General features: G+C 55.4%; 2 protein-coding genes across 2 annotated transcripts; both read left to right on the top strand.

Annotated features, from left to right (window-relative positions):
* The first annotated feature begins 22916 nt into the window (after positions 1 to 22916).
* Positions 22917 to 33897, top strand: SCRT2 (scratch family transcriptional repressor 2). Its single transcript, XM_073309245.1, has 2 exons — positions 22917 to 23260; positions 32483 to 33897. The coding sequence occupies exons 1-2, from the start codon at positions 23119 to 23121 to the stop codon at positions 33187 to 33189; spliced, it is 849 nt and encodes a 282-aa protein (XP_073165346.1). The 5' UTR covers positions 22917 to 23118; the 3' UTR covers positions 33190 to 33897.
* Positions 33898 to 42899: 9002 nt separating this feature from the next.
* On the top strand, positions 42900 to 45223 carry SRXN1 (sulfiredoxin 1). Its single transcript, XM_073308649.1, has 2 exons — positions 42900 to 43345; positions 44360 to 45223. Exons 1-2 carry the CDS (start codon positions 43115 to 43117, stop codon positions 44561 to 44563), a joined length of 435 nt encoding a protein of 144 aa, XP_073164750.1. The 5' UTR covers positions 42900 to 43114; the 3' UTR covers positions 44564 to 45223.
* Positions 45224 to 62574: the final 17351 nt, after the last annotated feature.

Raw genomic sequence — 62574 nt, 5'->3', positions numbered from 1 at the left:
TGCAGTGCCAGCCTCCATATGGCAGTGCCCAAGCAGCGCCAGCCAGGACTCCACCGCTGCAAGTTTCCTCGTGGCAGTGCCCTGCCGGACCCTGGCTGTCTCACAAGCAGTCTGAAATCTCCGGGCCAAGCGATGCCTGCAGACGGTGCCGTCACAAAAGGTATCTTGGCCCATTCCTTGCCCAGCCCCTGGCACCTGCCACGATCCACAGGGCAAGCACCAAGGTGGGTTTGGTGGGTGCAGGTTACTCCTCTGCTGACTGACTGGGGTGCAGACTCAGGCCGCGGGAGAGGGCTCCTGGAGAGACGACGAGTTTTGGATAGAAAAGGAAACTCCCGTAGGCTTGGCCGGTCTGGTCTCTCAGGCCTTGTCCACACACACAAGCAGCCTAGGGATGGTTTCTATTGCTAAAGCCCAGCCCAGTGTGTATGTCCATTGCTGCTCCTGCTCTGGGGTAACCCGCCCCGGGTCCCCACAGCGCTGGGCTCTATCGGTGAGTGTGCGGCAGTGCGGGCCGGCCGAGCTGATCACTCCCGAGCCCTGCCCGTGCCTGGAGCTAGTGCCAGTGAGTACCAGCGCTGCCCAGCGACCCCTCCCTCAGAGCGGCTCTGCTGGCTGGTGCATCAGACTCAGGCAACGGGACAGGAGCCAGCTCTGCCACAGACTTGCAAGGGGGCCTTGGGCAAGTCACTTACCTTCACGTGCCTCAGTTTCCTCCGCTATGAATTGGGGGTGAAGGTTCCAAGTTCACAGGGGCATTAGGAGACTAAATGCATGAATCTCTGTGAAACAGTTGGAGGCAGAATGGCTGGGCCTTACCACAGTCATCTGAGGCGTTAGCAGGGAGGCACAAACACACGCCCGGCTCCAGCTTGTCCCGGGTGACACAGTCCAGCCACTCCTAGGCCTCAATGATCTCACAGGTGTAATGGGGCCAAGGCAGCCAGCACCCCTCCTGCAGCTGTTTGCTAGAGCCCTCTGCTGCAGTCCCTCCTCTGGGCCTGGTGCTACCCGTTCACAGGGGCAAGCCCCTCTCACTCCTAGATGGGCAGCAGCCCCAGGCCGCAGAGAGAGCTAAAGGGGCCACGTAATGGCCGAGGGCCCAATGCAGTCCCTGGCGGCTTGGCTGGGCTTCCCTCTCTGGGGCAGTTAAATCCTGTGGCTTGATACAGATTCAACCTTCCACATGGAAAGAAAGAATCCCCACAACACACACACAGGGCCACCCCTGCACACACCACCAACCCTTCCCAGACACTCCCCCCCCCCCACTTTCACACACAGTGTTCCCCAGGGGGCATCAGGCAGCTCAGCCTTTGTCCTGGCTCTTTGTCTCACAATCTGTTTCTCCTCCAGGAGATGAGCTGCTAGGCCCTGACAGTCTGTTGTTTTACCTTAAAGACACAGGCTACAGGCGGCCTGGGGGGGCTCCAGCTGTTCCCATGCTGCCTGTGGGAAGGGGGCAGAGAGGGGCTAATTTCCCTGGAACACCTCGCAGAGCCGGGGGCAGAGCCCGGGGCACTCTCCGCTGGCCGGGCGTGGGGAGGAACAAGGAGGGAGCTCATGGCTGCAGCATGCTCTGCAAACCCACCCTTCGGTGCCTAAAGGCTCCCTGGCTTCGCTCCAGCCAACCCCACAGGCCTCGTCCCCAATCCCTCACCTTCCCACTCCTTGTCACGCAAGGCTGCCCCCTCTGCACCTCTCCACGCAGCCTCCCCATTGCTGGCACAGAGCCTTCTCCTCTGCAGCCCCAGCCCTCTCACACAGCGCCCCGTGTTTCATTATCCCAGTGCCCATGTGAAACCTCAGCCCCTTCACCTCTCTCCCAGGGAGCGAGGTGGGGATACAGCCAGACCCCCTCGTGCCCTGAGGGTCAGAGAGCGAGGGGGGACATACAGCCAGACCCCCTCGTGCCCAGAGGGGCAGAGAGCAAGGGGGGGGATACAGCCAGACCCCCTCGTGCCCAGAGGGGCAGAGAGCAAGGGGGGGGATACAGCCAGACCCCCTCGTGCCCTGAGGGGCAGAGAGCGGGGGGTGGGGGATACAGCCAGACTCCCTCGTGCCCTGAGGGGCAGAGAGCGGGGGGGGGATACAGCCAGACCCCCTCGTGCCCTGAGGGGCAGAGAGCGAGGGGGGGGATACAGCCAGACCCCCTCGTGCCCTGAGGCACAGAAGAGCGAGGGGGGGGGGATACAGCCAGACTCCCTCATGCCCTGAGGGGCAGAGAGCGAGGGGGGGGATGCAGCCAGACTCCCTCGTGCCCTGAGGGGCAGAGAGTGAGGGGGGGGATACAGCCAGACCCCTCGTGCCCTGAGGGGCAGGGAGTGTGGGGGCTGCTCCTAGGGCTGACACACGGCTGGCAAGGTAAGGAGACTGCAGCTTGCTCAGGTGACCAACAGCAGCAGAGCATATACGGTCCCTGCTCCATCACAGCCCCGCTCAGTGGGCATTTTGCCCGATGTACCTTGAAGGATTGAGGCACTGGCCCGGTCTCAGAAAGCCCACCCCTCCTCCCACCCCACCCTGAGCCCCAGCAGCTCTGTCCAGACGGGGTGCAGGGGTGTGAGGGGCTTGGTGCACTGAGAGGTGGTGTCTCTCTCCGCCCTGAGCTAGACCCCTTGCCACTAACCAGGGCTGCCACAAACGACCCATCGAGCACTGAATCCATTGAACAAGGACAAAGAGTGGATCAGCCCAGGAGAACTGCAGCATGTCCATGGCCGGCTACAGGCTCAGTGTGCTGGAGAAAGTGACTGCAGCAATCACTCAGCCAGTCCTTCCTCTTTCCATTAGCTAATCAGGGAGGCTGGGTGGCTTTTTGCTTAAGTCGAGGTCCACAAGTCAGGAGACCTGGATTCTATATCCCCACTCTGTTATTGACTGGCAGGGTCACCTTGGGCGAGTCTCTTCCCCGCTTTGCACCTCAGTTTCCCCATCTGCACAATGAGAGCGATGAGACTGACCTCTCTCATGAGGCTTAAATCGCACCATGGCATTTGCAAAGCACCCCCTGATCCGCTGAGTGGAAGGTGCTAGAGAAAGTGCCCCGTGTTAGTAATCAGACGGGGGCTGGGGGGTGTCCATCAAGGTTGGAGATTTCCAGGTGGAATGTGTTGACTTGTCAGAGGACTGGTCTGCCAGGTGTCCAGACACCAGTGCGATGAGGGGGCAGGTCCGCCCCTCAGACAGCTTTAGACATGAGGCTGTCACTTCACTCCTGAGATGTTTCTAACCCCTGCAACGTGACGGTGGCAATTAAACGCACTGCCTTCGAGCTGAATGGCCAGGGAAATGGAACCGGCCAGAAAAGCATCTCCCTGCAACAAGCAGGTTCCCATAAGCCTCTGGGCCACCTGGCCCATCCCCCTCCCTTTTCCTGCCTCACCCCCCACCCCCTCCTCCAATCAATATATCAGTTTCCTCTTAGCGCTCTCCTTGCAGAGCTCAAAGTGCCTGGAGGAGAAGCATTAGCTGGAAATCCCCCTTAATTCCTCTTGCAGGCTCAGAGACAGCTTCCCATCCCACCCCCATGGCCTCCAGCTTTCTGTCAAACTTTGTCTTCCCTCCTGCTACTTCCCATCACTCCCTTCCCTCAACCTGCCTCCTTGAAAGCCTCAGAATCCCCGCTACTGATGGACTTCCAAACGGGGCTGCCAGTCCAGCTCAGGGGCCAGGGATGCTTCCCACAGCCCAGGCGTGAGCCCAATGTGCGGGAAATGTCCCCTCCTGGCAAGCCACATTCCAGCCGCGGGGGCTCCTCTCTCCCTGCTGATTATGAAGCCTATCTCGAAAAGCATTCAGCCAGAAGGGGCCATTAGGATCGCCTAATCTGGGCTACGGCATAGCCCAGGCCAGAGAACCTCCCCCTGGATCCCGGCGTCCAGCCCAGGGCTGGTGCTGGAGCTAAAACAGAGCTTTTAGAAAGATGTCCGTCCTGAGCTGTCTCCGCTTGCCCGTCAGCCCCCTGCCCCATTAGCTGTTATTATGATTTGTGTCACCGTAGCACCTCGGAGCCTTAGTCACGGACCAGACCCCATGGTGCTAGGCACTGTACAAACCCCTGACCACTCTGCGTAGCTACGTCACTGAAAGGAGATCGTATCTTTCTGTTTTCTGTGTGTGGCACCTTTCAGTTTCCCTATATCCATCCCCCGCCCTTGGCCCTTTGCTGCAAAGCAGCTGCCATTTTATGTTCAGTCCAGATGCAGACTGTATGAGTGAATCACTGCATTGCTCTCGCTCAGAGACTTTACATGTATTCTTTCTTTGCATGTTGGCTTCTTTCATCTTAAGGATCATCCAGACTGAAAAGGAGGCAGTTGTGGGGTTGCCGGCCCTTTAAAAGGAAATGGGTCCCAGCCCCCCCTGTGACATAGCCAACTCCCCTCCCCAGGGTGGAAGAATGAAGACGGTCATAGATGATGAGGAGGGTCAAGTGGCTCAATCAGGCTGCTGGGGTAGATAAGGCTAGTGAGCTATGGTAGAGAGTTTAGCAGCCAGTAGAAGGCTCCTGCAGGGGACCCTGAGACAGTAGGCGAGAAAAGACCCCAGCTTGGTAGGACTGGGGGCAGCCCGGCAAACCAGGGAAAGGTGTGGCAGGCAAGCCTGTGAGGGGCTTGATGGAGAGCAGGGAAGAGTGACTATATGGACTTTGAGGACTTTATTTGGGCTGGTTTGGGATAATAAATGAGAAAAGGCTGCGGGGGGGGGGGGTTATTGAGGTGCCCTGAAAGGAGGGAAACTGAGGCATGGATTGTGCAGGGCCGGGCCACCCCATCCCATGAGGAGGTGGTGTGCAGGAGACCAGAACCCAGTTAGAGAAGTAACCTGTTCTTTGTGCATGGGAAAAGCATTGTGAGAGCAAAACAAAATTCCCCTAGAATTGAAGACTAACAGCACGGTGACTTGTTTCAGTACCTTCTGCCTTTCATCTTGGGAAGTGGTCTAAAGAATGCTCCCAACATCCCCCTGCAGCAGGGAAGTCTCATTATCCCCCTGTGCAGGGGGTGGGCCCGGGGGGGGGGTAGATGAGAGACCGATTGTTTGTTTAAGCTCCTCTGAGAAGTGAGGGTGTGCATGGGAGCACCTGTCAGAGCTGCACAGAGAGTGTGCCCAAAGCATGACTACAAATCAGGAATTTGCCTCTGAGCAGACCCAGCTTGAGCACACAAAGTGTGTGTGTGTGTGGGGGGGGGGGGCGAAGGGTGTTTAAAATGTGGGCCTAAGTGACTTGCCCAAGAATCATAGAATCATAGAATCATAGAATATCAGGGTTGGAAGGGACCCCAGAAGGTCATCTAGTCCAACCCCCTGCTCAAAGCAGGACCAATTCCCAGTTAAATCATCCCAGCCAGGGCTTTGTCAAGCCTGACCTTAAAAACCTCTAAGGAAGGAGATTCTACCACCTCCCTAGGTAACGCATTCCAGTGTTTCACCACCCTCTTAGTGAAAAAGTTTTGCCTAATATCCAATCTAAACCTCCCCCACTGCAACTTGAGACCATTACTCCTCGTTCTGTCATCTGCTACCATTGAGAACAGTCTAGAGCCATCCTCTGTGGAACCCCCTTTCAGGTAGTTGAAAGCAGCTATCAAATCCCCCCTCATTCTTCTCTTCTGCAGACTAAACAATCCCAGCTCCCTCAGCCTCTCCTCATAACTCATGTGTTCCAGTCCCCTAATCATTTTTGTTGCCCTTCGCTGGACTCTCTCCAATTTATCCACATCCTTCTTGAAGTGTGGGGCCCAAAACTGGACACAGTACTCCAGATGAGGCCTCACCAATGTCGAATAGAGGGGAACGATCACGTCCCTCGATCTGCTCGCTATGCCCCTACTTATACATCCCAAAATGCCATTGGCCTTCTTGGCAACAAGGGCACACTGCTGACTCATATCCAGCTTCTCGTCCACTGTCACCCCTAGGTCCTTTTCTGCAGAACTGCTGCCTAGCCATTCGGTCCCTAGTCTGTAGCTGTGCATTGGGTTCTTCCGTCCTAAGTGCAGGACCCTGCACTTATCCTTATTGAACCTCATCAGATTCCTTTTGGCCCAATCTTCCAATTGGTCTAGGTCCTTCTGTATCCTATCCCTCCCCTCCAGCGTATCTACCACTCCTCCCAGTTTAGTATCATCCGCAAATTTGCTGAGAGTGCAATCCACACCATCCTCCAGATCATTTATGAAGATATTGAATAAAACCGGCCCCAGATTCCACAATAAATGAGCATTAGGGTCAGGACCAGAACTCAAGGGTTCCTGGCTCCCAGTCTTGTGGTCTGAGCGCTAGTCTCATAAAAATTCACGTCAGCACACTCCTACCACAATCAACAGCCACCACGGGGACTGGGCTAGCTGGAGCTGGGGAGGAGTTACTCCAAACACCAAGAACCTAAGGAATGACGCGCCCAGATCTCCCTGCTCTCCCTCCCCCCACATCCACGCACTGACATGCGGTGAGAGTGTATACTGCTGTGTGCGACACCCCGCAATGCACACAGCCCGTGATATTCACTGCTGCGCAAAGACACGTACGCACAACCTCCTTGAACACCGTGCTCCTGCAGCACCGCCTGCTGGCGATGACAGCCGGGATCTCCCCATGCGCCTTGAACCACCCCTGCTGAGAGGCTGGAGCCGGAGATGCTGTGAGCTCCCCAGCCATTACTGACATGTACAAGGTGGTTATGAACTTCATAGCGTAGCTGCAAACAAACCAGCGCTCAGAGCCACCCCCTTCACTTGCTGTCTCTGGGCTCCCACCTCCCAGCCAGCCCTGCTTTCAAACAGAGGGAACAGCGAGGGGAGACACACGCTGCTCACCCTGACGGCAGCGTTGCATTTGGGCCACTGAGCAAGGAACACCCAGTGCGCAATGTGGGGACGTCAGTACTGCCAGGTCTATTTCGGGAGGCGCGGGGAGTTTGCACAAGAGCTTCCTAATTCCATTAGCTCTCTCCTAGGCCCACGTTGCAGAGTTATTGATTGCAGATCCGGCTGCAAGATGGGGCCCTGCTGTCCTGAACAAAATTAGGGAACCTGATCTTCCGAGGCAGTTCACCTGCGCACGAGTTCAGATCTGGCACTGCAGCATCCAGCTGGGTCATTCCTGATCCCACGCAATCCATGAATTCAGGAACATCGCAATGTGTGTGTGTCTAACCTCACTCGTGTACTAGGGTGCTGAACCAGAGACTAGGGAAGGACAGGAAAGGTCCAGTTTATACTGTGCCTCTGGGAGGCAAGATCGTCCTCTCCTTTGATCTCCTGAAGTGACACCGAGTTCTCCCTGGTAGCCCAGAGAGCAAAGTCTAGCCTTGAAGAGGCTATTTCCCCTGGTGCCACTGCTTTCCTGCGGGGCTGGTCCTGCACTGTAGCTATCGCTGCAGTTCTCTGCCCAGCAAGGCAGGAGCTTGTGGCATGGCAAGTTTTCTCTGCCAGTCAGCTGGGGTCCGTTGGCATGTGGCTGGTACATCCCAGCCCAACACGGCACTTCCCTGCTCCCACTGTCTAGATCCAAGCCCTCGAGACCCAGCTGATCCCCTCTGGGCTGAGGCACAGCCCTGATCATAGGAGGACTCCACACTGAGATGGACCAGAGTGGAAGCCATTTATCTGAGCTGCACCCCAAGGGAATAAGATTGGGGCAGGGGACCTGGATCCACCCCACACACTGCCAGTTTCGGAATGAAAAACTGACCATGTTAGGCAAAGTCCAAACCACCCATTGCTTTGGAAGATGGGTTCACTTGATGGCATTCAGCTCTGGTACTGACCACCCCAAAGTGTCGTGGGTGCTGGACACTGGTGCAGCTCTCATGGTCCTGGCTAATGGTTCCTATGAGTCCATAGCTGGACTTCGCAGGGCCATGAGATGTGAGAAGCTTGGTGCACTGTTAGAGGGCTAGCTGCATGTCTGTCCCTTTTCTGATCTCTCTAAATGTGCCCCCCCTCGGGTCTTAGGCCTCATGCCTTCATCTGGCCCCAGTGGAATTACACAGTTCTCCCAGGCTCTGTGTCTCAACCGTGCTTACATAGCAGGTCCAGCTGAATTCGACACCTGCAGTTCTTCCCTTCAGGAGCCTCTGCTCATCAGTGGAAGTGCCCAGCCTTCTTAAACCAGTCTTGTTTATTTGCCAACAGAAACAAAGCATAAAAGAAAGAGGATTTAAAACAAGAAAGGGTCTGTACGTGTTTCTCATCCCCTCCCCTAGGCAGGCCTGACTTCTCCAGACTCCAGTGGGCCTGGGGTATCAGAGTGGGTCTCTCAAACACCCACCTGCTCCTTTGAAAGAGAGTCCCTTGTTAAACCTGGCTAGAGCTCATCTGATCTCATGTCTTCCCAGGCCTTGCTCTGTCCTGGCATCATCTTTAAACAGCCTACAAGTGTCTGCAAGGAAAGACCTTATCTTGAGCCAATCTTTCCCTTCCTGTTTGCTCTACCCAGCAGCCCCCATTAAAGCAATATATCCGTACAGCAAACATCCCCACAACCATCATACAGCTATTACAGGGCAACTCCAAATCAATTACACTGGGGTCTGCAATGCCGGCATCACCTGTGGCCAGTCATCTGCTAAGTCCTGGGGAGGGGTTCATGCAGGGAATGGGAGGAGATTTGTCCCTTCCACCGCCCATCCCCCTCCCGCTTCCCCTCCCCACCTCAGCAACCAAGAGGGATCATGCAAAACCAGCAGTGGGCTGCAGGAAATGCTGGTGAAAGGGTGATGTCTGGCAGCCTGCACAGCAAAAGGTGCCACAGGCATTTTCATAGATGCTGTGGGTTTCGGCTCTGCACCCTCTGTCACTGATACTGAATGGAAGGGTCTGTGCTCTGCCCCCTCCCCTGTCACTGAGCTGCCCGGTCTCCATTCAGTACTTTCCCTCCCCATTGCCTCAGAGCATCCAAACCCAGAGCCTATCCCGGGGGAACCTGGTCACTTAGCCACTTTCCTGGCTGGTCGGCCTTTGCTCTCGAACCCCAGGGTTAAGCCAATATGTAGAACGGGCTTTGGGGGGGTCAGACCAACAGCTGAGGGGGTCCCCCATTCTGTAGGACATTGTTGAGGTGAGGTCCCCCATTCTGTTGGACACTCCTATGTGGACCGTGGTGCCGTGAGCCTGCAGGCTGCTGCTGGCTCAAAACATTGACCAGCACGCCCTTTGCTGGAGCTGTGCTTGCAGCCTTAGGCAGGAAGGGAGTGGAGAGGAGACAACCAGTGGCTCCCCCACCCCACTGAGAATAACCTTGCTGATGGGCCCCAAATTCCCACGGGCAGCTCTGGCAGTGACCCCTCAGCCCTGCAGGTAGCAGGTGGAGGAGTGGGGGTTGCTTAGCTAAACCCAGGGTGCTGCTTTGGCAACCTGGGAGGCCAGTGCCAGGCACTCGGAGCTCTTCTGGCAGGCCAGGAAGCTTTCCCATCATTCCTACCTAGGGATGGGATGGAGCTGCCAAGTGGTGTCCCCGTCCCCCCCACCCAGATCCCAGTGCCCTGCAGCTGGGGGGGCACTGAGATCAGCCCATTCTAGCAACAGGGTCTAGCTGCCCGGTGGCTCCATAGCCCTCGGTCATGAAGCTTTCTTCTGGAGACTCCATTCAAAGGCCACAGATCAGTCACTCTCCTGGCATCATCCCCCCCCCCACACACACATACACACACCCTTGCACGCCAGGGGATTGTCCTGTGCAAACAGATGGCAGCAGAGCCAGCGAGCTGGGCCCTGTCTCTCAGAGCTCAGCACAAAGGGGAAGGCATTTGCTTTGCAGTTCAGGGACTTTGTCCTGCTCCTTATCACACAGAACAGACCCACAGCCAGGGCCGCCTGTGCCCCACGCTCCCCTCATTCACGGGCACACAATAGCCAATTGGCTTGTAAGGTGCGAAGATTAATTGCCCAATAACCAGGAGTGTGGGATCCGGCTGCTGGGGGAGCTGGGGGAGGGAATAATGAAGTGTGCAAAAGTTAATTTGATCCTTGACTCGCTGTTTGTCAAAAGGGCCAACAATAAGGTTGCATCTTTGCAGCGTAATTGAACGAGTTCCACTCCAGCTAGCGGCTGGCGGGGGACGCACGGGCCTTGGGCCGGGGCTGGCCAGGGTCACTGCAGAGCGGGGGGGGGACCTGGGACCCAAGGGGGAGGGGGCGCAACGGAAACCAGCACAGGAAGGTGCTGAAAATGGAATTCTGTACTTCTACCCACACGTGGCTACTGCCTCCTGCTGGGACCCCGCTCTACTGCCCCCTGCTGGGACCCGCTCTACTGCCATTCGCTGGGACCCCGCTCTACTGCCCCCTGCTGGGACCCGCTCTACTGCCATTCGCTGGGACCCCGCTCTACTGCCCCCTGCTGGGACCCCGCTCTATTGCCAGTTGCTGGTCCCATTTTACTGCCCCCTACTGGGACCCCGCTCTACTGCCATTCGCTGAGACCCCACTCTACTGCCCCCTGCTGGGACCCCGCTCTATTGCCAGTTGCTGGGACCCACTCTACAGCCCCCTACTGGGACCTGCTCTACTGCCCCTCCTGGGACCCCGTTCTACTGCCCCCTGCTGGGACCCCACTATACTGTTCCCCACCGAAACTCCACTATGCAGCTCCCCACTGTACCCCATTCTACTGCCATCTGCTGGAACCCCACTATTCCACATATCCCTCTTCACTACTAACTCTTAAATCCCACTCACCTGCTAGTCCATGGGCCCTCACTGCATTGCGACTCCCTGTAGCCAAAATGGCACCATGCAAATGCCCAGAGGGCCCTCTCTGGCAGTGCCCATGCTTCCCCGGCCAAATGAGCCTTTTGCACAGCATGGCCTCTGGGCAGCAGCCTAAGCAAACGGTTTGAACAAGGGACTGGGAGTTGGAGCTTTGCCCCTGACTCACCGCACAGCCTGGAGCTAGTCACTGAATTAGTCTGCAGCTCAGTTCCCACTTGTGTAAACCCAGGGCTGACACCCCTGGCCCACCACAGCCAGGGTCTGTGGGATTCTCAGCTGCAAAGACCTGGCCCCGTCCAAGGGCTGGGCATAATGAATGTTATTAGATGTCTCCGATGGGTTTTGAAGGCAGGAATGTATCCTGTATTGATGAAGTGAATCCTGAGCCTGATTTCAGGTCTGTGGCTGTGGCGTGTGGATAGATGGCAAGTCAGGGCATCTCCTCTTTGTCATGACTTGGCGGAGAAGGTGCCAGGCGCCGCCAAGAGACAGAGCCCCGAGAGATCCAGGAGCGAGGCTGGCATGGCACAGAGGGCATCTGTCAGGCTCCTTGGATGAGTCAGTTCTGAGTGAGCCCTTGCCTGGGCCCCATTTGGTTTTGAAAGGTTTTTGGCATGGAAAGTCCTCTTCAGAGCAGAACCAAGCAGGGGCAGGCTGGAGCCAAGATCCTGATGGACAGCAAGAATCATCCTCATCCCTCCCTTGGGAGACAGGGAAGGAAATGTTCACAAGACACACAAGGGAAAGACAAGGGTCAGATTGGGCGGCTGGAACTCCAGATGAGCCAATGAGTTGTATCTGCTGACCCCAGCTACGGGCATGGTCTGCACACATTGGCACCTGTTGAGTTACACTGGCCTGAATCTCTGTGCACCAGCTTTTATTTTGGTTTAATTTATCTAAATGCTCTTCTCTGGATAGCAGAGACTGATGGAGCCCCAGCTAGACAGTCTGTACCCAGTGACCTCCAAGGGCTCCAGAGGGGTGGCTCTGAATGACACACAGATGAGAGGCTTTGAGTGCTGAGCCCTGTAGGGAGCCCTCCCCAGCCACAGGCAGGAGCAGGATTCAGGTTCAATTAGAAAAGAGACCAAAGCATCCAACTTGCTGCTGAGAGCAACATATCCAAGAGGGATTCCTGCCTGAGACAGTCCTAGAGGCCAGGTAGACATGCTCAGGGTTATCTCCTGGAGGGACAGCAGTGGGGAGCACTAGTTTAGTGCAGTGGGGGGGGGGGGTCCCTACATCTGGGCAGGCTGGGGTCTGCCCTGGTGGCTGTCTGGGAAAGAACAGCCGCAGGCTCAGGGCTGCTCTCAGAGGCTGTGGCTGCACTGTAGATCTAGCCATGCCAGGGAAGTGGTTCTCCCTAACCCTGTTACCAGCATCTATGTGGTTGCAACCTGCAGTGTAGACTGACTCTTGACCATGTTTCATACCAAGGCTGAAGTCTAGGTTAGCACAGTTAACCTAGTCTAAGTGTAGCCATAAGTGTAGCCGGGCTTAGGGGACCACCACATTGTGCCCAGAGTCCCTGGCAGGGCTGTGTTTGTAATTGACATGATGCCAGACAAAGAGAGCATGCAGTGCTCAGAGATGGATTTACTAACATACACGCCCACCCCCGTTCACTTGGGGCTGAGCTGAACTGGCTCTTTGGTTTACAAAGATGGAAGCCATCTGCAAAATTGCGATCCAGAGCCAGGTTTGGAGTTCAAACTCCTTCAACGTGTTCACCAAAGAGACCTGCTGCACTCCCACGCCCAGCCTTAGCAACAACTAAGTCTGCCCCTTCCCCCGTGTTCTTACCACTAAGTACTCCAGAGAGGCAGCATCCAGTTTGGACTGGAGGGATCAGTGGGGTGTGAGAGGCACTGGAAAGCAGAGGGGAGCGAGGGGCATAAGGTGGGGTGCTGCAGAGCCTTTAAATTGTTTTGTAAAACTGAGCGAAGGAACTGCTATTTCATACTGTGCACCATTAGTATGTGGAACTCTCTGCCACAAGATTTAATCAAGGTCAAGAGCTTAGCTCAGTTGAAAAAAGCCTTGGATGTTTGCTTGGATAACGAGAGCATCCAGAGTTCCAAACGGTAAGGTCCAAATAAACAAGAGTTTGGGAAAGGCTGCTTTGGGGCACAAGCCAGCCTTCAGCTCTCAGGAGTTAGAAGGGAAGGTTCTCCCATCACTACCTACTGCAAGGGTCCTTACACTCTGAAGCAGCAGGTGCTGGCCAATGTCGGCGCCAAGGCTCTGGGCTAGCTGGCCTGGCTCACTGGCACCTCCTCTGTGTGCTGTGCAGGTTGTCGTTGGAGAGGTCCTGCGAGCAGCTCTCCCCAGCTGCCCCTACAAAGAGGGGGATGGTTTGCTCTCATTTAAAGGCACCTCTCGGTTTCTTTTCAGCTCAGTCACAGAGCCAGGTTTTCCCACCAAACAACACAGCTCCAGCTGGTGAGATGTAAAGGGGAAACCCCATCCTGAGCAGTGCTGGGGGGCCTGGTAACCGCTCTTAAATCAAGGCTACCAGCAGCCTGAGGGAGGCAGGGAAGGCTGGTGCAGGGACAGGTGTGCCCAACAGAGGGAAATGCAACACAAAGGTGGGGTGATTAACGTGCCAGCCGCAGGCAGCAGAGGAGGGGACGGATTCTGTCCCCTCTTTCAGCAAATTGAAGCGTTCATGGAAAGTGAGTCGGATACCAGGCATGGTGCAGGCAGGTGCTGCTGTGCAAGCTTCTCCACACACCACTGTCAGCGGACCTCCACCCTGCCCAGCACTGCCCTGGTTACGCCAGCCCTGTGCCTCCCTGCTCCTCTGCCAGTGGCCCTCCGTCCTGCATTCCACTCCAGCTCCACCGACCGGGCCCTCCGCCCAGCTCTGCTCGGCACCTAAATCCTGCCATGTGCAAGTCATGTTATTCCAGCCCCGGGCCGTCTGCCAGCCTCCTTCCTCGGCCCCTGCTGTCATGCCACCGAGCTCTGCCAGTCCACCTCAGTGCTGAGCTGGGATTCCAGCCCTGCTCCTGGGCTCCCCATCAGAAACTGCCAGCCAGGCGCTAGCTGGGATATGGGGACTGGCCTGTCTGCCTGGGGAGGACAACTTACCCCCTTCCAACTCTGGCCTGGCCCTGGTCTGCACTACAAGGATGATGCATGGCTCCACGGCTCCCGCTCTCTCCCTTCCCCTACTCTCCGCAGGTCTCCAAGGAGAGATGTCCATCGTGCTGGCATCGGGCCCCTTTGGGCCATGTCCTGAGCCCAGTTTCACCCCAGCCCATTGCAGCATGGGGCACCTCATCCCATCACAGCGTGGAATGGCGCAGGACTCCTCACGTGTCCCAGGCAGGCCAGCCAGATGCTTTGTGTATTGCACAGCAGGGCAGGGCTGGGAAGTCTGTCCCCTTCGTTATGATCCTGCTGTGTCTTGCAATGCACCTTGGATGTCGTCTTCTGGCCTCAGGCCGTGCCACACCTCTCTGTGCACTCCAGCTGGGGAAGGCGCTGCTCATTGCCCTAGGGCACAGGCCAGTGCAGTGAAGCTCGGGATGCTCACCTAGCATGGTGCCTCCCAGTCCCAGATGTGAAAGCAGCCGCCAAGCCTCTGGCCCTCAGCAAGAGCCAGTGAAGCTGATTCTGGTGCCACCAGCATTTCGCCATCAATCTCCATGCCCTGGATGACACTGGGTTGCCCAGTTATCCTCAGCACCGAGAGCACCGTCCGTCTCCCACCAGGAGAGGCCATTGCAGGCTCCGCAGAGCAGGAAGCAGGAGAGGCTGGGCCATGGCGTGGCACCATGGCACTGGGTTTATCTGAACCGGAGGCCAGGGGGTGGAGTAACTGGCCAGGGTCACACTATGGGAGAATCGGGAACTGGGCCCCTGACTCCCATTCCTGTCCCTTTGTCAGGCACCCGTCCTGTGGGGGACCCAAATGCACCCCCTGCAATGCCCATCTCTCAATCCCACTTGTGTCCCCTGCCTAGATTTATAGCGCCCTCTGCGTCTCCCACCTTCTTTGGCTCTGCCTGTCTGCTTGTCCCTGTGCCCATCTGGCTACGAATCCCGGCACGGGCATGATTAACTGGCCGGCATCCTGAGTGAGGCTGAGCACTGACAGGTGTTGTGTTAGCAGCAGCCTTATACAACGGGTCCCAGCCATGTTTCATTTCACGCTTATAAGAGGGATAAAGGGCAGGCTGGGAGGAACCATTTGTCAGCCCGGGCAGCAGAAGGATGGGAGAGGGCTAGTCGGGATGGGAGTGCTGGGGTAAATGAGCTGGGGTCCGGCACAGATCTCCAACAGGGCAGCGCGAGGCACAGGACTCCTTGGGAGCCGGGGGCACAGGTGAGCTGGGTTTCCTGCCTCAGTGTACGAAATATAGATGATGATCTCAGACCATCTCCAAGGGGGAGAGCCCCACCCCACCCCTGGCACTGTGACACAGCCTCCTGTCACCCTGGGGATGGAGTCTGGGGCTCCAACTCAGCCCTCTGTGCCCCCAGGCTTCCAGGCAGCATGGCACACCAGCCCCTGTGCCAGTTCAGAACCATCCTGATGGGTTCAGCTGGTGTCAGCCCCAAGAAGCATCATAGCCCCACAGAATCCCAAGCCAAGGTGTAGACAGCCTGGAACGTGGAGCATGCTGTGCGGCGGCAGGGGGCTGCATCTGATCTAGGACCTGTTCCCTTTTGGGTGGGGGGAGGAAAGGAGAGGGGTCTCAGGCTGTCTGAATATCCATGCTGCCCTCCACGCACAGAGGAAGCAGCTGCAAATCCAGCTGAGTGAAGTGCTCGTGGCCTTTGTCCCTTGTGTTATGTTCAGGAGACGGAGCCCAGCAGACGCCCACTGTTTGGCTGGTGAGCATGTAGCAGGGTGACCCCTTTCGTGGCTGTTGTCTCCCACTGCTGTTGCACATACAGGAAGAGATGGTTCCCCTGCTCCTACTAGGTCCCTGCTGTTGGGGCTGGCTGGCTGGCTGACAACCCCGCCCCCCGTCCCTGTCACACAGACACAGCCTCAGCTCCCTGCTCCGGCCATACAGACTCGTCAGCTGCAGTCACCCTCTGGCCTGCGGCTGCAGCCCCTGGCAAGCCCCTCTGCAAGAGCCTTTCTGTGAGTGACTGCGAGTTATCAGGGCCACATGCTTCTGGGACGGCGCCTCCTGCAGCCGGAGCTCACTGGCCATTGTTCAGTGCACTGGGCAGGTTTGCTCTACACATGCAGCAGAACAGGTGAGGACGTGCCTGTCCGCCTGGGAGCTCGGCCCCCCACCAGCCCCTCCTAGCATCAGCCTCCATGAGAAATGCAAATGGTGTAAGGCCCGAGGCACATCAGACTGGGCAGTGACCCCCTAGAGTCTAGGGAAGGAAGTGGGGTTGACACAAGCCAGAGGAGCAGTGGCCACACACGCTGCCCAGGAGGCAGCCTGCAACCCTAGCCATGTCTCCCCTTTGCCTTACTGAAGACTGCCTGCACCCTAATCACCTCCCCCATATCTGCCTGGCCACCAGAGACCCCCCACCCAGGGGCCACTTTTCAGCTAGCGTCTAGTCCGCCTCTGATTTCGCCTGACCACTTTTGCATGTGCAACTGACTGTGCCCGCCACAGTACATGTGCAAAAACGGCATTTCCATATGCAAATCAGGCACTGGGGCAGCCCACGGCCCAAAGCGTATGGCTGTTTCTGGGTGCAAAATAGATGCACGCTCACTTCAGCTGGTGCAGTCAGTTGCTTGAGCAAAATTGGATGTGCAAAATCAGAGGCCGGGCTGAACATTTGGTCGTGACAAGAGAATTTTCGTATCTCCCAAAGTTCACACAGTGCTTCCCAGCGGTAAGGCCAGCTCCTGTCATCCGTATCTCACTTCAGCTCAGTCTTCATTCAGGCAAAACCCTCACCAGCGTCAACAGGCGCTGAGTCCTCCGTGCAACAAGACAAACACCTACAAGGCAGATGTTCGGCAGCAGGTGATGTGGAGACGGGTGAGGAGGAGCACGGAGGCGGAATTGCTCACGGAGGTAGGCTTTTAAGAGGGATCTGAAGCAGGAGAGGCAGGCTGGGCAGAAGACAGAAATGAGCAATGGTCAATATATTGACACTAAGCGACAGAGGGGACGTGTGGGGTGGGGGCAAGGTCGCCCCCATGGCTGCCCTCATTCTGTCTGTCCCCCCACTATCGGCAGTCACAGGTCGTCTCTGGTAAGTGCCATGTCTATCCCCTGGAGGCTGCGAGCTATACATGTCCCGTTGGCTTTAATGGGAGTCACGGAGCAAAGCTCTGGAAGCTGAGTTTGTGCCAGTGAGCTCTCTCAGCTGCCTCCTGCAGCTCCATGTTCAAGGTTTTTGTTTTTAAGTCACTCCTGTACTTAAGGAGTACTGTACTGTACTTAAGTCACTCCTCCACTTAAGGAGGAGAACGATTAACCCTGCAAGCCCCACTGCAAATTGTGCCAAGGGCAGCAAACTGCCCATGGTTTCCTGTCTCATTAAGCCTGTCAGGAAAGCTTAGGCCCAGACTTCCATCACTGCAATTGCACAAATCCTGCGTGTGACTGTCCAAGTCTGGGCCTTAGGCTTCAGTTCCTGCAGCCCCTGGAGTGTGCGAAAGGAACACTGAAGACAGTATATCTTGCACTTCCTGGACTCATAGACATTAAAGAGAGGTCATCTAGTTCAGCCCCGACAATGCAGCATCCTTTCTAGTGTAAGCTCTGTGGGGCAAGGACCACCTCTTGCTGTGTATCTGTACAGCACAGGGCACCTCCCCAGACTGGAACCTCAGGCCGCTAGAGGAATACAAGAAACAAACACTGGTAACCTGTGGCCTCAAACACTGTGAATGACCCATTTCCCGGGCCATCTCCCCTGCCAGCCTCAGTGGGGCTTTGCTCAGTCCCCTCCCATTACTCTTGCAATGCCTGGGCCCACCCTGCCAGTCACTCTCCCTCCTGGTTTGCACCCTTCTGCTCCCTGCAGCAGATTCTCACGTTCCCACCTCTTCCCTTGCCATGGCAGCGATGAGGGGAAGGGGCTTCAGCCCCTTGAGTGGGGTTGTTTCATCTTCAGGTAAAGGCAGCACTGGTCCTTTCCAAGAGCACCCAAAGCCCTGGGCCCTGGCACTGGCTCAGCAGAAATGCAAGCCCCGTTTCCAGTGTGCGTGGTGGCGGGGAGGCTTGCAACAGGGTGAATGCCTGGGGATTGGACTTGCTGGGGCTGGTGGAAGTGGTCAGCAGGCTCCCCTCCGTCACCCGGGTCCACCCAGATGAGACTGGTGAGCTTGTTTCTTTCCAGCTGGAGACACGCAAAGTCCTGGAGTTCCTAGCCAACCCACACGTGCTTCTCCCAGACATTCGGGGCACGCAGGCAGCCGCTCCCAGAGAAAAGCTCATCTCTGTTCAGTGCACGCCTCCAGCCTAGTGCCTGTGGGGCTTTTCCCTCCACACGTAGCCTGCAAAGCCCAGCGCCTGCCCATTCTGGCAGGATTCCCTGTGACCCTACAGGGACACTCTGCTTGCTCCCTGCACCACTTCCCCCTCCCCCCGAGATGAGACACAGGAAAGAATCAGATTCAAATAGAGCGAGAGGGAAATTATTTCCATACAGCTGCCCAGAACGCCACGAATGGAGAGCTGGCCCAGTGGTATTTCAGAAGAAAGGATCCGTTTCCTTCTTCTCGGTTCTCTCTGCCTCCCTCTTTCTCTTTCTTTGGGGGGTGGGTTACAGAGCAGTCAGCAGTATTTGCACAGCTCAGCAGGACTGATTGCAGGTTATTAACATACATTATCTCACTCCCCTGCCTCTGAAAAGAGTGGAGTTCCTATTCTTCCCTCTCCTCAGCCCTCCCTCCTCCCGCTCCTTGTCATTTACACTTAATTACCTCACTTATTACACCACAGCCGGGGAGAGAGAAATCACAGGACACTGGGCAGGCAGGCATCCCGGCACAACTAGGGCGTGAGTAATTGCCTATTCTACTAACGTGCCTTCAAGGAAGGAAATCACACACACACACATAAATAAATAAGGGACGCAGGGCTTGAAAGCACAGGGATCCTTCCACACATGGAGGGGGCAGGGAAGGCCAAAGCATAACCAGTGGCATCTGAATAAAAGGTTCCAGGCTCAGCCCTGAAAGGGATGCCATCTGGATGTGACCTCAGCTCATCCTAAGGGGACTTGCGACCTTGAACTTGTCCAGCCTGTGATGTCACGGGTCCTTGCTGGAGAGACAGATGGGGTGTGATGTCACAAGGAGAGGGGACTGTTCTTTTAGCCTGCCTGGTTGGAGGCTTCTGAAAAATGCAGAGAGGAGACCAAGAGCAGAGCTAAGTCGAAGCCCCAGAGCAGCTCTGGATCTGAACTTCCCCAAAGCGCAGGGGGTGTTTGAATCCTGGGCTTTGCTTTGGCCCATTATAGAGAGAGTGGCATTTGAGAAGCTCAGATCTGAATCCGGACCAAAGTTCGAGGGCTTTTGGATCTGGGGAGTACAATCAAGCCCTGGGTCTCTGAAATAAGTTTAGTCTGCAGGAGAACAAGAAGAGAATTTCTAAGTGGGGAAAGGTTCACACCAGGGTGTTTGGGTGGAGAGGATGGTGCTCTGAGTTTTCCTGAACACAGTTTTCCAGGTTGATCAGCTGCTCTGCACAGGACACCCGCACATGAACTTAGCCCATCCCAACAGTGATGCAATTCTCCACTGCCTGGTGACCAAAGGTGGAGGGTGACCAAATAGTCCCCTAAGCCCAGTCTGAGTGGGTAAAAGAGGCAGGCCTCTCTCAGTGTGAGAGGTGGGAGCATGTGGCGTGGTCTAGGCAGCGGGAGCCATCTCACCACTCTACAGAACAATGAGGCTCCTTTGCACTAGACGGTACAAGGTGTTTCACTGCATTTCCCAGGCCCAGGTCAAATGCAAAACTTTTGTCAATGAGACCAGTCTGTTCCTGAGCTCAGAACAGGCCTGCTTTGATCACAGCCCATTTCTGTGCAGCGTTAGGACACTCTGGAGGCAGTGGGGTCTAGTGGACGAGACGCTGGACTGGGACTCATGAAACCGGTTCTGTGCCTGGGGGATAGATTAGGGGCCGCTGTATTCCAGGGAAGGGACGGTTTCTAATGTGTTTATGTAGCCCTGTTGTGCTAGGTGCTGTACAATCTAGGTCTGGACCTCTAGGTGCTGCTGTAATATAAATAATAGTAAACCCATCACTGGTCTCTATATCATAGAATCATAGACATGTAGGCCTGGAAGGGCCCTCAAGAGGTCATCCAGTTCCCTCCACCCAAGGCAGGACTAAGTATTATCTAGATCATCCCTGACAGGTGTTTGCCTAACCTGCTCTTAAAAATCCCCAATGACAGAGATTCCACAACCTCCCTAGGCAGTTTATTCCAGTGCTTGACTAGCCTGACAGGAAGTTTTTTCCTAACGTCCAACCTAAACCTCCCCTGCTGCAATTTAAGCCCATTGCTTCTTGTCCTAGCCTCAGAGCACAGGGGGAACAATTTAACTCCCTCCTCCTTATAACTTGAAAACCATTATCACGTCCCCTCTCAGTCTTCTCTTCTCCAGCCTAAACAAACCCAGTTTTTCCAATCTTTCCTCATAGCTCAGGTTTTCTAGATCAGTCTGGATAGAGACCAGACACTACACCCCAGGAGAGGACAGCCCAAAGCACCCTCAAGAGAGAGAGATGAGAGGAGCGAGCAGTCTAATAACACTGTATGGGAGGCCCTAAGGGCCAGCTGGGACAGCTCCTATAACAGGCTGGGGACAGTTTAAACAACTCGTTGAACCAGGTGTGAGCAGCTGAGTGGAGCAGTGCTTGTCTCAGCCTGGAAACAAAGCGCAGGCCCCCTGAAGTGGGCCTGAAAAGCTTGGGAAGTTGTTTGCACCACAGCTGACTCCCTAGCCCAGGTGCTGCAGCTGACCTGCCTCATGCGGGAAGGATCGACATTTGACTGCAGTGCAGTTGTAACCGTGCTGGTCTCACCCACTTTGTCTCTCTCGAATATTTGGCTGGCATTCTCATTGATTGTTATACTGCTGAGCATTTTCCATTGCCAAGTCCTGTGAAGTGTGTAAGTGTCCCCATCATACAGGCTCTGCTCTCGGTGGCTGCTGGCAAATATATCAGGAACTAGTATTAGTTAAGTGCTGACAAAGTGCAGAAGACACCCTGGTCTCTTCCCAAGGAGCTTGCAAGCATAGTACACAGGCAACACAAAGCACAGTGCATTGGAGGATCCAGAGGAAGGCTCTGTCCTGTTTGTTTGTTAATTTAATGGTGGGGTGGGTCTGTAGCAGACATTAGTTTTGAGAATGGATTTGAAGGACAAGGGAGCAGCCCAGGGCCACAGAACAAGGCAATGGCAGATGCAGGATTAGAATTCAGGCACTCCCAGCTCCTAGCCTCACACTTAATCGAGTCTAGGGGCTGTGGCTTCATAGCTGAGGTCGGATGAGGTGATTCATCAGAAGCCCTATATTTTACCCCTCCTTAATTCTCAGAAACAAAATTCCCTAAATGTGAGCCATCTAGAAATTCAGGGATAAATTGTCAGAAGACGACAGGCTCTGCTCTTGAGTCCAGAGAGGTCCATAAACCCCAGGAGTGTCTCTGAGGGATGTGGAAAATTTACACACAAAACCCCTCCACTAGGTGACAGGGGTTCTTTGGTGTGTCTCCTGTTTGCCATTTGAGAAACGTACCCATCAGAGCTCTCTGTATAAATACTGAAGTTCTGAAGTGGGATTTCCCTTTGGATCAGCTCAATGTAGAGCAGAAAGGGACAGTATTTGCAAGGGCTTTTATAGTACTTGAGTTTGAAATTGTGTTTCTGAAGCAAATTATCTACCTGTCATATGAGGACACTCCTGGAACGGTGGGAGGAGGAAAATAATGTGAAACTTTGTGCTAACTCAGCTCCTTGTAGGGGATTTGACGGGGCCTCCGCTAGCTGGGATATTCTTGCACTATTGCAATAGGGGAGTAAACTCACTGTTGGTGTAACTCCATTGGCTTCAGTGGAGTGACACCAGTCAACAATTTGGCCCAAGCAGTGACAAATTCAGGGCAGGCCAAAAGCATTTAATAAACTGATGGACAGTTTGGAACTCCTTACTCCCCCTCCCTTCCCTGGGATTCTGGCCTAACTTTGGGCCACAGGAACCAACACTGATTGCCCAGCTAATGCTGAGACTCTCCAAGGCCGTCCTCGCAGAATCTCTTTCCTGGTGCCCTGAACCTGCCATGTGCATGCATTTCTGCAAAGCAAACACATTCTGCAGAAACCTGCCTGAAACCTGCTTGGCTCTAGCCGCGAAGGCAAAGAACCCAGCTTCTTGAAAGGGGAACAATACCACAGACTAGCCCCTCTTTTTGTTTTAGATCTGCCTGGGTCACTGTTTATTGCCCACCTTTGTTGAACTGGGAAATCAAAATGCACTCCCCTCCCCCAGCATATGGAGCTAGACTGTATTATTCACAGGGTCTTAAAACACACTGGTTGCACCAAGACAAAGGAAACAGAGCCAGAGAGTTCATCTGAACAGCCTCTCTCCCTCTGCACCCCTCCTTCTCAGACTTCCTCTCTCCTCTTCCTCATGCACGCGTCTCTATTGTCTGCCTGTGGCTGGACTGGAGGAAAGAAAGGGAATTAAAGAAACCCACCCGCCCAGCCGGGGGAGAATGAACTGCCTGGGGCTTTCACTGCGTGGCTGGATATTCCCTGCCCCAGAACATGGGGTTGCAGGACAGTGTGGATGATTGTCCTGGCCCCGGGGTGGTGTGCCTTTCCAGTGTGTGTGTGTTGAAGAAGTTCTCTCTTTATTCTGGAGCATGTCTCAGAGCTGAGTACCGCCCCCGCCTGACACCTGTTCCGCCCCCCCCCCCTTGAACTGAGACTCAGACCAAGGGCTGTGTGTCTAAATGTTAAGCAGATGGGCAGTGGGCCATCTCTCCGCCCCCCATTTCCCCCCCTTGTCTTCCTTCTTGCCCCTCCTCCTTTCACTTTTTCTCCATCTCTTTCCCTTTTTCTTTCTCTTTCACCCACTTTACCCATCTCTCTCCCCCTTCGCCTCTCACTCTCTCTCACACGCACACTCACACACTTTCTCTGTCTCTTCCCCTTTCTCTCCCTCCTCCCTTTCTCCCCCACCCCACCCCACCCCACCCTGCGCAGCCGGTTCAGCGGGGATGCGATGATTGTCCTGGGGGACGCGTGATGGATTCAGCTCCTCAGCAAAGCACCGCCTGATCTCCAGCCTGCGTCCCATCTAAAGACCGCGGGCCCTGAGTGCTGAGCTCAGCGAGCGCCAGCCGGCTCCCCCCACGCCCGCCGCCGGCGCAGGGAGCTGTCCAGTGCTGATCCCCTCGGAGCGCAGGAGAGAAGCCCCCCAGCTCGCACCATGCCCCGCTCCTTCCTGGTCAAGAAGATCAAAGCAGACGCTCTCCAGCCCTGCGAGGTCCCGGCTCCCCGCTACCACCCGCTGGAAGCTGCTTATGTGCTGGCCGGGTCCCGGGTGGGCAGCGGCCCCGGGGCCGAGAATGGTAAGTGGCTGAGGCCCGGGATGGAGAAGGGTCCCGGCAGCTGGAACCGGGGGAGGCTCCCCTCTACCCCGCAGTGCGCATCACCCGGGAACCAGGGTCCCCTGCACCAGGCGGGGCGTCTCCGACGGGCTCAGCATCCCCCCCGCGCCGCGGGGCTTGTCGGAGGGGGGGTTGTGTCCCTGACACAGCGGAGCGTATTATTGGGAGGCTACGCCCCCCCTCCCCCCAGACACCGCAGCTCCTATTTTCAGGGGGGCAGCGGATTGTAATTGACGGGAGTGGAGCTGACCCCGGGCCCTGGGGAGTCTGTGCGCAGGAGCCTCCGGACCTCCGCAGCCTCCAAAGAGAGAGACTCCGGGTCGCCTCTAAAGAATAATTAGGACCATGAACCGGCCCGCTGGGTTTGCAACTGGGCAGGAAATGCCCGGCCAGAGGGTTCCCTTCGCGGCTCGGGAGTGGGGCGGTTCGAACCCCGAACTCGGGAGGCCACGTGCCGAGCGGGCCCCGGGCAGCCGCCGGGACTTGAAAAGTGGCGTCTCCTGTGAGGGTGTTGGGTATTTCTGTAGGTGCAGCTGGCGGGGGGCATGGGGGGGTGTACACAAGCATGTGCATTTAAAAGTGAACCTCTGTTTGTAGTATTATGTGTGTGTGCCTCTGTGTGGTGTGAGTTACAGTGTGGGTGGGTGGGTGTGAGTTACAGTGTGGGTGGGTGGGTGTGAGTTACAGTGTGGGTGTGTAGGGATGAGTGCCCTATATTGTACATATGCGTGTGTCTGTGGGTTGGGGGGGTGTGCATGTGCTGGCATATGTGTATTATACTGTGCCGTGTTTGTATGCATGACGTGTTTTGTTGTGTGGGGGTGCACACCTTTGTGTGGATGGGCTGTGTGTGCCCTGTGGTGTGTGTGCGTGGGTTTGCACAGATGGGGTGTACCGGTGCATTTCTCTATTGTGTTGGGGGCTATGCACGTACGTTGTGTTGCGGGCGGTGTGCCCGTGGTTGTGTACTGTGTGGGCCGGCGTGTGCAGACGTGTCTCTCCCTTAGCAAGGTGACCCTAGAACCCAGCAGCCTCTGCTCAAAGTTGCTCTGTTGCAAAATTTCTTCTCCTGCTCCTAGGGGTATTGCTGCCCTTGGAGGGGTCTTGCTAAGCCGGACTTCGTTACCCTCCAAGGACATGGGAGAGGGGCCAACTGTTCTGCCTGAGCAGCCCCCCAGATTTCCTCTGAGCTGGAAATGTCCCTGTGTTGTAGCTTTCCTCTGGGGCACCAATGGCTGAAGCTGGGCTTAAACCCTGCACTGGGCTCGCCTCAGGGTCATGTCCTGGTTGCCTTGTTCACTGCAGAACAAGTGGTGGCATTGACAAGCGAGAGCAATTCCCCAGGAGACAGGAGCTGATCCAGGCAGGGAGAAAGGACATCTTGGGAGGAAATGGGGTCAAGGGCACTCACGTTCCCAAGGGGCCTCATTGTTCAAAGCACTGCCAGCAGGTTTGCACTCCACAGCCCCTGCCAGGCGATGGCTCCGAGGGGCTGTCACCTCACCAGCTAGACCTGAGGGAACTATTTGCTGCTGCCTGGGGTTGGCTTCATGTAAACGAGGAACAGAATGGAAGAGCGAGGAAGGGAGAGCAGCAGGGAAAGGTGGAGAGTGGGAAAGAACAGAGGAGGAGAGGGATGGCATGGCCAGTGTCCCCACGCTCCAGCCTGCGGCATGTGGTGGTGAGTGGGAGCGTAGGAGGGTCAGGCTGAACTAAATGGGGTGGGGGCACCCCAAGCTCCATTAGAAGGCCCTGAACATGTGTCCCTATAACCAGAATGCCCAACACCATTGCGGGAGCGAGCAATGCTAGGCATGATGGCAATACCGTACTAGTCAGATGTTCCTCCAACATGAAACGACTAACAGGGCAGCCCCTGAGGCTCCCCAGATGTGCCCAGGGCTGTGTCATGCAGCACCCCCAGATATCTTCTCAGAGGGTGGAGTAGAGAGAACCTCTGCTGCTTCCAGGCATTTGGAGGTTCCAGGGGAGGTGAGCTGCAAAGTGGGGAGGTGTTGGATGGATTGCAGCACCATGCCCAGCCCTAATCTACCCAGCCCAAGGTGACATTCCTGCCTGCCCTGGGTGCTTGGGGGAATTGGGAGGGCAGGCCGGGGCTCAATCCAAATAACAAGGCAGTCAATGTGAACCTTGTCATTTACATGGAGGGGTGCTAGATCAGCCACTCATTAGAAGACTCCCTCAGCTTCACCCCCATCGAGACACTTCTTCACAACGCTGAGAAGGCTGCAGGGCTGCCCCAGAAGAGGGAGTGATTTTGAGATGACCTGTCTACCTCTCCCTGCAGGTTCAGAGAGAAATAGCAAGGGTCGTGCTATATCTTAGTGGAGACTCAGGGTGCTCTGAGATTCAGTCTGTCACAACCCCGCCAGGCCTGCCCCCCATTTCAGGTTCACACCACAACATTAGGAGACCTGGGATTCCCAACATTTCTTGAGAAACTGCCCTTTCCCATCCATCTCATCACGCATAGACCATCATCTGGCCAACTGGGCCATTGCTTCCTAGGATGGAACTATCTGGGGTCAACAGAAGGCACACTCAGTGGAAAGCTCTCGTGTCTGAATTTGCTTCCTCTGAGTTAGTCAGGTGGCCTTGGCACATCCATGGATGGGGTTTGGTCTCTACAGAAATGAATTGTCTGCCAGATGGTTTTGATGTGTCCTAACAGCACCACTGACCCAACCATCCTGCACAGGGGGTAGCGTTTAATTCTATTTGTAAGTACCACTAGGCACCTAGAAGAAGACCTGAATAAATAAATAAGGAGGGGAAGGAGGATGCTGTGGCCAAAAGCTGGCCCTGTGCGTCAGGACCCCTGCATTCGAATCCCACTCCTGTCACTAACTCAGTATGTATGGCAATGTGCAAGTCACGTACCCTCTCTGTGACTCAGTTTCCCCATCCGTGAAATGGGGGTAATTTCACTTACCTACCCTCATTATTGCTTGTACAGTACTTGGAGCTCCTCACCACAAAGGCCCTACAGAAGTGCAAAGAGTTATCATAATTCAGTATTTTCGGTATACATTTAGTTTAACGGAACATTGTCTGTTTATCTCCAGCCTCTGGATCCTCTCAGATCCAGTCAGTGACCCAGCTGGAAGAGGACCAATAAACATTGATTTACCGCCCAAAAAAAGAGGAATACCTGGTGCTGCCACTGGCATTAGTGATTGCATATGTGGGTACAGCAAACGGCACTTGGGGCTGCGCATTTAGTACTGTGGTTGGCACTTCGGATCTCTCGGTTTGACACCGGGGATGGGGGGGGGTATTTTCAGCTCATGCCATGGCTGTACGGGTTGTGACAAACCCAGGCTGCGCCTTGCCGACAGAGGGTGGAATGTAGGGTACCTCCGTAACGGTACCACAAACGCTTGTACGGCTTCGGAGGTTTTCTGCTCCCTTCCATCCCCCTCCTCCCTGCCTTTGTGTGTGTGTGGAGCAAAACGTGTGCGAAATATTTTGTGCGCTGGGTGATGTAAGGGAAAGGAATCCACGCCAGCCGGGGAGAAGCTGTTGGTGCCGCTCTCCTGGAAATAACCTTGCTGTGTGCTCCAGAGAAAGTGTGAAAAATTGCTGAGGAGAGGGCTTTTCGCCCAGCGAGTGTGACTGCGCTCTGTAAACAAGGAGAGAGGGAGGGAGGGAAAGGCAGCTCCATAGCAGAGCTGGGGTGAGGGCGAAGGATCCAGGGCAGGGGAAATATCAGGTGGCCAGCTCCATCAGACACATGCAGTGATGGAAGACCACTGGAGAGCCGGGGTGGGGGTGGGGGTGGGGTTTACACCACATTCAGGCAAGGAGGGGATGCTGCTTCTTAGGAGATGACAGAAATATGCTTCCAGGGATTAAAAGGCAAGTCTTTTCAGAGCTGGGAAGCCAAGGAAGCGTAGGTTGGGGAGAGGACAAAAAATCAATAACTAGGCAGGCTGAGGGCCCGGGGAAACTGCAGGTCACACTCGAGCAATCACTATAACCTGGCACTTAGAGTGAAGCAGGCCAGGAGGGAGAACCCGCCCCCCCCAGCCTGGATACCACTGTATGCACCCCTTCTTGGCATGACTGGCTCTTAAAACTACTTGTGAGGAGTAAAATTGTTGCCTTAGGAGATGCAGTCGCTTGCCCTGAGTGAGGGGTACGTGCAGAAGAATTTCCCATCCCCACCAGGGCCTTATCCCCTTTCTGCACAAACACTGCCCTTTCCAGAGTTAAAGCAAAGATCAGAATTCCTCCCTCAAACCAGAGCCTGAGCGTGTCTCCTCCACACAGTGCCTTTCGGTCGCCACAAACAGGGGAAACCTGGGGTCATTCTCATCAGGCACCCCAAGGCGGTTAGGAATAGAGTGCTCAAGCGACAACAATGTCTGATCCAATTGCAGTCAAACTCACTTGATGTCAGTGTTAAAGGAGGAAGGAAGGTCTTGTGGCTAAGGCACAGGGGTGGGAGTCCAGAGACGTGGGTTCTGCTCCTGGTTTTGCCATGGACTAATTCTGGGACCATGGACAAGCCACTGAGCATCTTGTGAAACTCTCCCACCGTTGCTGGAGTACGGGTGCAACTCCCCAGCTGCTGGCAACGGGGGCGGTGCTCATGTAGACCAGTGGCTAGTGCTTGTGGCAGTTAACCCTGAGCAGAGTTAGGCAAAATCACTGGCCAGGCCCTCCCTGCCTTGGTTTCAAGTAATTGTCAGACATACAAACCATGCAGCGAGGTTGACAGCTCTCAGCCCAACTCTGCTCCCCCACAGACAGTGTGGTTTGGTGCATGGAATGTGACATGGGCCCTCCAGAGACCTGGGTTCTGTTTCTAGCCCTGCCACTGACTTGCTATGTAACCTGGGGCAAGTCCCTTCCCCTTGTGAGTCAGTTGCCCAACCTGTAAAATGGGAATAAAGCTCATGAGTTCATTCAGAAACTATGAAATCCAGGGACGAGAAAGAAGCACTCTCTAGGAAAGCTGAGTATTGATTAGGGTTAGGTGGTGGCAAGATGGGGCCACTAGTGTCACATGAACTCATTGACATGGAGCATGCAGTGGAGTAGGTGACTGGTGGTTTCCAAGTGCTGTTAAATGGGAAATCATGTCATGGCCATTGATTGTAAGTAGGCACTGAGTGTGGTGAATTAGTGCAAACAGTTTGGTGCAAGGAGGAAAGGTTTCCAGTAAGCAGGAGCTGGTATCGAGTGGGCTGATCCAGGTTATTAATTAAGCCTGTCTTTCAGCACGAGCACAGTTGGTTCTGGTCTATTGTCTGAGATTGTGGTGAACCCCATATAGTGCATCCACCGCCCACCCCTCATAAAATCTCAGGGACCTCAGGAGGTCATCGAGTCCAACCCCCCTGCTCAAAGCAGGACCAATCCCCAATTTCTGCTCCAGATCCCTAAATGGCCCCCTCAAGGATTGAACTCACAACCCTGGGTTTAGCAGGCCAATGCGCAAACCACTGAGCTATCCCTCCCCCCACAGGGCAGATTCCCCACCTTTTTCTGATGCCTCCCCCAGCACCCCGGAAAACAATTCTATACCCCAATTGCCTCCTTAGCCCCAAGTTCAAGCTCTTCTGGGGAAATACCCCACCTATTCCCCAGCTGGCAACTGGCTTTTTTCATGGAGGGTGGGGAGGAGCCCAAATCCAGGCTCGCTTCCATTCATTTTTTTTATAATTCAAAACTCAAGGGGTTTCTATAGATAGGGCTCAGCCCCCCCACCTGCCACGCTGAGCATCGTTGGTACATGCTGCACTGCACAGGAGTAGGTCTAGCTCCGGCCCTTACTACACTCTCCGTGCTGCAAGCTGCAAGCCGGGTGCTGCCATGAATGAAGTTACTTCTGCTAATGCGCTCGTCAGAGTACCTTTGCCTCTGAGCGCCACCTCCTGGTGGGTCTACACAGGCCTATGGAGAACAAACAATTGACGGAATAGGCCCTCTCCTTATTAGAGGAGAATATTGATAGACATGTACACATCAGACAGCCATCAGTCTTTGCAAATCAACATGCTGAATATCAATGTACCCAGAAATCCCTGGCTCGTCTGAACTAAGTGCCGGAGCATACAGATGAGAGGTTGATGCCCGTGGAAGAACACTTTTCTATCTCTCCTCAGCTGAAGGGTTACCTTAGGAGTCGATGAAGTTTTGCCACTTTATGCCAGCTGAGAATCTGGCTCATTCTTCCATATTTTACCATGTCTCGCCAGCAAGAGCCGCCTGCACTGCTTTCAGCAGTGGCACCCACATTTCTAATGGGGAAACTGAGCCCAGCTCGTAGCCTGAACATCTGGGTCTCTTTATCGGGCCAGTGAATCGTACCGACAGGGGTGAGAATGCATGTGCTGGGGGGTTTGCACAGCGGCACCTAACCCAGCCTCATCAGACCCGGGATGTTCATTTCAGAGATGGGATAGCCAGAAGCAACTCAATGCCTCACGTACTGTGTTGCAGTGGATGAGCTGTAGAAGTCACACTTCCAAAGGCTTTTGAGTCAGGGCCACCTGCACCAGCCACATGTGAGCCAGCCCATTGCGTGTTCAGAGGGGCACGTGTGTTTTGCATGCACAAATAGGAGGCTTTGTGGGTGCACCGCTGCACAGCTTCCTGTGATGGATTCAGCCCTCAGTATTTTAAGTGGACGTGTCAATCATTAGTCGACAGCTAAACATCATCCCAAGTCCCCAAAAGATCAGCTATTCTATCAGCTCAGAGAGGTCAAAGATCATCAAACCAACAAAATACACTAAGTCGTCAGGTGATGTCTATTGCACAGAGTGTTACAGTTTCACACCATGTGTCTGTGGGGCTGTTTTGTTAGGTCCCAGTTATAATAAACCCGGGATGCATGGCCTGGAGGCACTGGTGTTTATATCCAGGTTGCAGAGAGAGGTTTGCCTCCTACAGATGGGTAGAGTTTGTAGTCAGATCCTGGGTTCTCAAGCTGAGAGTCAAAACCACCCTCCATTTCTCAATAGCTAGGGAGATAAGGGGGTCCCCAAACTTGTTCTGTTGTTAACATGAGGGACCGGTCTGGAAAAGGCTGAGACCACTAAGTTAAAGATGCACCATGAAATATACACTGCAGAAGGCTGCTAAGTGCATCAAAAATATCCCTCTCATGAATCACCTTATTAGAGAGTTTTACCTTTCCAGGCACTGTACGGTCCTGATCCTCTCCTCTCACTTGGCGGGTGGACCCCCCTGGATCCCTGCCAATGGGGCACAGAAGCAGAGCATGGCACTGCAGTGGCAATGTTTCCCTGTGAACAAGCACACCAGACCCTGCAGAAATTGCTCTGTGGGTTTGAGATCAGCACAGGGCAGGAGGGAGTCCACCTAACCATGGACCCTGACTGAGCCAGGATCAATGTTTGCATGCACCCTGCATGCTGCAGGGAGAACCCCCTGAGAGGCAAGGCAGGTTTGCTCCATTGGATTCCCACTGACAGGTATCCAGCACAGAAAGCTAGAACCATTTCAGAGCTGAAGTCCCTCCAGGTGGGTGGCTTTGATTTCCAGCAGTTCCACTAGAGACTCTTTGACTCTTCCAAGCGGGAGGGCAAGCCTCCTGGAGTTTCCAGATCCCTGAGCCCGGTTCTTTCCCTACTAGCTTTCCTTTTAAGGGGGTTCATGTGTCTTGCTTGTTGCCAGGAGCATCTGGTCTTTTGTTCACTGCCTGCAGCTTCCTTACAGCTGCGTTTCTGTCTTCTCACCTTTGCTGTCAGTCAAGCCCAACCTCCAACATCCATCCCCCCTTTGTGTCGCCAGGAGAGTCATGCTCCCGGGCTCTGTGCCGCCGTGTCTCTCTAGTCTCCCCCTGTCAGTAAAGCACCTGGCGAGAGTCAAACCGATAATCTGGTATTCTCTTGAGGGATGCGCCGTGAAAACAGCTCCACAACCAACAAGCCGTCCTACAGATGCTCCTACATTTAGAGGTTGCTCGCTCACTGATATCGCTGAGAGCAAGCTGGGCCTGTGTTTCCAGGGGAAATGGCTGGGGATGGAGGGCAAGACAGGGTGGCCTCTGTGTTCTGTCCCAAGCCCCTTCCTGATCATTCACTTTGGGCTTGTCCAGTTTTCCCCAGGTTTCTGGAGGGGGAGAGGACACTGAGAGACTGCACAGCTCATTGCGAGTGTCTGCCACAGTGGAGCAATGAGGAATTAAGCATCAGCAGCTGTCTAATGGCCTGGGAAGTGATGGAACCCAAAAGGGGCTGGTTGCAGTCTGGATTCAAAGGGCAGGTGGAGTGAATGGACCAGGGGCCGGGCCTAGGATTCTTTCCTTGTGGCTCTCTCAGCAGCTGGTTGGGTGGTGTGTGGCCAGGAGAGATAATAGACGGAGGCTGGGTCAGGACTGAGGAATGGTGCCCTGCGTGAGGTCTAATGGGAACAGGGTGGCTGCACATCGAGACAGACTGGGTCAGACTCCGGGACTGTGGCCCAAGGACTCCTGTCTCTCAGGCCAGGAGACGAATAGCGCACTCTGCCAGGCCCAGCTGCACCCACAGATTCGCAGATGTTAGCAAATGTTATGGTGAACCAGATTTCGGTTTGGAATAAAACCCCAATCTCAGAACAGGGCCAATGTGGCCTTGGCTACTGGGCGCTCCATATGAGAGCAAGGCCCTTTACACTGAGCTCTGCTAATCAGGTCAGTTCTGCATGGACAGCCATACAGCTTGGACTAAACCTCCCACGTCCTACTCCACCTTGCAACAGGCAAGAGGGGAATGCTGGGAAAGCGTCTGTGGGTCCAGTCACTCCCCAAGTCCTTGTCAGGATTCAGGAGTGGATCCCCCTCAGATATTGACTCTGACTCCTCATCTAGTTTTCAGCACTCTCCAGTGCTGTCAGCTCCCCCAGGCCGAAGGTTCTCATTTGGCTCGCCACAGAGACTGCGGGCCAGGACCAAGTTTGGGTGCAGGGTCAGATTCTGAACCCTCATCAGAAGTCCAGGAGCACCCAGACTTGGCTCTTTTGGCTTGCCCACCTCCATCCAAAACCCACCTACACTTTTCTTGCAAGTCTGCAGTGTGGTAAAGGCTGCCCCAGGGAAGTCCAGGTCTCATGGGGATGGGACAGTTAGGAAAGGGCTGGGACATACAAATAGGGAAGGAGAAGCCCTGGTAGATGGTGATCTCCATCTGTGTTTGTCTCCTGCAGGGTACAGCCAACATTGCCTCACGCCCTCCGACTATGAGCCTGACAAGAAACAAAGGTTTCAGCTGGTGTCTGCAGACCCGGTCTACGCCCCAGCTCACGAGGAGTACAGCGATCCTGAGAGTCCCCAGTCGAGCCTCTCTGCCCGCTACTTCAATGGCGAAGCTGCAGTCACAGACAGCTACTCCATGGATGCTTTCTTCATCACTGACGGCCGCTCCAGGCGACGTAGCGAGAGCCAGCGGCGCGGGACCCACCGCCACTCGTGTAATGAGTGCGGCAAGACCTATGCCACCTCCTCCAACCTCAGCCGGCACAAGCAGACCCACCGCAGCCTGGACAGCAAGATGGCCAGGAAGTGCCCCACCTGTGGCAAGGCCTACGTCTCCATGCCCGCCCTGGCCATGCACATCCTGACCCACAACCTGAAACACAAGTGCGACGTGTGCGGCAAGGCCTTCAGCCGGCCCTGGCTGCTGCAGGGCCACATGCGCTCACACACGGGCGAGAAGCCCTTCGGCTGCTCCCACTGCGGCAAGGCCTTCGCCGACCGCTCCAACCTGCGGGCCCACATGCAGACCCACTCGGCCTTCAAGCACTTCAAGTGCAAGCAGTGCGAGAAGACCTTCGCCCTCAAGTCGTACCTCAACAAGCACTGCGAGTCGGCCTGCTTCAAGGGCTCCGAACGCAGCTGTGCCATAGAGAACTGAGCCCTGTCCCCCGGGGAGGGGAGAGGAAAGGCCGGGGCAGACGAGAAGCCGCCGACATTTGGGAGGAAGGGGGTCCCCTCCCCGCCACTCTCCCACCAGCGGAATCAGGGCTACTCAGAGCGCAAGAGGCAGCAGGGACTTTTGCAGCTCGGGCCAGCCGTGTTTGCTGGAAGGATGAGTTTTCCCAGGAAGGACTTGCTTCCCGCCGTGGGGAGGGCATGTGGGGCTGGGGGGTCCCAGGAATTTTCCTTCACCGACCAGGTGATGTTTCTGGATGGAAATCTCAAATGGTGCCAACCGCCAGTTCCACAGCTCGCCCGTTTCCCACCCTCCAACCCTCATCCCCCCACTCCCATCTCTTCCCCTCGCGGCTGGTGGAAACAACAGCTCCTGGCTGGCCAGGGGAATCGGGGCAGGACTGTCTCTGGAGCTGCTTTGCTGGCGAGTCAAAGTTCCTCCCCGTGGGATTCGCTCCTAGCTCCTTTTCAGGCCAAGGGACCTCGGGAAGCTCCTTGTGTATTTATTTAATTTATTGCTGTATTTATTTAGTGCTGCTTCTTCTCCCTGCCGGAATCGATTGGGGAGAAACGAAACTTGTCATCTTCTCCCTCAGGAGCTAAACTCACTGGGTTCAAAATGCATCAGCTGTGAAATTGTAAAAGTATTGACAAGGGAACAAGGCAGGCGAGGGGGTCAGCCAGGACGCATGTGGGTTCTGTGCGACTGACAGGCCTGGGGGAGGGGCGTCAGTGCGACTGACAGGCCTGTGGGGAGGGGGTGGGGGAGTCAACTGACAGGCTGGGGCATGGGGGAGTCTATGTAACGGACAGGCTTCTGGGAGGGCAGTCTTGTGGACAGGAGGGGTGCTGCATGAGTGACAGGCCTGTGGAAGGGGGTAATTCTGTGCGACTGACAAGCCTATGATGGGGGAGAGGTGTTTGTGCGACTGTTGGGCTTGTGTAGTGGAAGGATGTTGGTGTGACTGTTGGGCCTGTGAGGGAGAGGGGTGTCTGTGCGGCTGTTGGGCCGGTGGAAGGGGGTGAGCCTATGTGCATATGTCTCTGAGTTCTGTCCTTGTTGGCTTGTCTGTGCTACCCTCGGAGCGCCTCTCTGGAGGTGCTCTGCTCTGTGACTGACAGGAGGGCTGCAGGGCGAGCCAGCCAGGGCAAATTCCCTCCCGCCGCAGCCATGGGACTGATAGAAAATCTCACCATCCCCTGGCTCTAGGAGCGAGTGCCCATTTGGCAGTTCAGGTGTTGGGGCAAGCCCCAGCTCCTGGAGTCAGGGGAATATGTCAGAATCTCAGCTTTCATTTAAAACATATAGGAAGATTCTAGCCCTTATTGGTGCAGAGAAAAGTTTAGAACCCTAACCTGAGCGTCCCCTAGATGTTCAAAAACCAGAAGGTAAATTAAAGAAAACCCCAAATTCAGGAGGCTTTAAAACCAATCTCGTGATTTTTAAAACACATCTCAGGATTTGGGGGATTGGCAATCCTGCAAACACATACCCAGCAACTGGAGGGCCATTCTGGGAGGCAGAGAGTTTCCCTTGTTCGAGTGAGTTACCGACTCTCCGGGGAGTTGTGCAGCTGTCACAATCCAGTGCTTTATGGTGGGAGACCCTTACAGTGAGAGAAACGGGAGCAAAACTTAACGCTTCTGCGGTTTCCATCCATCCCAAATCTCACGGCAATGTCGGACAAGACGCCAGGAAGGATTAAGCTCCACCAGTGCCCACGGCCCACATGCCATAGCCAGAACTATCTGTCCTGTTGGGTATGCCCAGTTGGTCTCCCTTCAATGCCCCAGAGGAAGGCAGAAAAACCTCCTAAAACCCCAGCCAACATGCCCAAGGGAAAAGTCCTTAAGCATAGGTTTTGTGAGCTGGTCCGTGATGTCAAAGCCAGATTCCCCTGCTATCCAAATCACTACCTACGCTTCTCCCTGCAGACTCAGGTTTGATGGCCTTCTCCTGCCAGACGAGATGTGACAGGGTGTTAAGTCCCAGTCTGAGTTTGGGAAGGGCCGGCCCCGCTCCTCACCCATCCCGACGCTCCCCCTGAGGCTGCAGTGTCACGCTGCGGGTTGGTGCTGAGAGGTGGCCACACCGAGCTGGGCCGTTGTGCTGGCGGCCAAGCCTGAGAGGGTGGCACCCTGACCCAATCTGACTCAAACTGTGGGGGGAGGGAGGGCTTCAGTCCACGTTACAGTAAGGCGTCTCGCTGTGGACCGTGCTCCGAGCCCCCTGTGTCCCAATGGGCTTCCCGCACTGCCCGATCAATGGTGCATCCTGCTGATTCAGACAGACTGGGATATTCAGGGGCTAGAACAGTCCCTCCCCAACCACCTCTCCCTCCGTCACAGAGCTGGAGTTCCCTTTGGCAGAGGCCAGTGAAAGGGGAGAGAACCAGTGCTACTGTAAAGTTCGGGGGGGGGGTCTATTTAAATGCTCTAATTTATATTATTTATAATTTATGCTTTCGACTATTTATTTGTCATGACAGAAGGGGCCGCACCAGACCCTGCGGGCCCCTTTGCATGTGTCCTTTGAGGGTCTGAAGGTTCCATGCAGATCTGTGCTGTTCCCAGGGCGAGAGTTCGGAGTGGAAGAGATGTGGGGCATTCGGTGACCTGGGGGAATTCCCTTATTCCCAGACTGAGGGACGGGGAGGCCAACCCCAGACTTTTAGCTGGTGGGAGAAATTAAAGCTAGCCTGCCACAGCTCTGCATTGCCACTTGGAAAGGGATTCTGCACTCTGCCAGTTGGGAGCAGGCTGGTCAAGGCAAAGCTGTTCTCCCTCATCTTCCACAATGCCAAAGAAGGTTCCCCTGCCCTTTGCCAGGGTTCCAGGCTGCGCAGGGAATAAAACAGTCATTTCTATGCAACTTTCCAAGTGGAGAGCACTCTTTGCCATTCCCGTGTGCTCCAACCTTTCCCCATCACAACTGACTGCACCATCTACGGGCATGCCGTGCCTCCTCCCCATCACAGGCAATGCCCCTGGGGCAGGTGGCTGCCACCACAACACTTCCTGTTTCCTACCTCACATACTGAGCCTGTGACAGACTGTCAGTCACCACGCTGTCTGTGTCAGAGGGCATTGGTCCAAGAGACCAGGGCTCAGCCACAACAGGGGCATGCCAACATGCCCAGCTCTTAGAGCCTCACGTATGTAGGAACGCACACACATGTACCCATGCCCTTCTCACAGTACACAGCCTCCCACGTTTCTTTGTACACACGTGTTCTCACATCTGCTGTCATGTCTGCAGTCTTTTCTGTGCCCCTCGCCTCACAGGACACCAGCCACCCGCTCATGCATGCACACCTTGATTGCACAAGCAGCTCCGCACACCTGCATAGTTGCACATAAGCACCAGGTGCCCAACCTCACAGGCACAATCCTACCTGCCCTCACGCCCCCTCAGCTAATCACACACACGCGGCCGCGCCTGAGCCCATAACCTCAGATGTGAACTGCGTGCTACTCACATCCTCTACACACCTACACACCCTGGTAGACATGCAGAGTTTCACTCTCCCACTCACACATCCTCATGCAGTGCCATTCACACACTTTGATTCATGCCTACATACACACGTGCATTTACACGAGCACTGCATCACACACACACTGTGGGTATTCTTCTCTGATGGGCCCTTCCCTGGTGGAAACACAGTTGTCATAACTTACCTTCCTCTGGGGACAGAAGGTGGAGCACCTTCTTTCAGGGTTTATCCATTGGAGCTGTGGGTGAGCCAGCCCCCCTGGTTTGATTGCACTGGGGACAGACAGGAGGACCAGTCCCTGCTCTGTGTTTATATTGTATATAGGAAATCTGACAGCAATAATTTTCCGTGCACGATTGATTTTTCTGCCAGGTTTTGTATTTGGCAGAACACAGTGAGACATGTCTACCGAGAACCGGCCACCTGCAGTATTACTTGTAATGCAATTCAGGGATATTAAAGGGACTTCTGCTACTCAGACACATGTCTCTGGAGATCTGTATGTATGGCTGAGCGGTGGTTGCAGGCTAAAGCTGGGGAAACTAGTAGAAAAATGTAACACACCTGTCACAAGGCCTGAAGTGCATCACATTTGAACCCACAGGTCCAAGGACAAGTGATTTGTTTAGTAAACCGTCCCTGTAAATACCTCGGGCATCAGCTGTCACTTCCCTGCTCAACCACTGCTGATCCAGGATCTTTTATGCTGTCCTGAGAAGCAGCAAGACACCTGCCAGGGCTACTTTTCATTTATGAGATATTCCTTTGATTAATTTTTTTCCTGCAGAACGAAGAGGAAATTAAAAATCCACTCTTCATATACTGTGCAATAGATAGCAAGAATCCCTTCTGGTTACAAGCGTATCTGAGCCAAAGACCACACATGAATTGACTTATCTGCAGGCAGCTTTAGAATCTCAAAAACAAAACAGGTAAATAAACAAAAAACACAAGGGAAAGGTCCGAGAGGCACCTGGCTCTCCTGCATTCCTTTGAGGCACACACGTGCATCAGCCCTTTGAAGGCCCCATTCGCTCATCTCCTGCCCCTTGCAGAAGCATGAGAATGGCTGTAGCAGAACAAGCCAATTGTCCATCTGGTATCTGAGTGCAGCCAATGTCTGTATCTTCAGAGGAAGATATAAAATCCCTACAATGCACCAAAACAGGCCTCTCCCTCCTCCTTAGCCCCGAGCAACCCACTGAAGTCAATGGGTGTTGGGGGCGCTCGGTGTCTTGTGACTGGAGTGAGAGCGCGGGCAGCTGGAGTGAGGCAGGGCAGCGCTCTGTGAGCAGGGGCACAGGACAAGGGAGTGGGATGGGCACAGAGCAAGTGAAAGGTCCCTCATGGGTTTGTCCCTGGCTTCCCTGCACTTTTCTCCAGCCTGACACGGCAATGCCCCCATCTCGCAGCCCTCTGCCTTATCCTGCTCTTGCTTCTGCCAATATGTGCTGATCTAAAGTGCTCCTCAAGCGGGCGCTTCCTGGGTGCAACCAGACGCAGGCTCTCTCCTCCTGCCTCTGCAAATTCATTGCACAGATGGGGCATAAGCCAAGGCGCCTGCAAAAAGCAGAAAGGGAGCAACAGGGACCTGGTGTGACCTACAGCTCAGTCACGGGCTGCTCTCCTGGTGTCGACAGTGGAATCTTTGCTGTCCTTTTTTCAGAGTAGCAGCCGCGTTAGTCTGTATCCACAAAAAGAACAGGAGGACTTGTGGCACCTTAGAGACTAACACATTTATTTGAGCATAAGCTTTCGTGAGCTACAGCTCACTTCATCGGATGCATGCAGTGGAAAATACAGTGGGGAGATTTATATACACAGAGAACATGAAACAATGGGTGTCACCATACACACTGCAAGGAGAGCAATCAGGTGTCCTTGTGGCTTCTGTTGCTGCTCCTCTGAGTTCCTTTTTCTGGGAGCTGGAAATTCTGCAAGCAGCAGCCCCGGCAAGCTCACGCTGGGGTGAGCAATAGATTTATGTTAATGCCACCCCGCTCATGAAAGAGCCCGCGAGGCTGGGAGCAGCAGCAGAGCGCTGACCTGAAAATAAAGAGAAGTGAAGTCTTAAATAGCAGCACTCCAGTCAAAACGCTTCCAGAGTCAGCCCCACAGGGATCTCGAGATCTTCAAACGCATGCCAAAAAATCCCAGGGAAGGAGCCCGGGCCCTCATTAAACATTCAGAAGGCAGGTTTGAAACCTGAACATTTCAGTTGTCTGGGCTTTTCCATTGGCTGCTGCCCTCACAAACGCTGGAGCCGGCTCCTGGGGAATAAACCTCATTCACAGCCGCTCTCCTCTGTGTCGAGCAAACCACCTGCAATCCCAGCTCTTTGAGTGGCTTTGTTATTTGCAAATGTGCTCCGAAGAGTTAGCGAATCATCTGCAGCCTCTCAAGGTGGGTCTACAGCACTGAAGCTACAGCGGCACAGCTAAGGCCCTGCAGCGTAGACACTATGTACGTGGACGGAAGGGGGGTTCCAGCAATGTGGTTCACCCGCCCCTGAGAGGCAGTAGCTAAAGCGATGGACGAATTCTTCCATTGACCTCGCTGAGTCCAGGGTCAACCTAACTCCATTGCACGGGGTGCAAAATTTTTCACAACCCTGAGTGACAAAGCTAGGGCGACCTACGTTTTAGCTGTAGACCAGGCCTAAGTTGTCGGTGAACTTTGCCTCTGGCAATTCACTAATGATGTGGTGAGTCACTGGAATCAAAATGTATTCTTTCTGCTTCCTGATGGCTGGCTGGCTGGGAAACATCTTAATTAGGAGAACTCTGAATCAGGCTATGATTTTGCAGATGAGTCATCATGGCTGCTAAAATTCATGAAACTCTTGGGACTTGGGACTCTTTCTGTGAATACCTTGCAGCCGTCCAAATGCTCAGAAAGAGTCGATAATACAACCCCACAAATCACAGCTAAATGAGGACAGTGCTTTCAGCCATGAAAGTATTTGCAAATCCAGTTTGGGGGCAGGGGATTTTTAACTATTCACCCAGCTTGGCACAGGACCACCTTTCACAGCCACTTACTCTTGCTTTGGCCTGCCTTCCGATGTGTTGCCCAAGGACCTTTTGGGGAAAGGATTTCGTCTTTTGATCTGTGAGCCTCCATGCACCCTTCCGGGCAGGCTGAAGGGCCTTTTGTTTTCCTCTATTTTTAAAATATATAAACGTGCATGTAAAACTGTCCATATTTTGGATGTGTCCATTTCTCCAATCATCCATAGATCACTGATCTTCTTAAATAAGCAGGACAAGGATCACATCTTCCTGTGTGTTTATGTAATCTAATGGGGCCCAGATACTGACTGGGACCTCAGGGCACTAATAATAAATACAATCATAAATAAAGAGCAGTAATTAAATACCTTAATAAGGGCATGGAATTCATTGGGCAGGAGGTAAGCAGGTATCTCCACTCTGGGTAATAAGACAGCCAGCTCCTGCACTTTTCATCTTCAAAGCATCTTCCAGGCATTTACAAATGGATCCTCCAAACACCTCCATGATCGGTGTAGTAGGAAAAGAGCCTAAGACATAAGCCCTTGTATCAGAGGCCTGGCATAAGGCAGGACCTGCTCACAAAATCTGGCAAGAACAGGACTAATATTGCAGAAATACACCTTCCAAAGAAGGGCTAAGTACAGAGTACTCATGCAAACACATCCCGATATCAAGTGGTACCAGAACATCCTGATATCAAGGATGGTACAAAATATTCCCCAAGAATAGGAGGAACACATCGACCCCTCCTAAAAAATAAGGTCAGGATGACAGGAGGTAATTTGTTTGTATCAAGGTATAAAGATGTATCTCAGAGGAAGTATCTTTGGCCAGACAAGGGAGCAGTGGAAAGTCCCACCATTGACTGAGCTGCATCCATTATCATGGGCACACACATCTTAGTATCCTTGTAGAGTCTGCCAGGTGCTATTACTGTGCTTCATCGACAATAAACCTGGCCGGGCTCCTTCATTCCTTAACGGATCTTGTGGTCATTGAGTGGTTCACTCGAGGTCTCCTGTGTCAGCTGTCTGCACAGAACTGGGGCAGCACACAGAGAGAACACACACATTCAGCCAAACATGTAACCACAACCAGGAAGTAGGGACCATCTCCGTTTTACAGGTGGGTAACAAGACAGGGAGGTGAGTGATTTGCACAATGCTACTCCAGCAAGTCAGTGTCAGAGCTGGGAATTAGACCCCAGGAGATGCTAGCACCTAGACCTGTGTTCAGACCGTGCCTCTATCAATCCCCACCCGAGTTCAATGCAAATGGGTAGGGGAATGTTTGACTTTCCTAAACGCAATGTGGCAAGACAGGTTCATCCTTGCTTGGTTTCCCAGCTGGCTGGAACCAGCGGGCTGGAGCCCCAACTGGCTATGTCTTCATTGCAAAAAAAGACTCGTGGCCCGTCGATGTAGATGTTCGGGCTTGGGCTGGAACCCAGGCTCTGAAGCCCAGCGAGGGGGCAGGTCTCAGACCCTGGGCTCCAGCCTGAGCCCGAAGGTCTACACTGCTCATTTTAGCCCCGTAGCTTGAGCCTGAATCAGCTGAGCCAGGCTGAGACTTGCTGCTGTGGGACTTTTTGTTTTTGCAGTGTAGACGTACCTTCCGTGGGCTCTGGAGTCTCTGCCGAATGAACCGCAGTGTCTCCACTGCGTGTGCACCCACTTGTGACACCAAGACTTGCCAGGAGCACAAGGCCTGTGCTCAATTTGCTATCTAAATGTGTATGCATCTTTAGGATCAAAACCAAAATGCATCTCATCTGCTTGCACTCACACCCGCCTTGCTAGGTAGTCACCTCTGCTACTTGGCTTGGTTCATCGGCCACGCCCACCAGCCCTCGATCAGCTTTGTTCTCACCTGTGCCAGTTACAAGGAGTAATGACAATGGGCTGGGCACCACCTTTCCTTCAGGCGTGAGCGGGAGGGGACGGCAGACTCATCCCCCCTCCTGGGCCTGCCCCCGCTGAGCACCGTTTGGGCGGATGTCTTACAAGAAGAGGATTAGGGCGATGACCCAACAAAGGACTGAGCTGTGATTGGGCCAGTGCCGTTATTTGGACCCAGGCTGTAGGTAGATCTCAGTGTGGTGCCCTTGCTTGTTACTCCAACCTCACATATAAACCGACTGGGACATCGACGTTCATGCCTTGCTGCTCAATCCCATATTCTTGTATTGTTTTAATGCCGCCCCGTCCGTCCTCAGGGGTCCTCGAGTCATTCAGTGCCACTGGAATGCGGCCACCTCTGGGGTGGAGAATGGAAACAGCTGATGCAGCAGGGGAAGGAAAAGTTCAGCCAGGGACAAAATTCTGGCTCAGGACGAAAGTGGCGGGGGATCTTTAGCGTCCCTGCACAGCAAACAGGACAGTAGTTCTACAGGCCTCCTCCTAGCGATCCACCCACAGGAAACCTCAGGAGCCTAAAAGTTCAGGTAAGAGGCAGCTGGCCAGACCAGAGATCCCTAAAGCGACAGGGCAGTGAGCTGAGAGCGGGGGGCTGTAGACTGACAGGCTCCTGTCTATAACCACCCAGCCAGTGGCCACTACCGCAGCCGCTGACCCTGCCGTAACTGTCATGGCAGGCGCATGTCCCGACTGCCAGCTGCTTTCAGGAAGTCCTGGGGCCCACGGTCATTCCGTACGGTTAGTTATTTACAGTAGCACTGGCTGCGTGCCAGGCACTTCCCCGACACACTGCACAGCCCCTGCTGCAAGGAGCTCCCTGGCTAAGGGCAGTGATCACCCTGGGAGCAGAGGTTTATGTGCATGTGGGGCTGGACAATCCCAAACCGAGACATTGAGAGGCAGCCACCTCTGGGGTGGAGGGCAGGTGTGGGCGAAGGCCAGGCTGGGGCAAGGAGATAATGATTTGGTTAAAGACACCGGGCTCTTGGGTCTTGCAGCCTAGGATCTTTAAGGTCCATACTGAGCAGACAGGCCCTCGGCCGGCCCCATCCCCCGGACTCCTCGTGGGATGCCCGGACTCCGTTCTACCGGTTCATTCTGAGTCGGCGGAGGAAGGCAGGCCCTGCCTCCAGGGGTGCGATGATTGAACTGGCTTCCCAGCTGCCCCGTGGGCGAGGGCGAAGCACACTGCACACTGCAAACTCACTGTGACTCAGCCGCCCTCGCCCTGCCGGAAACAGCCTCTCCACCTCACACACAGCGGTGGGGGGAGGTGACCCAAAACCCAGCCCCAGGCTGAAAGCACAGAGTGAAAGCTTTGTGCAATTGAGAAATCCACCCGGGGGCGGTGACCCAGACGAGGTGGAGCTGGGCTGGGGGAACAGATTCCTCTGCACTGCCCTGCAATTCCAAACGGTGCAATCCAAGCCTGAGCGTAAGGCCTCCCGGCAGCGCTCCGTGGGGCTCTGGGGCAGCAGTGGATGCTGCGGGTGAGGGCAGGTGGGCAGTGGCGCGTGCTCCAAGGGGCTCTTGACAGGGGCTGGGCCACAGCGATGGCTAGCACGGGCCCAGCGGAAGAAGACCAGGGGAACAGAAGCATCCACTCCGACAACATCCCCACCATACACAATGTCCCCATGAGGGTGCTCATCAGACCCATCCCCTCGGTCCTGCAGGAGAGCAAGGTGACGAGCCTCATGAAAACCATCCAGGTAACACCAGGGTCACACATCCTGGGGCTGCTGAGAACGGGGCCACCTGCTAAACCCAGGTTACGCCGGGGTGGCCATGCCAGTGGTGCCAGAGTTGGGCCGAGTGATGCGCTGCAGGGGCACAGTGGCTTGTGACTGCTCTTCCTGCGTTCACGCTGAGAGTGTGCTGGTGACACGGGGTTACACCAACACTGCCAGCAGTGTAACGTCAGCACGTGCCTTGAGCAGGCACTGCTGTGGGGGAGCTCTCAGCGGGGGTGACCAGGTGTTGAGGGGATGAGTCTTTAGACCCTGGACGATGGGTTGGAGGGGGCTAACTCCCTGCTGCTGTTTGACATGAGTCAGCAGCGTGCCCTTGTTGCCAAGAAGGCCAATGGCATTTTGGGATGTATAAGTAGGGGCATAGCGAGCAGATCGAGGGACGTGATCGTCCCCCTCTATTCGACATTGGTGAGGCCTCATCTGGAGTACTGTGTCCAGTTTTGGGCCCCACACTACAAGAAGGATGTGGATAAATTGGAGAGAGTCCAGCGAAGGACAACAAAAATGATTAGGGGACTGGAACACATGACTCATGAGGAGAGGCTGAGGGAGCTGGGATTGTTTAGTCTGCAGAAGAAAAGAATGAGGGGGGATTTGATAGCTGCTTTCAACTACCTGAAAGGGGGTTCCAAAGAGGATGGCTCTAGACTGTTCTCAATGGTAGCAGATGACAGAATGAGGAGTAATGGTCTCAAGTTGCAGTGGGGGAGGTTTAGGTTGGATATTAGGAAAAACTTTTTTACTAGAAGGGTGGTGAAACACTGGAATGCGTTACCTAGGGAGGTGGTAGAATCTCCTTCCTTAGAAGTTTTTAAGGTCAGGCTTGACAAAGCCCTGGCTGGGATGATTTAATTGGGGATTGGTCCTGCTTTGAGCAGGGGGTTGGACTAGATGACCTTCTGGGGTCCCTTCCAACCCTGATATTCTATGATTCTATGACATCATTTCTCGAGCTCTCTCTCTGCTCCCCAGGAGGAAGAAGACAAGGTGCCTCCCATAGACATCCTCTGGATCAAAGGCAGCCAAGGGGGGGATTATTTCTATTCCTTCGGGGGGTGTCACCGCTATGCAGCATACAAGCGGCTGAACAGGGAGACCATTCCTTCTAAAATCATCCCGTCGAACATCAGCGACCTTCGCACCTACCTGGGCGCCTCCACCCCTGACCTGCACTAGGAGCTGCTCACTGGTCAGAACAGACCTTCTGCAACAGACCAGCAGCGGGAGCTGTTCGCTAGGCAGCCTGACTCCTGGAGCCCAGAGCCGCCTACCTTATATCAGAGATCTGCTATCAACCCCAGGAATGGGAGCTGCCCGCTTGACCCCTCCACACCCAACCTCACCTGCAGGGGGAGCCCTTTGCCAGGCTCCAGGGACTCTGCACCTGCCACCTGGGATGTCCCAGGCTGAAGCAGCTGGGACACCTGTCTTGCAACGGGAGCTAAGCCCTGGATGGTTTTCTGCATGTCTTTGCTGCTGGTCGCCCCAGGGGCTGAGATCTAACAGGGACCATGAAGCAGGCTGGGCAGAAATGCCTCTATGCAGAGGCCATGCTCCCGGCTGCAGGTGAGATGGGACGGGGTTGCAGCTGCAGGAGTGTCTATCGATCATAAGCGTGAGGGAGCCTCGCTTCCCACTCTCAATGGGACGGCAAGGAGCAAGGCCACACAGGGCTTGGGCTCTGACCCCAGAGCCCAGATATTATGGGAAAGGAGGGGAGGTCAGGAATGTCCCAGCACTCAGCTGGGAAAGGAGGGGCTGTGGGGGAGACTTGGGATTTATTTTATTGCAGGGGGAAACTCTTTTAACCTATTTATGTAATAAAACTGAATGGGATCCAGTGTGTCACCGTGTGGCGATGTGTCCAGGAGCCGGCAGAGAACGCTGCCCGTTGTGCAAGAATCACACAGCACAGGTGCAGCATATGCCCGAGGCTTGAACCTGGGCAGGTGTGCGGACTTTCAGGTGTCAGCAGTAGATGTGAGCCGAGACAGGGGGGTACAGGGGCATCTCCGTGCGGTAGGCGTGAGCCGGGGCAGGGGGGTACAGGGGCGTCTCCGTGCGGTAGGCGTGAGCCGAGGCAGGGGGGTACAGGGGCGTCTCCGTGCGGTAGGCGTGAGCCGAGGCAGGGGGGCACAGGGGCGTCTCCGTGCGGTAGGCGTGAGCCGGGGCAGGGGGGCACAGGGGCGTCTCCGTGCGGTAGGCGTGAGCCGGGGCAGGGGGGCACAGGGGCGTCTCCGTGCGGTAGGCGTGAGCCGGGGCAGGGGGGCACAGGGGCGTCTCCGTGCGGTAGGCGTGAGCCGGGGCAGGGGGGTACAGGGGCGTCTCCGTGCGGTAGGCGTGAGCCGGGGCAGGGGGGTACAGGGGCGTCTCCGTGCGGTAGGCGTGAGCCGGGGCAGGGGGGTACAGGGGCGTCTCCGTGCGGTAGGTGTGAGCCGGGGCAGGGGGGTACAGGGGCGTCTCTGTGCGGTAGGTGTGAGCCGGGGCAGGGGGGTACAGGGGCGTCTCTGTGCGGTAGGTGTGAGCCGGGGCAGGCGCGTACAGGGGCGTCTCTGTGCGGTAGGTGTGAGCCGGGGCAGGGGGGTACAGGGGCGTCTCTGTGCGGTAGGTGTGAGCCGGGGCAGGCGTGTACAGGGGCGTCTCTGTGCGGTAGGTGTGAGCCGAGGCAGGCGTGTACAGGGGCGTCTCTGTGCGGTAGGTGTGAGCCGAGGCAGGGGGGTACAGGGGCGTCTCTGTGCGGTAGGTGTGAGCCGAGGCAGGGGGGTACAGGGGTGTCTCTATGCAGTAGGTGTACACAGGTCCATGTATAGATGGGGTATGAGATTCTGCTGCCGTCCAGAGCAGACAGCAGATGGCAGCCTTACCCCGTTGTCAGCCCACTGATGGCAGGAGCAGCAGGGCCTTGGGTTGCTTGTATTTATCTTCCCGCCCGGGGCCAGATCTTTGCTCAGTGGGCACAAATGACCCCATTTTCTCATGTCTCCTGGGGAGTGAGCAATCACCTCCTGCCCTGTCCCACTCCGGGCTTTCCCAGGCTGAGCTGCCCCCACCCCTAGAACAAGCTGTGCCCCGGGACCCAGCTCCGACCTGCTGCCCCCGGCACCCAAAGGAACTGATCGGATGCCTGGCTGGCAGCACTCGTCTCCTCTGGGGAGGGAGGGTAGCCCAGTGATTAGGGCACAAGCCTGGGCATTGGGAAACCCAGCTTCACTATCCTACTCCACCCCAGACTGCCTGCGCAACCTTGGGCATGTCACAGAGCCTCTTGGGGCCTCAGCTCCCATCTGTACTGTGGGGATAAAGCCCTGCCCTGCCCGGCTGGGGTGCTGGGAGGAGAAATACCTGGATGCTTGTGGAGTGCGTGGAGACCATGGTAACAGGGGCTACAGAAGTACCTTAGATAGACCGGCCCCAGGACTCCTGGGTTCTGGCCATTGACACTGCGTGCGTGACCTTGGGGGCGCGTCCCAGCTGCGCTGGGGGACTCCCTTCGTTAAGGGCCGGATGGCACTCCGCTGCCGTGGGGTGCACTCAGTGCGGCGTGTTCTGTCCTCCCCCAGCACAGAGCCGGCCCTGGAACACCCCTAGCTGCGCTCAGTTCTCCGCTGGGCCCCATTGCTCCCATAGGGTGTCCTCAGCCAGCCCTAAAGACGCTGCTAATATGCTACGTCTATAAATTCTGGTCCCTGAGGATCTGAAACCCCTTGGTGCCCATCCCCTCAGGGGCCCGGCGAGTCTCTCCTCCACCACACAGAGCTGGGACTCAGCGACTCTCCCAACACTGCAGGCAGAGTGGGGTTAAATGGAGCCCAGCCTGGATGCACTAACCGCTACCCCCCGCCCCCCACACTCCCCCTAAAGAGCTTTGGGGTGAGCGTTCCAAACATCACCTCCCAGGCTACTCTGCTCTCCCGCTCAGTATCCGCTCAGCCTCCCTCAGCCTGCCCCTCCTTCCCCTTGCCTGGCGAATTTTCCTTCTCAGCCAAGCACAGTGAGCCTGGTAAAAACTGGAGGAGCCTCGACCCTGCAGAGGTCTAGGAACAGCTGGAGGCCAGGAGAGGGCAATGCTGCTTCTCCCTTTGGCCACAGAGCCTGCCAAGTCCTAGGAATCCCCGGCAGAGAAACCGGGGACCCCTGTGGAAGCACAAGGGCTAGGAGCATAGGGACCGCTAGAGTGGAACAGAGAAATGGCCCGTCTCATCCGGTAGCCTGGCTTGAGAGTGGTCCCTGCGGGGGGCTTCCAAGGAAGGCATGAGCCGCCCATGATGCACCTAATTGAGCAGTCATGGGTGGAAACTTCTTCCTGAACACAGCTGGGGACCGTTCACATGGCAGGACAAGCTGATGGTTTTTATTCCACTCAGTGTAACTGCAGGCACAGCTCTTATTCCACACCTGCTTTGAGCCCTAGGTAAGGGATTGAATTTGGCCTTATGCGTCTCTCCATTTCTGGAAGCTTACACACCTCTTTGCCCCAAGAATATCCAGTTGCGGGAAGCTCCGCTCATTAGTGGCACAATTGCACCTGCAAAAGGGACCCTAAAAGACACATTTCAAACACTAAATGGAAATACATTAAAACTAACTGTCCTGGAAATGGGCAGCCAAACTCATCCTGCTCTTGTCTGTGGTGCTGGTGGACGGAGGGGAGGATAAAGAAATGACAATAGAGAATTCACAGGTCTAACTAAGGGTTATGAGGCTAACTCCAGCTCTGGCAGCAATGCTGATGGCAGAGCAGGCAGGCCCGAGAACAGAGTGTCTTAACCTCTATGGGCTCAGGACCCATTTGTAAACCTTGATGGCCTCTAACGATCCCCCGCAGATGCCACCAGACCCAGTGCTCCCACCCAGCAGGGGTCCACTGAAGGGGGAGCTTAGAGCTAAGATTCCAGATGCTCCAGATCAGATGTGTAACCCCCAATGTCAACTGGGGGAGGGGTGGTGAGCCAAGACACCCCCCAAAACACAAACCCCACTCACTGCCAAGGAAGGACAGAGGATAAGGGGGGATTTGGAGGCCTGGAGATGAAATGGGGAGATCAGGGGGTCTGGAGGTATAGTGAGAATGGAGCTGGGAGTCTGGGAGCTGAGGAAGGAATGGGGGGCAGAAGGCATGGGGGTGCAATGGAGGGCTAGGGAAGGAATGGGGGCAGGAGGCATGGGGGTGCAATGGGAGGGCTGGGGAAGGAATGGGGACAGGAGGCATGGGGTGCAATGGTGGGGCTGGGGAAGGAATGGGGACAGGAGGCATGGGGTGCAATGGGGGGGCTGGGGAAGGAATGGGGGGCAGAGAAGTCTGCAGGCAGTGCAGCCAGCCAATAGCTCCCCAAAAAACATACAACCCCCACCCACAGCCCATGAGGAGCAGACGGTAAAGGGGTGGAGGGGATTTGGGTTCCTGGCGGGAAAACAGGGAAGCTGGGGAAAGGAGATCGGGGCAGAAGGGGCTAGGGGCACAGTGGGAGAAGACCTGCGGGGCTGGGGCCAGGATGGGTTCTCTGATGTAGGGGGAGTTGCCTGGCTGTGGGCAAGGGGTACATCGGTGGGAGCTGACAGGGGGCAGGACAGGGAATATGGAAGACAGAGTGTCGTCTGGCTGCAGGGTGAAGGGTACATTGGCGGCTGGTGCTTCCCGGAGAATGTGGTACCTATTGCTCCCTCCCAGCTCCTGTCCCATGGGGCAGGCAGGACTCAGCTCTCTGCTCTGGGCATTGCGAGCTCTGGCTGGGGCTGGGGCAGGGAGGGAATTACAGTGCTGCTCAGGCCTTGGTCTGAAGGGGCAGCCGGGTGGGCCAAATCTGTTCCAGTGGCATTGCAACCTAGGCACCGAGGGTCACAGCACCACTCACTCCTATTTGCCCCCACCCCGCCATCATGAAAGAGGAGTAGCTAGGCCAAATCTGAGCAGTGCTGCCACCCTGGGCACCAGGGCACAACCCCCGGAGTGGGGAGTGCAGCCCAGCCAGCCTCATGCCCCTTTGACACCTTCTGGGGACCCACTTTGGGTTGCACCCCAGGGGCTGAGACATCCTGCCCTCCAACTAGGGGACTGTAGGGAAGTCAGTTAAAGGTGGGTTCTGCAAACCCCACATTCCACTTCTGCACACCCCAGGCCAGGGGTAGAAAGCCTTCCAGAAACACCCCCCAGGCGTCACGATACCCTCCGATGGAGACTGTATCGAAACCGCAGCACAGAGAGGGCACCCTGACTCGCCAAAGCTGGGAATAGAAGCCAGATGTCCTGGGCCCCGGGCCCCTGCTCTGACCACTAGACAATACTCCTCTGGGAAGAGCCTGTCTAACAAGGCTGATTTGCGGGGGGGGGGGGGGGGGCTACAGAAAGAATAAAAGGAGGCGATTCCAGAGGAGGAGTTAATCCAGTTTACCTAGATTTTAAGGGATCTTTTACTACAGAGTGAGCTCCGTGCAGTGCCCTCTGAGCTGCGGGCGTGTGGGGAGGGAGATGATTTGCTGCCTGCCTAGCTGCCATATTGCCCCTCACCACGCTAGCTAGATGGGCCTTTGGCTCGCCGGGCATGGGTGCACTGCCTCCACAAGCCTGTGCCACGCTGCCTCGGGGGCTCCCACCGGCTGCCACCAGCAGCCTGCTTGCGAGTGAGCCATTTCCGTAAGCAGCCGTCGGAGGGGAAGGGAAGGGAAGGGGTGGATGGGGTGCAGGGCCTGTGTGCGTCTGCAGGGGAAGGAGCCGAATATCTGGCGCTCGAGCTGCAGGCCTGCCTGCGTGGCATCAAAGCAGCTCTCGGCCCCTCGGAGGAAGCGCTGCAGCCATTCGGGCAGAGAAGGGCCCTGGCAGGCCACTCCCTCGTGGGCCATAAATTTCTCTGAAGAATTGTGGCGTGCTAAAAAGTTTCCTCTTGTTAGAGAGAGGGAAGGAGGTGGCGGCTCCTTCGGTGGCTGCAGAGGGAGACTTTCAAAGGAATCCTGCCCGCAGCTCCACCTCCCGCACCTGGTCACTCCTCCGAGAGAGGCAGAGGGTTCACCAGGAGGGACACTGCTGCTCCCACCACTCAGCACCTCTGGGGCGATCACTTTCACTCCAGACACTGGGTGTGTGGGCCCCCGGGGGCTGGCTTCACCCCGATCCAGCAACCCCAGTTTGTCCCGGAATCCTTCTTTGGATTTATGCCCCTTACCATCAGGATTTGGCTGAAATGGAGCCCAATGAAGCTGTAACTCCACTGGCAGGGATGAAACAAAGCTGCACAAATCCCCTAGCCCCAGCCATCCTCCAGCCCACACATGCACCTCCCCCAGAGCTTCCTCCTCCAGCTAACCCCAGGGAGCAGCTGGGCTTGAAACGACCTGCTGCCGAATCCTGCTCTTCCACGGTCCCATCTGCCTCTGCAAACAGACCATGTCTGCACTTGGGCTGCCAGGGGGATGCACTGGCTGAGCTCAGCCTCCTGCCCCCGTTGCCCCGTTCAGGAGAGATGGACGTCCCTGCTCGGTGGGGCTGGCTGCAAAGGGACCCGGGGGGTAAAGCGAGCGGGTCATGGAGAGAGGGTGGACATGGTCCCTTCAGTGGCAACTGCTGCTTTTCACTGTTGCGTTGTGACCCCAACAGATACCACCCAGCTGGGTGCAGGCAGACAGACAGACAGAGCGCTAGGACGGGCCCATCCATCTGGACTTACAGGGAGTGCTGCGGGTCAGCACTGAGGTACATCATGTCAGCAGTGACCTGCCTTGGCAGATAGGGGTGGGCGCGAGGGGTACGTGGGGGAGAAGACGGTGCAGCTGGAGATGACTGGAGGGGTACGTGGGGGAGAGGATGGTGTGGATGGGGATGGATGGAGGAGAAGACGGTCTGGATGGGGATGATTGGAGGGATACGTGGGGGAGAAGATGGTGTGGATGGGGATGGATGGAGGAGAAGACGGTGTGGGTAGGGATGATTGGAGGGGTACGTGGGGGAGAAGATGGTGTGGATGGGGATGGATGGAGGAGAAGACGGTGTGGATGGGGATGGATGGATGGAGGGATATGTGGGGGAGAAGAGATCTCAGGTGAGCTCAGGGCTAGATGCGCAGCCTGAGCCCAGGTGCGTTTGGCAGAGCTGAGTAGGAGCGGATTGCCCCGAGTCCTGCCCAGCCAGCGCTAGGCCTGGCCAAAGTCTAGGCCCCTCCCCTAGCCAGAAGAGTCCAAGATAAAACTTCGTCCTTCGTAGCCCGTGCCTGCCAATCCCACCCGCCTGCCGGATGCCCCAGGAGCAAGCTCTGGAGAAAGCTGCAGTTATTTATATCTGTTTGCTCTGTCTGTCTGTCCGGCTGGCTGTCTCTCCACCTGTCCCCCTTCCCTCCTTCCCACTGCCTGACCTGCAAGGTCTCCGGTAATGCAGACTGACAAATGACCTCAGCTGTCTCCAATCCATTCGTTCCAGCAGAGGAACAAAGGCTCTTTGTGGGACTCACTCTCAATCTCGCCTGGCTAGCAAGGGTCCCTGAGTCCGGAACTGGGACAGACTTCCCCTCCCGACAGGCGTGTAATGCATTCCAGGCTCTCGGGGATCTGCCGTATCGGCTCGCAGAGCCTGGCAGGTAGAAGAGGAGAGAGGAGCTCCTGGCCTATGGAGCTTGTTGGCAAGGAGAGGTTCTCTGCACCGTGAAGTCTTTGAATCGAGATCTGAGGCCTTCAGGAACTCAGCCAGAGGATTGGGGCCTATAGCCGGAGTGGGCGGGTGAGGTTCTGGGGCCGGCGAAGGGCAGGAGTCAGGCTAGATGGTCCCTTCTGGCCTTAAAGTCTATTAGTAGCTAGGATCCTGCTGCAGCTGCTCCTAATGGGAGTAGCTCCTCTGAAGTCATTGGGACTACTTAGTTAAGTAAGGGCTGCAGCACTGCCCAGACCTTTCCGGCTCCACCCACCGAGAGGGAACCGCAGGCTGGCCAGGGAGCCCGTGAGGACGAGAACTCAGCTTCCCTACTGCATCCCTCCAGCTCCTACTCCTCAGCAGGCAGCTCATCCAGGCATGTCAAAGCCAGCACACCCTGAAGTCACCTCCAGCCTGGTGCGGTCCCAGAGCATCAGAATACGTGTGATGCTGGCTGAGCTCACCCACCACTGCTGGGAGAGGGCTGACACCAGCGTGAGTGGAGCTGGCATGCCACAGAGCACCGCGTGACGAGCCCCTCAGTCACCCAGCCTGATAAATCACTCAGATACCCCTGGTGCCTCGGCCCAAGTTTCCGAGGCAGGATCTGGTTTCCAGTTGAAAGGAGGCGCAGAGCTGGATCAGATTCCCACGGGAGCACAGGGGCATTTTATGGCAGTTTAATGTCGTTTTCAGAAACCTGCTCCGCCTCCCAAGAAGCAACGGGAGCTGACTCGGGGCAGCTAAAATTTCCCCTCATCAGGACAGATCAGCGTTGGTATGGGCTATATGGGACAATCACCCCTACAGGCACATCCACACACAGCTGATTCCCACACCTTTTCTGCACAAAGCCAAATCTATAATGTGTTAAAAACACCATTACAAATGTACCCTTTTTAATACGTTCTGTTATTTATAACGTTCTCTACCAGCCTGAGCGTGTTCTTTCTTACACCTGAACCAGTTTGTTCTTTTTCATCTGACAGAAGATGAGCGCCTTGTTTTTGCTAACATTCAAATTAACAGTGAAGGCCTGGTTTTTGCTAACATCAACAATTGCACACTTGTTTTGCTCACGTATTTGCACATTCATTTCTCTTGCACATCTATTGATTTTTTAAAATCAGGCCCTGGAATTGTTTTGCCGCGTGTTTCAAATACGGCTGAAACCAATGAAGAGCCTGATTCTGCTCTCATTCACACAAGGAGAAATCAAAACTGACTGCACTGAAGCCCGTGAAGTCGCACTGTAAAACTGGTGTAAGTGAGCGAAGATGAGCGCTTGTGGTCTTTCATGTGCATTACCTTCTCCTTTCATCAGCCCGGGGAACAGCGATTGTTACAATGAACCACCCAGCACAAGAGCAAGGGATATTTGTGAGGGTCTTGTGGAAATCTAATGGTAGCAAGGGAGGAGAGAACTTGTGTGGCTGAATCAAGAACCCACTGGAAAACCAAGGGTTCTAGAGTGAGAACAGAGCTTATAACTGCTGAGGTTCGGGTTCCTTTTGACTCCAAAGAAGTGTGAGCTCTGGGCTGTTCCCTGGGTTTATCGTCCCAGGGGCAAGGCAAGAATTAGACTGTAGCTGCTTGAGACAGGGCCTGTCTCTTTCTTACTCTGTGCTTGTTCAGTATGTAGCTCAAGGAGGCCTGCCCCTGATCTCTGAGGGATACGGTCACAGAAATACTGTAGAAGAACAAGAAGAAAGAACCTCAAACCAGACTCATTCAGCAAGGTGTGTGGTGGGGGGTTGTTCCTTTATTACTTGTCTCTGGAAAAGCCCTGGAGCAAATTAAGGGGGGAAATGTTTCGAGCAACTCCCAGAAAACCAATGCTGCATGGAACAGCCCGTTTCTCTGGGTTTTGCAAACTAGCCAGACCCCACTGGAATCTCCCACCCGCAGGGGGAATCGTGGCCGCTGCTTGCCCTCCGCAATTCCTTTCTACTAATACTGAGTTAAGCCCAGATGGTGCCCAGCTGTGCTGCTAATGAGTATTCACAGTTACAGCGGCTGCACGTGTGAATGACATAGCTGCCTCTGCAAAGGACCAGAATTCCCAAGGGCACAAACACTCACCTGGTTTGCACACAGAAGCTAGGTAGGTAGGTGCGTGTACAAACTAGGTCAAGTTTCACGCTTAACATTTTTGCTAATCTCTCCCTTAAATCCAGAGCATGCTCTCCCAGTGAGGTGCCCAGATGGTTTAGACAAGTATAGTATCTTTCCCAGCATGTGGCCTCACCTGTCTCAGCCAGCACCCCCCATGTGACTTCCCTCTCTCCCACACCAGATACCACAGTGGTGGGCACCTAGGTATCAGAACCTAGCCAGCTACCAGCCCAAACTCCATTGTGGGTTAGGCACAAGCTCCTGGAGGCTACACCCAACGGCACAGGAGATGGACAGTGCCCCCAAGCTCAGCAGGTGGGCAGGGAGAGTCTAGCTCCCAGTTGGAGCGCCAGTCCATTTGCTAGAGGCTGGGAGCTCCTGTCCAATGGGACAAATCCAGCCCCTTTCAGCAGTGGCAGCCCTTGCCTCACCCTCCCGTCCCTGCCCTCAGCTCCCAAGCAGGCAGCCTTTCCATTGCTCAGAGTGACAGTGTGTGAAAGCGGCAGGACCCCGGCGGAGAGCCCCCTCCCCCTGCTGGGGGGTTAATATCTCTCCCTGCCCATCGACGGGGTGGGAGGGAGAGATCTCAAGGGCAGGCCAGGCCAGGCTTGTAAAGCCGGCCACCAGGCGCAGGAAGGGGGAGCGAACGGACCCCTCCTCGACCCCCTGGTGTGACGGACGATGCTGCTTTAGCAAGGTTCAGCAAGGTCAGGCGGGCAGCGTCCTGGTGGCCACATGTGGCCCTGGCGGGTCTGGAATCCATTTGCCTCGGCTGGCAGCCGTGTTTTCCCAACAGGAACCCCCGAGAGCAGGGAATTGCCAGCCGGCCCTCCGTGCCATCTGCTCTCTGTTTATTTACTTACACTTAAGTACACCTCCCAGATAAACAGCCCTTGAGCGGAGGGGCCCTAATATACCATGTGCCCTGGAGAAAGGCTCTGTGCTTCCTGGCTTTCCACCCCACGCACTCCAGCCTGACCCCCACAAAACCCCCTACCGCATTCAGGGGGCCAGCTCTTGCCCTGCCTCACACACCATATCTAGGATGACTTGTGTGGGGTGTGCAGGATCTGGCCCCGCCTGCAGCCCTCATCAGGGCCTCTCTGAGTGCTCCAGCAGCCCGGCTCCAAGCCCACCTCCCAAACGGCTCCTTCTCCTCTCGGGGCCTGAGCACAGGCCAGGGAGGCAGAATTCCTCTGCCACTGACAACCCTGGTCACTTCCCCGCTCTGTGCCTCAGCTTCCCCACCTGTGACACGGGGGGCATTCACCCACCTCAGCACTTTGGGTCCCCTCCCTGGCCCAGGGCAGGAGGTGTGAGCGACTGCCTCAGCCCAGGCTGATCATCCTCTGCCCCTTCAGCATCTGAAAGGCCCCTCCCGGTTTTTGCAGCTACAATCCTGGGGAAGGGGGCTTAGAGAGAGACTGTCCCATCTTGGTCTCCTGCTGGAGGAAGGCGTGGCTATTTCTCCCACCACACCCCAGGGGAGACAAGAGGTGGCCCCCCACCTGCTCCACAGCAGTCCAGGGCTGAGGGGTCCCTCTCTAGAAGGGGATCCCATGGCCCTCCAAGTGGCCCTCCCATGTCAGGATAGAACAAGGAGGTGGATCTGGCTCAGCAGGTCCTGAGTTGCTGGGGTCAAGCCAGGCAGTCTGCAGAGCTGGAGAATAAGAAGCCTCCAGCAAATCCCATCAGATCCCCTCTCCTCTCCCTCAGCAGCAGCTATGTCCAGCCAACAAAGGAAAAGCTTCCTTGCATCAGCCACCGAGGGGCCTGAGAAATGCCCCCCTCCTCCAGCAGCCTGGAGCACTGCACAGACACACCAGCCAGCAAAGGCCAGCACCTTCCCGGGGACCACACTTTCGGGTCCAAATTGCCACAGGAATGCTCAGGGATTACTGGAGCAGCCATGCCATGGCACAGCTTGAGAATCGGGTTCTTGAATTCCCACGCTGCAAACGGGCTGCGTTAAATCTCCTCACTCAGGAGCAAGTATGCAGCAGATCGAAACCCCAAACCAGGTCCCCCCTGAGCGTGAGCTGCTTGTGCGTTGGCTCAGCGTCTAGGGGGATCTGTCTAGCTGCCCTGCACTCCTTACCATGAGATGCGAGTACCTGTGTGTCCTCAGGCCGAGAACTTTGGGAACAGTGAGAAGCTAAGGGGGAACCAGCAAGACTGAGCTGTACCTGGTGACATGCAGCGTCTGTCTGAAGGGAGCAGTCTCTCGGAGCAACTCGGTTGAGCCCGGACCTGCCCACCCAGCCTTCCAGCTACATCCCCGTAGCCAGCCAGAGGCAGCTGTTGAGTGATGTGACTCACGAATGTCTCGGGCTGGTGACTTTGATCACGGTACATCTCCTCCAAACACAGAAATGAGACTTGGCTTTGCACTGGGGCCCTTCAGTGAAAACAGAGAAAACCTGGCTGCTCTTTGCCCAACAGGCTTATTGTGAAATCAGAGTCAAAATAACATTCTCAGAGGCATTCAAAGGCAATTCTCGTGCCAGCAGACTGCAGAGTTGCCCTCAGTGCAGCTCTGTAACAATGCACAGAAGTCATCACTTGGAACACAATGGTAGTCAACCAGATCACTGGCTATGCACCAAGATACGGTTAATTTCTGGCCTGTTGGTTTGTGTGTCTCTTCATTCATTTCTTATTTATTTTTATGGGATCTGAATTAAAACCTGGAGTTCTGCAGAGCACCCAAGCTCAGTTTCCTCCTTCTTGTTCATCAGTCTCTAACTCTTTGGGTCCCAGGTTTATTATTATTAATTAGTTCAGTAGCACTCAGGGTGTCTACACTGCAATTAGCCACAGCCACTGACTCGGGCTCGCAGGTCTCGGGCTAAGGGGCTGTTTCAGTGCAGTGTAAACGTTCCGCCCAGGCTGCAGCCTGAGCTCTGGGATCCTCCTACCGCCCAGAGTCCTAGAGCTGGGTGCCACCCCAAGCCCAGATGGCTACATAGCAATGAAACAGCCAGGCAGCCTAAATAGACAAGAGAGGCGAAGAGGGAGGGAGAAGGGACGTGTGAAACAGAGGCACAAAGAAAGGAAGGGATTCGCCCAAGGTCACAAGCAAGTGAGCGGCAGAGCCAGAAATAGAAACCAGGTCTCCTGACTGCCCTCCAGTGACCTTGTCAGCCTGAAGTCCCACAGGGACTGACTCCTTCTCAGGGGAAGCGAAGCAGCAAGCGCTGGCCAAGATCTCCAAAGCTGACTAGTCATTCTGGGTGCCCAATGTCAGATACCTTAGAGGGACCTGGTTCTCCAAAGACAGGTGCTCACCACTTTCTGACAATCAGGCTCCTTTAAGGAGTCTCCAGTTGGACCCCCAAAAACGGAGACAGCCCAAGTCATGGGGCAGTTTTCAAAATCTTCGCCAGTGTCCTTCAGAAGCTCCTCTGGCTAATGTAATAGGCCCCCGTTCACCAGGATATAGGAGGAATTTTCAAAGGTGCTTAGCAGGGCCCAATCTCCGCTCCCAGTGAAGTTAATGGTTATCAACCTGTGTGTTGTAATAACCCAATCTGCTCTGATGTGGACAGCACGGCCCCCTTTCCTTCCGCACCCACTGCCATGCCCAAGCCCCAGTGGATCCTGGGATTTGTAGTCTGACACTCCTCTGCCAGGGTATCAGAGGCCAAGGATCACACTGCGAAATCATCTGGCAACACCGCCTGAGCTTCACTTGTTTGGCTGCCGTCCGCTGGGGTTATAGTTCTGGCAAACACAACTGGCCCGTGCTCCCCGGGGAGCCCGGCTGGGGACGGGAAGGGGACGGACGTTGTTTTAAACCGCTCTGAACATAAGGCCATTTCCCCGGCCGCTTAAGGGAGGATTAGCTAATCTCAGCCTCCCCTAGGAGTGAAACAAAACAGCCCCCTGTGCGAGTCATTGTCCATCCTGCGGCCAGCAGGAGTCAGAGGCGGGGAGGCACATCCTGTCATAGAATGGGCCAGCACATAGACTGCAGCTTCTAGTCCAGCATCTTTCATTGGGGCGGGGGCATCTTGGCTGCCCAGCATGCTAACCGGTATTGCCCTATTGCTTCTTTGTGCTTCCCCCTCTGTCTGGCAGTATCCAGCTCTTGTCTCTTGTCTGGTACTTAGGTTGTGAGCTTTTCGGAGTGGAGACCATCAGTCTCTTCTGGGTTTGTACAGCACCTGACACAACTCAGCCCTGGTCCATGACTGGGGCTCCAAGGCACTACCGCAACACAACTAAAATGAAATCCCAGCAGCTCTGGGAAGGGCCCAGCAGAGGTTTAGGAGACCTCCCAATGTACAGGTCACAAGCAGAGGACATGCACAGGGAGGTCACTCGATGGTGAGCATGTACCATGTCCATTTCTGAAGCCCGATGAGACTCAAGGCAGCTGTTGGTACTTCTGGTGCTGCCCTCTCCTCTGTGTCATGGTGATGCAGCCATGCTACCTCCTGAGAGGCACATGCCAGAGTAAGAAGGCTGGTGCAGGGCCATCACTTGGCTGGGAGACAGCAGCGCGGCTGGAAGTGGCGCTGGGCAGCCTGTGGGTGGAAGAAGTCCCCTCCTCTGGATCAGGTGAGGGTTGGAGGCATTGGGTTACTGAAGGTGCTTTAGATGAGACATAGAACTCCAGTCCTGAGCACTGAGAGCCGTTAAAGAGCTGGCAGCAGGAGAAGCGACTGTCCAGCTCGTTTCCTTTCCCCATTTCTCTGGTACTTTCAGGGAGATCTGGGATTTTCTGGATAGCTCAGTGGTTTGAGCATTGGCCTGCTAAACCCAGGCTTGTGAGATCAATCCTTGAGGGGGCCATTTAGGGATTTGGGACAAAAATTGGGGATTGGTCCTGCTTTGAGCAGGGGGTTGGACTAGATGACCTCCTGAGGTCCCTTCCAATCCTGATATTCTACGATTCAGTCCTCCTGAATCACTGCACAGCATTGCAGTGCACTGCTGAACGGCAGCCTTGCTTCGCTTCAGAGGTGGCTGCCTGCCATTGGTAGGTGAAGTATATCTCTGCACCCTGTTTGTAGAAGAGTCTGTTCTGGAAGGTGCTGTGTGAGATCAGGGTGAATGGTGACTCTGCAGTTCCTAAATGCTGATGAAATAGACGTGCCAGGCACTTGCTTCATTTCATTGTCTCTGTGGGCCTCGTGATGTGGTCTGTGTTGGGGCTCACAGTCTGGCACAGGGAGTTAAAGGGGCGGATAGCGGCCAAGTGCATGTTCTAGCTCTGCTCCTCTACCAGGCATGCAAGCCTCCTCCCACAGCAGAATAGACCAGTTCCCTGCACTAACCCGCAGACCTGCCCAGCTGTTTGTGGCTCCATCTGGAGCAGGACCACTAAGGTGCTGTGCTGCATACAGCTGGCTGCTTTGGGGACCACAGACCTGCTTGATTTCCTCAGGTCCTGAGAGCTTTCTTTGATGGACTGAGCACCACACCTTGTAGCCCTGCCCCAAAGCCCACTCATATTGGAGGAGGCAGTGTGGCCTAGAAGATAGAGCACTGGCCTGGTATTCAGGAGACCTGGGGTCTGTTCCCAGCTCAGCCACTGGCCCACTGAGTGACCTTGGACAAGTTACTTCACTGCCCTATGCCTCAGTTTCCCCATCTGTAAAATGGGGGTAAAGATACTGATGAAAAGCTCGGTGTTATTATTAGAGTGCATGGATCACTGAACATTTCTAAGGTCAACCCATTCTTCTTCCTCACTGCTTCCCAGGGCTCAGGCCAAGAGCACCTGAAAAGGCCAGCGGGTGAGCTTTAGGGGTGCAGGTCCGTTGATTTCTCCTCAAACCCCCTCCCCCCCACCCCCGGCCTTCCTCCGTTTGTCTCTCACCCTGGCTTTCCCTCTTGCCCTGTCATGGAAGGAGAGTTCCAGCCTTTGCTCTGAGGTTGCGAAAGCCTTCCCCAGACGGATTGGCTTTGGAGGACGTTCCACGGGTTGTGCTCTGTTTGTGGCGTTGATGAGGCTTTGCTTTCTCCTGCTGTTCCCCAGCCCCTCGCCCTGCGCCTACATGAGAGAGAGAGCGTTCCCGCTCCCCACCTCCTGGTCCCCAGATTGCGTCTGACCACGGTCCGGCAAATCAACTCCAGCTCAGGTCAGGCCAGCGCAGCAAAAACAAACAGGGAGCAATTAGTTCCGATTGATGAAGCGAGGATTCCTGCAAAGGCCAGGGCAGCGGGCAGGGGCTGGGGGTTAAAGGCTATTGAACCAGGTGCTTCTGAGCCCTGGAGAGCACTGAGGGACTCTTGGAATCCCAGCTTGCACTGCTGCCATCCCCTGAGCGCATGCTTTCCCATAATCCTTCACTGCTCCCCAGGAGCGTTAGCTGGGAACTCAGATCTGACGGGAAAGAGTCAGGAATCAATAGCGCTTGGGCCAATGGCCAGGACAAAGGGAGAAATGGGGCAGGAAAATGTGCCTTGTAAACCCTGCTAGGCTCTGGTCAGAGATCCGCCGGGCACAGGTCCAGCTGACGTGCCCGGCTCAGAGAGCGGGGCAGCCCACGCTGAGGGGCAAGGCACTGCCCTGCTGAGCAGCAGAATGCAAAGCTGCAGTGGCCGATTCAGCCGCCCAGCTTCGTCTGCGTGGCTGGGGTCACATGCCATGGCTGAGCTGAGGGAGGAGTGGGGTTTTCTAGGCTGTGCCCCTGGAAATGTCACTGCTCCAGAGACTCCCAGCACCACAGCAGGGCTTAGGGGTTATCATCAAAGCTGGGGCTTCAGGCTGTCAGTACCTGCATCCCTGGGCGGTTAGCTGTCACCCGTGCTAGCCGCACTCGTAGCCCTGTTCTTATGCAGCCGAGGAACTCTCTGGAAAATGTCAACGCTGCCAGCCTGGTTGCACTGCGTGGCAGGTGCTTGCGAAGTCCAAGTCAGCTTGGCTGGCAGGTGCCTCAGAGGCCCCCCAAGGGTGAAGCAGAAGGTTCTGGGGAAGCATCACCCATAAACCTCTCTGCGTCCGAGTGTCCCTGAGCGCCGGGCGGAGTTATGATTTAGAAAGCAGGATGGCTGCCAAAACCAACAATTTCCAAGTGTTGCCAGCTGTAGGAAAATTGATGGCAACACAGACTGTACCACAGGCCTGTGACTGCTGCTCCGGGGCTGTTTGTGGAGAACTGGCTGTACAGTTCTGTATGGAAACTTTAGGGCACCGACTGACCTCAGTCCTTCTGGCGTCTGCATGGAAATCGATGTTGTTGCTCCCCGATTCCTCGCAGCAGCTCTCTGCTCTCTGAGTAGCAGCCAGTGCCACAGACTTGGAGGGCTTTGGGTCTGTGACTTCCCGTCCCCCAAACAGGAAAAAGGCTCTCTCCAAGCAGAAGCAAAGCTCGGCCATGCAAGCCTTTTTGCTTCTTTGACCCCTGAAAGCTTCTGCCCAGCGGACTTGGGTTTTGCCTTGTGCCGATTGCTATGCAAAGCCCAGCACAAAAATGAACGAGCCAGAGTAAAGCTCCCTTATTGCTGGACCCACACCAGTGCCTCAAGCCATGCATCCAGAGCTGCATGCATGCACACACGCATAGATGTGCCCAATAGATGCATGTACCCAGAGAATGCATGCATGCACAAACACGCAGGATGCGTGCGGAGGATGGATGGACGGACGGACAAGCTCACATGTCCGCTCAAGCACACTCATCTAGATACATCTCTCACCACATGGATGTTACTCAAACGTGCACTGGCTCTCACTTCATATCAGGCTGCAGGCTCCCTTCACTCCTACACTCTCCTCCCAGTGAAAGAGCCAGGCCTCTTGCAAAGCCTGCAGGGACTGCTGCCCAGCATGCGAGCAATCCTTGTGCACCATGGTGCTACCTGGACAGGAGAACGGGATGGGAGACTCCATGTGCTTCATGCGGGCCGGCTTGGAGGTGTTCATATGGAGGAAGCGAATCTCTCTCTCTCCCTGTCCCTCTCCTGGCCTGTTTTCCTTCAGCTGCTGTCCATGTGCTTGGTAACAGCTGCACCTGAATACACAGTCCCTGCCTATCCGTCTTGCCTGCTGTCAGGAGGATCAGTGCTGTTCAGCTCAGCCGAGTCACACCCCAGCAGGGTGCCAACGTGTAAGAGCCCCTTAGAAAACCAAGAGGGGGGAAGAGGGAGAGAAAAGCTATGACCTGTGGCTGGAAAGAGGGAGGATGGGCTGAGACAACGGGCTGAGAGGAGTCCTAGCCTGGGACAGCCCGATGGGCAGATTTCCACCTGCTTCTTATCCAAAGGAGCCAGCAGCGGATGGTGTGTCTGTTGTAAGACTGTGTCCCCCAGGCAATGCGTTACTCTCTCACGGGAGATACAGTCGAGTGCTCTGAGCACAGCAATGGGAGCCAGCCCCTCGTGGGGTCTGATATCGACGGCCTTGGTGGCCACGGACAAGTCCAGGGGGGCCACATGTGTGAGATGGAGGCCCAGGAGGGCTCGCCTGCTCTCAGTGGGTTTGTGTGTCTCCCCAGAGCTGATGAGGAGC

The sequence above is a fragment of the Lepidochelys kempii genome, chromosome 13 (genome assembly GCF_965140265.1).
Source record: "Lepidochelys kempii isolate rLepKem1 chromosome 13, rLepKem1.hap2, whole genome shotgun sequence".
Lineage (NCBI taxonomy): Eukaryota > Metazoa > Chordata > Testudines > Cheloniidae > Lepidochelys > Lepidochelys kempii.
This window is presented reverse-complemented; position numbering and strand designations above follow the sequence as displayed.

What these genes read in the sequence shown, in the direction of transcription:
- SRXN1 (XM_073308649.1), top strand. Translation starts at nt 43,115, where the DNA reads ATGCTGCGGGTGAGGGCAGGTGGGCAGTGGCGCGTGCTCCAAGGGGCT. An exon ending in GCCTCATGAAAACCATCCAG is followed by an intron (nt 43,346 to 44,359) that starts GTAACACCAGGG and finishes TCTGCTCCCCAG; the next exon opens with GAGGAAGAAGACAAGGTGCC.
- SCRT2 (XM_073309245.1), top strand. Translation starts at nt 23,119, where the DNA reads ATGCCCCGCTCCTTCCTGGTCAAGAAGATCAAAGCAGACGCTCTCCAG. An exon ending in CGGCCCCGGGGCCGAGAATG is followed by an intron (nt 23,261 to 32,482) that starts GTAAGTGGCTGA and finishes TGTCTCCTGCAG; the next exon opens with GGTACAGCCAACATTGCCTC.